This window comes from Microtus pennsylvanicus, chromosome 2 (assembly GCF_037038515.1).
Source record: "Microtus pennsylvanicus isolate mMicPen1 chromosome 2, mMicPen1.hap1, whole genome shotgun sequence".
In the NCBI taxonomy this organism is placed as follows: Eukaryota; Metazoa; Chordata; class Mammalia; order Rodentia; family Cricetidae; genus Microtus; species Microtus pennsylvanicus.
Window position 1 is genome coordinate 107,335,178 of NC_134580.1, and position 72,089 is coordinate 107,407,266.

A 72,089-nucleotide genomic window follows, 5' to 3' on the forward strand; every position below is an offset into this window, starting at 1 on the left:
CCTAGGCTTGGCTTTAATATCCTAGCTACTATACTTTCATCTACCAAGCTTTTCAAGTGACTGCCGGGATTGACTTGCCACCTGCACCATTCTGGACCCCATGGATTCTATCCTAATGGAGGCGCCATCATCCTACCTGTGCAGCTTGCTCTTCCTGTTTCTGCCTGAGCTCAGTCTGCAAAGTACTAACGACTTCTTCCTTTTCTTGAAGCTGCTGCTTCATCAAGACAATCTCCTCCATCGCAGTCGATTTCTTATTCAACGGAAGGGGAAAAATATTTAGTTAAGCAATGGGAATTGGCAACTTTTAGTTCTTTTGACTTTCTCATTTGCCTTGAATACCTACCCTATTTTTTTCTAATTTCCACTTTAATAATGCAAAAAGAATTTTACTTGCTAATTTATAAAGTATCATTGAATTGCCAAAACTTTTCAGAAGAAGACAGAAGCAATAGCAATACGCTTTTCAATTTCTTTGAAAGCTAACATAGCAAAGAGACAGACCAAATAGACAGTGAGCAGAAAAACATGGAAAACAGTAACAATATGTAAAATCTATCCTAAAAACCTTGCACTAAACAAGTTAAGGGCAAACAATAAAAATTGGGATTTTCTTGGCATTAGAGACTATAAAATAATAATGATAAAAAAAAAGACAGCAATAGAGCTACATCTGATGTTCCTGTGGAATAGGGAAAAATCCAAGGTAACCAAGAAGAATTTGTAGGAATAGGTGGCAGCTAGTATTAGAAGAGATGCAACACTTCCCGGTCTTTGATCATGGCTAAATGCAGGCCATCCACAGGAAAAAAAAACCCAAATGCGATCTGTATAGAGGTTTAGCAATGGTTCAGTGGCAACTAGCACTTGCTACTCTTGTGAAAAGATCCAGGTTCCATCACAGCACCCACGCTATCTGTAACTCCAGTTGCAGGGGATCTGATGTCCTCGTCTGACCTCTGGGGTTATGTAGTGCATATACATACATGTAAGCAAAAACATTCACACAAAAGATGCATGAACAATTACATAATACCATTCAAAAGTCAGGCATGGTGGCTCATGCCTATAATTCCAGCACTCAAGAGGCTGAGACAGGAGGACTGCCACAAGTTCAAGGTAAAACTGGGCTACATTGTGAGACCTTCCTTCAAAAACAACAACAAAAATCACGAGGAATAAGGAGCAGAAAAATATGCTGAAAAACACTGTAACTTATTTCATCGTTAAACATGTTTAAGAAAAATGAAGAGGACATGAAGGAACGATAGAGTTAGAAAAGTTTGGAAAATTAATAAAATTCATGAAGTTGATGAAAAAGAAAACTCGTTTCAGAAGAAAAAGCCCAACACAAAACAGAATGCCTTGAGTTAAATAAGAAAAATAATAAATCAAAAAAATATTAATCAAAATTGGGAAAAAAAATACACAACCAAAAATAAAGGTCAAGAGGAACTTGCAAGGAAAAAAATGAAAGCATCGGAGCTGACCGAATGCTATGCATCATGTAATTCAAGAGTTTCTGAAAACACACGGTCCATACAGGAAAAATACACTGAATATGTGCAAATATCAAGACCGTCACACACACACATGCAAACTCTAATAAATGAGTAGACCAGGAAGCAAGTGGGGGGGGGGCAGGCAGGGAGGGACAGACTGACAGGAGAGCACTAATGGTCTGGCTCTGGCTTCAGAATGACCATGAAGAAGAACGCTGCATACTAGAGTCATTAGCAATGAGCCTCATACCCTCTCCACTTCTTTAGTCTATGTTCAGTAAGTGGCTTTAAGGCTAAGATATATCTTCCTAACAAGATTTTAATCAGAAAAGAATGGAGGCAATGATTTGATTTCTTTTGTTGTATCTATCCGTTTCCTTTGAGTTCCGCCATGAGCCCGTTCCTGAGATACAGAATCTCTGTGTGCGTTTAAATTGGAGTATCTTGACTCAAGGAATAAAAACAGTCATCATAAAGCTATGGCAAGTTCACCAACCTAAAAGGCATTTTTGAGGGGTTCTGATGTTTCCTACTAAGATATGAACCACTTACCATACTTGTGGCTTCTTCTGCCACACCCTCCTAGGCTTGGCTTTAATATCCTAGCTACTATACTTTCATCTACCAAGCTTTTCAAGTGACTGCCGGGATTGACTTGCCACCTGCACCATTCTGGACCCCATGGATTCTATCCTAATGGAGGCGCCATCATCCTACCTGTGCAGCTTGCTCTTCCTGTTTCTGCCTGAGCTCAGTCTGCAAAGTACTAACGACTTCTTCCTTTTCTTGAAGCTGCTGCTTCATCAAGACAATCTCCTCCATCGCAGTCGATTTCTTATTCAACGGAAGGGGAAAAATATTTAGTTAAGCAATGGGATTGGCAACTTTTAGTTCTTTTGACTTTCTCATTTGCCTTGAATACCTACCCTATTTTTTTCTAATTTCCACTTTAATAATGCAAAAAGAATTTTACTTGCTAATTTATAAAGTATCATTGAATTGCCAAAACTTTTCAGAAGAAGACAGAAGCAATAGCAATACGCTTTTCAATTTCTTTGAAAGCTAACATAGCAAAGAGACAGACCAAATAGACAGTGAGCAGAAAAACATGGAAAACAGTAACAATATGTAAAATCTATCCTAAAAACCTTGCACTAAACAAGTTAAGGGCAAACAATAAAAATTGGGATTTTCTTGGCATTAGAGACTATAAAATAATAATGATAAAAAAAAAGACAGCAATAGAGCTACATCTGATGTTCCTGTGGAATAGGGAAAAATCCAAGGTAACCAAGAAGAATTTGTAGGAATAGGTGGCAGCTAGTATTAGAAGAGATGCAACACTTCCCGGTCTTTGATCATGGCTAAATGCAGGCCATCCACAGGAAAAAAAAACCCAAATGCGATCTGTATAGAGGTTTAGCAATGGTTCAGTGGCAACTAGCACTTGCTACTCTTGTGAAAAGATCCAGGTTCCATCACAGCACCCACGCTATCTGTAACTCCAGTTGCAGGGGATCTGATGTCCTCGTCTGACCTCTGGGGTTATGTAGTGCATATACATACATGTAAGCAAAAACATTCACACAAAAGATGCATGAACAATTACATAATACCATTCAAAAGTCAGGCATGGTGGCTCATGCCTATAATTCCAGCACTCAAGAGGCTGAGACAGGAGGACTGCCACAAGTTCAAGGTAAAACTGGGCTACATTGTGAGACCTTCCTTCAAAAACAACAACAAAAATCACGAGGAATAAGGAGCAGAAAAATATGCTGAAAAACACTGTAACTTATTTCATCGTTAAACATGTTTAAGAAAAATGAAGAGGACATGAAGGAACGATAGAGTTAGAAAAGTTTGGAAAATTAATAAAATTCATGAAGTTGATGAAAAAGAAAACTCGTTTCAGAAGAAAAAGCCCAACACAAAACAGAATGCCTTGAGTTAAATAAGAAAAATAATAAATCAAAAAAATATTAATCAAAATTGGGAAAAAAAATACACAACCAAAAATAAAGGTCAAGAGAAACTTGCAAGGAAAAAAATGAAAGCATCGGAGCTGACCGAATGCTATGCATCATGTAATTCAAGAGTTTCTGAAAACACACGGTCCATACAGGAAAAATACACTGAATATGTGCAAATATCAAGACCGTCACACACACACATGCAAACTCTAATAAATGAGTAGACCAGGAAGCAAGTGGGGGGGCAGGCAGGGAGGGACAGACTGACAGGAGAGCACTAATGGTCTGGCTCTGGCTTCAGAATGACCATGAAGAAGAACGCTGCATACTAGAGTCATTAGCAATGAGCCTCATACCCTCTCCACTTCTTTAGTCTATGTTCAGTAAGTGGCTTTAAGGCTAAGATATATCTTCCTAACAAGATTTTAATCAGAAAAGAATGGAGGCAATGATTTGATTTCTTTTGTTGTATCTATCCGTTTCCTTTGAGTTCCGCCATGAGCCCGTTCCTGAGATACAGAATCTCTGTGTGCGTTTAAATTGGAGTATCTTGACTCAAGGAATAAAAACAGTCATCATAAAGCTATGGCAAGTTCACCAACCTAAAAGGCATTTTTGAGGGGTTCTGATGTTTCCTACTAAGATATGAACCACTTACCATACTTGTGGCTTCTTCTGCCACACCCTCCTAGGCTTGGCTTTAATATCCTAGCTACTATACTTTCATCTACCAAGCTTTTCAAGTGACTGCCGGGATTGACTTGCCACCTGCACCATTCTGGACCCCATGGATTCTATCCTAATGGAGGCGCCATCATCCTACCTGTGCAGCTTGCTCTTCCTGTTTCTGCCTGAGCTCAGTCTGCAAAGTACTAACGACTTCTTCCTTTTCTTGAAGCTGCTGCTTCATCAAGACAATCTCCTCCATCGCAGTCGATTTCTTATTCAACGGAAGGGGAAAAATATTTAGTTAAGCAATGGGATTGGCAACTTTTAGTTCTTTTGACTTTCTCATTTGCCTTGAATACCTACCCTATTTTTTTCTAATTTCCACTTTAATAATGCAAAAAGAATTTTACTTGCTAATTTATAAAGTATCATTGAATTGCCAAAACATTTCAGAAGAAGACAGAAGCAATAGCAATACGCTTTTCAATTTCTTTGAAAGCTAACATAGCAAAGAGACAGACCAAATAGACAGTGAGCAGAAAAACATGGAAAACAGTAACAATATGTAAAATCTATCCTAAAAACCTTGCACTAAACAAGTTAAGGGCAAACAATAAAAATTGGGATTTTCTTGGCATTAGAGACTATAAAATAATAATGATAAAAAAAAAGACAGCAATAGAGCTACATCTGATGTTCCTGTGGAATAGGGAAAAATCCAAGGTAACCAAGAAGAATTTGTAGGAATAGGTGGCAGCTAGTATTAGAAGAGATGCAACACTTCCCGGTCTTTGATCATGGCTAAATGCAGGCCATCCACAGGAAAAAAAAACCCAAATGCGATCTGTATAGAGGTTTAGCAATGGTTCAGTGGCAACTAGCACTTGCTACTCTTGTGAAAAGATCCAGGTTCCATCACAGCACCCACGCTATCTGTAACTCCAGTTGCAGGGGATCTGATGTCCTCGTCTGACCTCTGGGGTTATGTAGTGCATAAACATACATGTAAGCAAAAACATTCACACAAAAGATGCATGAACAATTACATAATACCATTCAAAAGTCAGGCATGGTGGCTCATGCCTATAATTCCAGCACTCAAGAGGCTGAGACAGGAGGACTGCCACAAGTTCAAGGTAAAACTGGGCTACATTGTGAGACCTTCCTTCAAAAACAACAACAAAAATCACGAGGAATAAGGAGCAGAAAAATATGCTGAAAAACACTGTAACTTATTTCAACCTTAAACATGTTTAAGAAAAATGAAGAGGACATGAAAGGAACGATAGAGTTAGAAAAGTTTGGAAAATTAATAAAATTCATGAAGTTGATGAAAAAGAAAACTCGTTTCAGAAGAAAAAGCCCAACACAAAACAGAATGCCTTGAGTTAAATAAGAAAAATAATAAATCAAAAAAATATTAATCAAAATTGGGAAAAAAAATACACAACCAAAAATAAAGGTCAAGAGAAACTTGCAAGGAAAAAAATGAAAGCATCGGAGCTGACCGAATGCTATGCATCATGTAATTCAAGAGTTTCTGAAAACACACGGTCCATACAGGAAAAATACACTGAATATGTGCAAATATCAAGACCGTCACACACACACATGCAAACTCTAATAAATGAGTAGACCAGGAAGCAAGTGGGGGGGCAGGCAGGGAGGGACAGACTGACAGGAGAGCACTAATGGTCTGGCTCTGGCTTCAGAATGACCATGAAGAAGAACGCTGCATACTAGAGTCATTAGCAATGAGCCTCATACCCTCTCCACTTCTTTAGTCTATGTTCAGTAAGTGGCTTTAAGGCTAAGATATATCTTCCTAACAAGATTTTAATCAGAAAAGAATGGAGGCAATGATTTGATTTCTTTTGTTGTATCTATCCGTTTCCTTTGAGTTCCGCCATGAGCCCGTTCCTGAGATACAGAATCTCTGTGTGCGTTTAAATTGGAGTATCTTGACTCAAGGAATAAAAACAGTCATCATAAAGCTATGGCAAGTTCACCAACCTAAGGCATTTTTGAGGGGTTCTGATGTTTCCTACTAAGATATGAACCACTTACCATACTTGTGGCTTCTTCTGCCACACCCTCCTAGGCTTGGCTTTAATATCCTAGCTACCATACTATCATCTACCAAGGTTTTCAAGTGTCTGCCGGGATTGACTTGCCACCTGCAACATTCTGGACCCCATGGATACTGTCCTAATGGAGGCGCCATCATCCTACCTGCGCAGCTTGCTCTTCCTGTTTCCTCCTGAGCTCAGTCAGCAAAATACTAATGAGTTCTTTATTTTCTTGAAGCTGCTTCTTCATCAAGACACACTCCTCCATCGCAGCCGATTTCTCATGCAACTGAAGGGGAAAAATATTTACTTAAGCAATGTGGTTGGCAACTTTTAGTTCTTTTGACTTTCTCATTTGCCTTGAATACCTACCCTATTTTTTTCTAATTTCCACTTTAATAATGCAAAAAGAATTTTATGTGCTAATTTATAAAGTATCATTGACTCGCCAAAACTTTTCAGAAGAAGACAGAAGCAATAGCAATACGCTTTTCAATTTCTTTGAAAGCTAACATAGCAAAGAGACAGACCAAATAGACAGTGAGCAGAAAAACATAGAAAACAGTAACAATATGTAAAAACTATCCTAAAAACCTTGCACTAAACAAGTTAAGGGCAAACAATAAAAATTGGGATTTTCTTGGCATTAGAGACTATAAAATAATAATGATAAAAAAAAAGACAGCAATAGAGCTACATCTGATGTTCCTGTGAAATAGGGAAAAATCCAAGGTAACCAAGAAGAATTTGTAGGAATAGGTGGCAGCTAGTATTAGAAGAGATGCAACCCTTCCCGTTCTTTGATCATGGCTAAATGCAGGCCATCCACAGGAAAAAACCCCAAATGCGATCTGTATAGAGGCTTAGCAATGGTTCAGTGGCAACTAGCACTTGCCACTCTTGTGAAAAGATCCAGGTTCCATCACAGCACCCACACTATCTGTAACTCCAGTTCCAGGGGATCTGATGTCCTCGTCTCACCTCTTGGGTTATGTAGTGCATATACATACATGTAAGCAAAAACATTCACACAAAAGATGCATGAACAATTACATAATATCATTCAAAAGTCAGGCATGGTGGCTCATGCCTATAATTCCAGCACAAAGAGGCTGAGACAGGAGGACTGCCACAAGTTCAAGGTAAAACTGGGCTACATTGTGAGACCTTCCTTCAAAAACAACAAAAATCACGAAGAATACAAAGCAGAACAATATGCTGATAGACACTGTAACTTATTTCATAGTTAACCATGATTAACAAAAACGACGAGGACATGAAAGGAACATAAGCATTAGAATAGTTTTAAAAAGTAATAAAATTCATGAGGTTGATAGAAAAGAAAACTCGTTTCAGAAGAGGAAGCCAAACACAAAACAGAATGCCTTGAGTTAAATAAGAAAACAGATAAATCAAAAAAATATTAATCAAAATTGGGAAAAAAATTACACAACCAAAAATAAAGGTCAAGAGAAACTTGCAAGGAAAAATATGAAAGCATAGGAGCTGACCGAATGCTATGCATCATGTAATTCAAGAGTTTCTGAAAACACACGATCCATACACGAAAAATACACTGAATATGTGCAAATATCAAGACCGTCACACACACACATACAAACTCTAATAAATGAGTAACCAGGAAGCAAGGGAGAGCCGGAGGGGCAGGCAGGGTGGGACAGACTGAAAAGAGCACTACTGATCTGGCTCTGGCTTCAGAATGACCATGAAGAACGCTGTATACTAGAGTCATTAGCAATGAGCCTCATACCCTCCAATTCTTTAGCCTATGTTCAGTAAGTAGCTTTAAGGCTAAGATATATCATCCTAACAAGATTTTAATCAGAAAAGAATGGAGGCAATGATTTGATTTCTTTTGTTGTATCTATCCATTTCCTTTGAGTTCCGCCATGAGCCCTTTCCTGAGCTACAGAATCTCTGTGTGCTATTAAAATGGAGTATCTTGACCTAAGGAATTAAAACAGCCACCATAAAGCAATGGCAAGTTCACCAACCTTAATGGCATTTTTGAGGGGTTCTGATGTTTCATACTAAGATATGAACCACTTACCATACTTGTGGCTTCTTCTGCCACACCCTCCTAGGCTTGGCTTTAATATCCTAGCTACCATACTTTCATCTCCCAAGCTTTTCAAGGGACTGCCGGGATTGACTTGCCACCTGCACCATTCTTGACCCCATGTATACTATCCTAATGGAGGCGCCATCATCCTACCTGGGCAGCTAGCTCTTCCTGTTTCCTCCTGAGCTCAGTCAGCAAAATACTAATGAGTTCTTTATTTTCTTGAAGCTGCTGCTTCATCAAGACAAACTCATCCATCGTAGCCGATTTCTCATGCAACTGAAGGGGAAAAATATTTAGTTAAGCAATGTGATTGGCAACTTTTACTTCTTTTGACTTTCTCATTTGCCTTGAATATCTACCCTATTTTTTTCTAATTTCCACTTTAATAATGCAAAAAGAATTTTACTTGCTAATTTATAAAGTATCATTGAATTGCCAAAACTTTTCAGAAGAAGACAGAAGCAATAGCAATACGCTGTTCAATTTCTTTGAAAGCTAACATAGCAAAGAGACAGACCAAATAGACAGTGAGCAGAAAAACATGGAAAACAGTAACAATATGTAAAAACTATCCTAAAAACCTTGCACTAAACAAGTTAAGGGCAAACAATAAAAATTGGGATTTTCTTGGCATTAGAGAGTATAAAATAATAATGATGAAAAAAAGACAGCAATAGAGCTACATCTGATGTTCCTGTGGAATAGGGAAAAATCCAAGGTAACCAAGAAGTATTTGCAGGAATAGGTGGCAACTAGTATTAGAAGAGATGCAACACTTCCCGTTCTTTGATCATGGCTAAATGCAGGCCATCCACAGGAAAAAAAAAACCCAAATGCGATTTGTATAGAGGCTTAGCAATGGTTCAGTGAAAACTAGCACTTGCTACTCTTGTGAAAAGATCCAGGTTCCATCACAGCACCCACACTATCTGTATCTCCAGTTCCAGGGGATCTGATGTCCTCGTCTCATCTCTTGGGGTATGTAGTGCATATACATACATGTAAGCAAAAACATTCACACAAAAGATGCATGAACAATTACATAATACCATTCAAAAGTCAGGCATGGTGGCTCATGCCTATAATTCCAGCACTCAAGAGGCTGAGACAGGAGGACTGCCACAAGTTCAAGGTAAAACTGGGCTACATTGTGAGACCTTCCTTCAAAACCAACAACAAAAATCACGAAGAATACAAAGCAGAACAATATGCTGAAAGACACTGTAACTTATTTCATAGTTAACCATGATTAACAAAAATGAAGAGGACATGAAAGGAACATAAGCATTAGAATAGTTTTAAAAAGTAATAAAATTCATGAGGTTGATAGAAAAGAAAACTCGTTTCAGAAGAGGAAGCCAAACACAAAACAGAATGCCTTGAGTTAAATAAGAAAACAGATAAATCAAAAAAATATTAATCAAAATTGGGAAAAAAATTACACAACCAAAAATAAAGGTCAAGAGAAACATGCAAGGAAAAATATGAAAGCATAGGAGCTGACCGAATGCTATGCATCATGTAATTCAAGAGTTTCTGAAAACACACGATCCATACACGAAAAATACACTGAATATGTGCAAATATCAAGACCGTCACACACACACATACAAACTCTAATAAATGAGTAACCAGGAAGCAAGGGAGAGCCGGAGGGGCAGGCAGGGTGGGACAGACTGAAAAGAGCACTACTGATCTGGCTCTGGCTTCAGAATGACCATGAAGAACGCTGTATACTAGAGTCATTAGCAATGAGCCTCATACCCTCCAATTCTTTAGCCTATGTTCAGTAAGTAGCTTTAAGGCTAAGATATATCATCCTAACAAGATTTTAATCAGAAAAGAATGGAGGCAATGATTTGATTTCTTTTGTTGTATCTATCCATTTCCTTTGAGTTCCGCCATGAGCCCTTTCCTGAGCTACAGAATCTCTGTGTGCTATTAAAATGGAGTATCTTGACCTAAGGAATTAAAACAGCCACCATAAAGCTATGGCAAGTTCACCAACCTTAATGGCATTTTTGAGGGGTTCTGATGTTTCATACTAAGATATGAACCACTTACCATACTTGTGGCTTCTTCTGCCACACCCTCCTAGGCTTGGCTTTAATATCCTAGCTACCATACTTTCATCTCCCAAGCTTTTCAAGGGACTGCCGGGATTGACTTGCCACCTGCACCATTCTTGACCCCATGTATACTATCCTAATGGAGGCGCCACCATCCTACCTGCGCAGCTAGCTCTTCCTGTTTCCTCCTGAGCTCAGTCAGCAAAATACTAATGAGTTCTTTATTTTCTTGAAGCTGCTGCTTCATCAAGACAAACTCATCCATCGTAGCCGATTTCTCATGCAACTGAAGGGGAAAAATATTTAGTTAAGCAATGTGATTGGCAACTTTTACTTCTTTTGACTTTCTCATTTGCCTTGAATATCTACCCTATTTTTTTCTAATTTCCACTTTAATAATGCAAAAAGAATTTTACTTGCTAATTTATAAAGTATCATTGAATTACCAGAACTTTTCAGAAGAAGACAGAAGCAATAGCAATACGCTGTTCAATTTCTTTGAAAGCTAACATAGCAAAGAGACAGACCAAATAGACAGTGAGCAGAAAAACATGGAAAACAGTAACAATATGTAAAAACTATCCTAAAAACCTTGCACTAAACAAGTTAAGGGCAAACAATAAAAATTGGGATTTTCTTGGCATTAGAGAGTATAAAATAATAATGATGAAAAAAAGACAGCAATAGAGCTACATCTGATGTTCCTGTGGAATAGGGAAAAATCCAAGGTAACCAAGAAGTATTTGCAGGAATAGGTGGCAACTAGTATTAGAAGAGATGCAACACTTCCTGTTCTTTGATCATGGCTAAATGCAGGCCATCCACAGGAAAAAAAAAACCCAAATGCGATTTGTATAGAGGCTTAGCAATGGTTCAGTGAAAACTAGCACTTGCTACTCTTGTGAAAAGATCCAGGTTCCATCACAGCACCCACACTATCTGTAACTCCAGTTCCAGGGGATCTGATGTCCTCGTCTCATCCCTTGGGGTATGTAGTGCATATACATACATGTAAGCAAAAACATTCACACAAAAGATGCATGAACAATTACATAATACCATTCAAAAGTCAGGCATGGTGGCTCATGCCTATAATTCCAGCACTCAAGAGGCTGAGACAGGAGGACTGCCACAAGTTCAAGGTAAAACTGGGCTACATTGTGAGACCTTCCTTCAAAAACAACAACAAAAATCACGAAGAATACAAAGCAGAACAATATGCTGAAAGACACTGTAACTTATTTCATAGTTAACCATGATTAACAAAAATGAAGAGGACATGAAAGGAACATAAGCATAAGAATAGTTTTAAAAAGTAATAAAATTCATGAGGTTGATAGAAAAGAAAACTCCTTTCAGAAGAGGAAGCCAAACACAAAACAGAATGCCTTGAGTTAAATAAGAAAACGGATAAATCAAAAAAATATTAATCAAAATTGGGAAAAAAAATACACAACCAAACATAAAGGTTAACAGAAACCTGCAAGGAAAAAAATGAAAGCATCGGAGCTGACCGAATGCTATGCATCATGTAATTCAAGAGTTTCTGAAAACACACGACCCATACAGGAAAAATACACTGAATATGTGCAAATATCAAGACCGTCACACACACACATGCAAACTCTAATAAATGAGTAGACCAGGAAGCAAGGGAGAGCGGGATGGGCAGGCAGGGAGTGACAGACTGACAGGAGAGCACTCCTGCTCTGGCTCTGGCTTCAGAATGACCATGAAGAAGAAAGCTGCATACTAGAGTCATTAGCAATGAGCCTCATACCCTCCACTTCTTTAGTCTATGTTCAGTAAGTAGCTTTAAGGCTAAGATATATCTTCCTAACAAGATTTTAATCAGAAAAGAATGGAGGTAATGATTTGATTTCTTTTGTTGTATCTATCCGTTTCCTTTGAGTTCCGCCACGAGCCCGTTCCTGAGATACAGAATCTCTGTGTGCTATTAAAATGGAGTATCTTGACCTAAGGAATAAAAACAGCCACCATAAAGCTATGGCAAGTTCACCAACCTTAATGGCATTTTTGAGGGGTTCTGGTGTTTCCTACTGACATATGAACCACTTACCATACTGTAGCTTCTTCTGCCACACCCTCCTAAGCTTGGCTTTAATATCCTAGGTACCATACTTTCATCTACCATGCTTTTCAAGTGACTGCCGGGAATGACTTGCCACCTGAACATTGTGGGCCTCATGGATTCTATCCTAATGGAGGCGCCATCATCCTACCTGTGCAGCTTGCTCTTCCTCTTTCTGCCTGAGCTCAGTCCGCAAAGTGCAAATGAGTTCTTTATTTTCTTGAAGCTGCTGCTTCATCAAGACAAACTCCTCCATTACAGCTGATTTCTCATCCAACTGAAGGAGAAAATATTTACTTAAGCAATGGGATTGGCAACTTTTAGTTGTTTTGACTTTCTCATTTACCTTGAATATCTACCCTATTTTTTTCTAATTTCCACTTTAATAATGCAACAAGAATTTTACTTGCTAATTTATAAAGTATCATTGAATCGCCAAAACTTTTCAGAAGAAGACAGAAGCAATAGCAATACGCTTTTCAATTTCTTTGAAAGCTAACATAGCAAAGAGACAGACCAAATAGACAGTGAGCAGAAAAACATGGAAAACAGTAACAATATGTAAAAACTATCCTAAAAACCTTGCACTAAACAAGTAAAGGGCAAACAATAAAAATTGGGATTTTCTTGGCATTAGAGACTATAAAATAATAATGATGAAAAAAAGACAGCAACAGAGCTACATCTGATGTTCCTTTGGAATAGGGAAAAATCCAAGGTAACCAAGAAGTATTTGCAGGAATAGGTGGCAACTAGTATTAGAAGAGATGCAACACTTCCCGTTCTTTGATCATGGCTAAATGCAGGCCATCCACAGGAAAAAAAAACCCAAATGCGATCTGTATAGAGGTTTAGCAATGGTTCAGTGGCAACTAGCATTTGCTGCTCTTGTGAAAAGATCCAGGTTCCATCACAGCACCCACGCTATCTGTAACTCCAGTTCCAGGGGATCTGATGTCCTCGTCTGACCTCTGCGGTTATGTAGTGCATATACATACATGTAAGCAAAAACATTCACACAAAAGATGCATGAACAATTACATAATACCATTCAAAAGTCAGGCATGGTGGCTCATGCCTATAATTCCAGCACTCAAGAGGCTGAGACAGGAGGACTGCCACAAGTTCAAGGTAAAACTGGGCTACATTGTGAGACCTTCCTTCAAAAACAACAACAAAAATCACGAGGAATAAGGAGCAGAAAAATATGCTGAAAAACACTGTAACTTATTTCATCGTTAAACATGTTTAAGAAAAATGAAGAGGACATGAAGGAACGATAGAGTTAGAAAAGTTTGGAAAATTAATAAAATTCATGAAGTTGATGAAAAAGAAAACTCGTTTCAGAAGAAAAAGCCCAACACAAAACAGAATGCCTTGAGTTAAATAAGAAAAATAATAAATCAAAAAAATATTAATCAAAATTGGGAAAAAAAATACACAACCAAAAATAAAGGTCAAGAGAAACTTGCAAGGAAAAAAATGAAAGCATCGGAGCTGACCGAATGCTATGCATCATGTAATTCAAGAGTTTCTGAAAACACACGATCCATACAGGAAAAATACACTGAATATGTGCAAATATCAAGACCGTCACACACACACATGCAAACTCTAATAAATGAGTAGACCAGGAAGCAAAGGAGAGCGGGAGGGGCAGGCAGGGAAGGACAGACTGACAGGAGAGCACTCCTGCTCTGGCTCTGGCTTCAGAATGACCATGAAGAAGAATGCTGCATACTAGAGTCATTAGCAATGAGCCTCATACCCTCCACTTCTTTAGTCTATGTTCAGTAAGTAGCTTTAAGCCTAAGATATATCTTCCTAACAAGATTTTAATCAGAAAAGAATGGAGGTAATGATTTGATTTCTTTTGTTGTATCTATCCATTTCCTTTGAGTTCCGCCATGAGCCCTTTCCTGAGATACAGAATCTCTGTGCTATTAAAATGGAGTATCTTGACCTAAGGAATAAAAACAGCCACCATAAAGCTATGGCAAGTTCACCAACCTTAATGGCATTTTTGAGGGGTTCTGGTGTTTCCTACTGAAATATGAACCACTTACCATACTTGTAGCTTCTTCTGCCACACCCGCCTAAGCTTGGCTTTAATATCCTAGGTACCATACTTTCATCTACCATGCTTTTCAAGTGACTGCCGGGATTGACTTGCCCCTTGCACCATTGAGGGCCTCATGGATTCTATCCTAATGGAGGCGCCATCATCCTACCTGTGCAGCTTGCTTTTCCTGTTTCTGCCTGAGCTCAGTCTGCAAAGTGCAAATGAGTTCTTTATTTTCTTGAAGCTGCTGCTTCATCAATACAAACTCCTCCATCGCAGCCGATTCCTCATCCAACTGAAGGAGAAAATATTTACTTAAGCAATGGGATTGGCAACTTTTAGTTCTTTTGACTTTCTCATTTGCCTTGAATACCTACCCTATTTTTTTGTAATTTCAACTTTAATGGACAACGAATTTTATTTGCTAATTTATAAAATATCATTCAATTGCCAAAACTTTTCAGAAGAAGACAGAAGCAATAGCAATACGCTTTTCAATTTCTTTGAAAGCTAACGCAGCAAAGAGGCAGACCATTCAGATACTGAGCAGAAAAACATGGACAACAGTAACAATATGTAGGTATCTATTCTACAAACCGTGGACTAAAGAAGCTAAGGGCAAACCATGAAAATTGGGATTTTCTTGGCATTAGAGACTGTAAAGTAATGATAAAAAAGACAGCAATAGAGCTACATCTGATGTTCCTTTGGAATAGGGAAAAAATCCAAGGTAACCAAGAGGTATTTGCAGGAATAGGTGGCAGCTAGTATTAGAAGAGATGCAACACTTCCCGGTCTTTGATCATGGCTAAATGCATGCCATCCACAGGAAAAAAAAACCCAAATGCGATTTGTATAGAGGTTTAGCAATGGTTCAGTGGCAACTAGCACTTGCTACTCTTGTGAAAAGATCCAGGTTCCATCACAGCACCCACGCTATCTGTAACTCCAGTTGCAGGGGATCTGATGTCCTCGTCTGACCTCTGGGGTTATGTAGTGCATATACATACATGTAAGCAAAAACATTCACACAAAAGATGCATGAACAATTACATAATACCATTCAAAAGTCAGGCATGGTGGCTCATGCCTATAATTCCAGCACTCAAAATGCTGAGACAGGAGGACTGCCACAAGTTCAAGGTAAAACTGGGCTACATTGTGAGACCTTCCTTCAAAATCAACAACAAAAATCACAAAGAATAAGGAGCAGAACAATATGCTGAAAGACACTGTAAGAAGAGGACATGAAAGGAAAATTAGAGTTAGAAAATTTGAAAAATTAATAAAATTCATGAAGTTGATATAAAAGAAAGCTCGTTTCAGAAGAGAAAGCCAAACACAAAACAGAATGCCTTGAGTTAAATGAGGGAAAGGAGAAATCTAAAAAATATTAATCAAAATTGGTTAAAAAAAATACTCAACCAAAAATAAAGGTTAACAGAAACCTGCAAGGAGAAAATGAAAGCATCGGAGCTGACCGAATGCTATGAATCATGTAATTCACGAGTTTCTCAGAACACACGATCCATATATGAAGAATACACTGAATATGTGCAAATACCAACCGAGAATGCCATACACGTTTGCACACTCTAATAAATTAGTAGATGTGGAAGTAAGCGAGAGATTGAGGTCAGGCAGGAAGCTACCATCTGATACAAGATTGCTACTGATTGTCTTACAAGAGGCATTTGTTGTGGATATCCGTTGGCTGGTAATGATTTGTTAAGATAATAATACCGAGGTGACTCACTCCTACCTTCACGGCTTGTTCTGACTGTGCCTGGTGAAGCTGGGCTTGCAAATGTGTAATCAATTCCTCCTTCTCCTCGACTTGTTTTAGTTCTTTCAGCTCCTTTGAGTTCTTATAATGCTGAAAATTGCAACAGATTGAAGTTACTTACTTAAGAGTTACAATCAATATATATTTTATCTTTTTTACACTGTTTGCCTTTTAGAGACATTGAATTACAGCTTCATTAAAGTGATAGAAGCACTCAGGAGCGAGAAGCAGGAAGATCTCTCTTAGAAGCCATCCTGGTTTAGAGTCCCAGAACAGTCAGAAAGACCCTGTATCAAACAAACAAACAAAAACCAATAAAACCAACCAACCAACCACCACAACAAAATCAAACAGCAACGACAGAATCAAGAAAAAAAAATTAACACAAAGGGATAAATTTTGGGCTGGGAAGATAGCTGAGTTTAAGAAAGCTTGTCCTACAACAATGGTGACTAGGGTTTGTATCCTAGAAGCCACAAATACCTGTTATTCCATCTTCAAAAGATCTGACACACCCTCATCTTGTCTCTGATACTCTTTTCTGTTGCTGTCCTCCATGTCCCCAGGCACACACATGCACACATGCACGCTGCACTAAGCACACCATGGCACACCGTGGTTACAGGGCTGCTGTGACTGACAGCTGGAGCGGACTGGGACGGCTGGACACCATTTATTGAACACGGAAAGGAAATGATGATATAAGATGCTGGCATGTTTAAGGCCTGAGGGCAAAGTAGTAAGCCTGAGTGAAATGCAGAGTATAAAATGGAAAAAATAAAAAAATCTAACAATATGACTCATGGAAAGTCTGAAAGCTTCAACATGAAAAGGAAAAGGTTAGTGCCTGCCACCATAGCCAGGGGAAGAGAGTTGCCATAGGAACCATAGAGGATGAAAAGAATTCAAACAAAGAAATTACTTGCCTTTAAAACCAACTTTGAGATGTTAAACAACCCTATTAGATTCCCCTCCTTTTCGTGGCCCTGCTGTAGGAGGGGCTAAACCTAGGGCCTTATCCACACTGCATAGGTGCTCTTCTCCTGAGCCACATCCCCAGTGCAGTCAAGGGACAGCAATGTCCCTGAAAGGCAAGGCTAAGCAGGGCACTGGGAGGTAACAAGTGCCCTCAAGGGCTGTGGCTCAGAACTTGAAAAACTCCTCTCAGAAGGAACACTTCTGACAATATAATACAGGGGGCAGGGGGAGTCGAGGCTGACTTACAACCACTGTGAGCCACAGGGGCACAGCAACATCAGGGTAAACTGCACACGCCCCCAATACCTGACGGTTCCTGTTCGTTCTCTACAGCGATACCCAACACTCAGAAGGCAGAGGCTGAGAGATCAGGAGTCCAAGGTCATTCTTTGGCTAGCTACAGAGCAAGTTGGAGACCAGCCTGGAATACACGAGACCCTGTCTCAAACAAATTAAATTAAATTAAAATAATTTATCAAAAATTACTTAAACAAAACAAAAGCCCTCAACTCTTTGGCTTGCCACTTGTCTTTGAAAAAGTTCATGGACATCTTTTGAATCCTCAAGGGTTGGAAAATACAATGCAAACTATAAGAAAGGCAGACAAATTTACAGAAATAAACAGAGGTTTATAAACAAATATAGTGCTCCAGTCCAATTTACTCTTTACACTTTTCCTGTGGAACAAGAGTTATGTCCCTAAGGAGGAGGAAAGGGAGGATAGGGAGGAGGAAGGGGAGGATAGGGAGGAGGAAGGGGAGAAGGAAGATGCTAACAATAACTTTTTTGTATCTCCCCCCCCCTCTCTCTCTCTCTTTTTTTTTCTTTTTTTTTTGGATTTTCGAGACAAGGTTTCCTCCATAGCTTTTGGCTCCTGTCCTGGAACTAGCTCTAGTAGACCAGGCCGGCCTCGAACTCACAGAGATCTACTTGCCTCTGCCTTTCGAGTGCTGAGTTTAAAGGCGTGCGCCACAACCACTGGTTAACAATAACTTCTTAAGACAGTTTGATACTAAACTGTCTAAGTAGATAGCAGAGACCCATCTTTCCCGGCTCATCTACACTTGGTTTCTTTCCCCACAGCTCTCGGACTAACAGGATCATTTACAGAGTGGCAGTGGTTTTCTTAAACATCACTTCTACTGCACGAGGGAGGCTGCTCACATCCCTCTAGCTTAAGTTATTCTCCTCAGAAGAACACACAACGGAGGTCTTGTTAATCTGGATCTGGACAAAGTTACTCACAGCTTCCAAACGATCTTTCATCTCTTGCTCGGCATTATAGCCCGACACATGTAAAACTGCATTCCCTATACCATAAAATAGCCTCAGCATCTCTGCAAGAGAAATAGAAAGAAAGCGCAACAATCAGTAAAAACAGATAGAGGCTGCTGGGGAGTAAGTAAAGCAGATGGGTGCAGCTAGACATTAGTACCCATATCATCTGTGTGAGAGAAGGGACTGTCACTGGATTCTGGGTGCAGCCAGCTGTGTGCCACACCCTGTCCTGCTCAGGTGCCTTATTGCACGCACCATCACTAGGATCAGTTTGAATAATAAAATGCAAGAACACAATCTTTAAATGCAAGGACATCATTGTCAAGGATGTCTTAAGGGCTGCCTTTTAATACCCTATGTTTTTTCATTGATAAACAAAAATCTTAAGTTTTCCTTCTCCCACATTGATCCTTTTCTGATTTTCGATAAAACCCCAAGACTCATCAAAATTTCCCTTCTCATGTGTTCCCGAAGCCCGTTCTTTCATGTAGTTTCCCTGACAAACCATGTGGTGTCAGTGGAGAGTCACTATTCAATGTGGAGTATAGACATTTACAGTAGTAAATGACTGAAATCAGTATCCGCTTGTTCTGAGCAGAATTAGAAAACAAAAGGCAACACAAGCAGAGAGCAGGAGACAAAGTCCAGAGCAGAAATCAGTGAACAGAAAATTAAACCCATAAAGAAAAGGCTGTGCTCAGAAAAGCTACACCCCCAAAGCCCCTATGCTGAGGATTCAGGGCCTGCGCATGCTGTGTAGACACTCTACCGCTAATTCACACTCCAGCCATCAAAGATTAATTTTAATAAAGGAAATGAACACCATCAGTAATCTTTCATAGAGATCTGTATAAATCTTCTAAAGAAATTCATACTAGAATATAACTTATCAGATGATTATTCTGTCTTTAAATTTTACATGCCGCTCTTGGGAATAAGCAAACAACCAACTGATGGACTCAGAAGATGGCAATAGGCAGGGAAGAAGGAACATGTGTGTGCTTCTTAGATCCCCAGATAAGAGCAAAGCAAGTAGAGGAACAGCAAAGACCTGTGGGCAACCTGAGCAGAACAAACAGCGCCCCCCAACAACAGAAAAGTCCCTGCACAATCAAGTTTCCTGTCAACCCCCAGGTTAACGTAGCAACAGTCAAAATCAACGACCACCACCAAATCTGGCTTCAGCAGTGTCCGTTCAAGAGGAAACAGATGGTAGCCACGGGTGTGCAACAAACCAAGCAAAGGGCAGAGCCAATTGGCGTTTGTTAACTAATCAGTGTGTCGAGCACACTGATGAGGGAATGGCTCACAGACTGCCAGGTCTGGCAGCACACTTGGAATCCTAGAACCAAAAATGTGAAGGCAAGACCTCGAGACTCCCTGGACAGCCATCCTCACTTATCTGACCAGCACAGGTCCCAGGGAGACCCTGTCTCAAAAGGGCAAGGGTGGAGGATTCCTAAGGGCACCCAGGGGTGACCTCTAGCCTGCACGCACACACGCACGCACATACATACACACACACACACACACACAAACATGAACGCACACACAAGTGTGCACTACCTTCCCATAAAATTATTCAGAAAAAAAAAAACAACTATTCTAACATTTTCAGGCCCTGATCAAGGTATCTAGATACCGATCAGTCAATAGCTGATAAAGTAAAGTCCAGACATTATGAACTTCCCAAAGAAAGAAGATAACCACCTTCTAGAGTCTTGTCAAAGCATGGAAACTCAGGCCACCCATCCTGCTACATCTGCAGGAAACGCAGAGGACAGAGGAACACACTGAACCACATAAGCCATGTGCACTCCTGCGGAGTGTCCAACTCCACAGCCGCAGGACCCATGTCTCTCTACACACCGTTGTAAGCAAAAGATGGAAGACGTAGCAAGTGAAAAGGGCAAGATTCCCAAAAGGATAATAAAACTAAAAGGAAAGCATAAAGAAGGGCTTCTAGAATGGACAACCAAGTTATATCTGTTACAGTAACTATATGTTTTATAGTGTGCCTTTCTATATCTGTGTTTTATCAATGAGAAGTGGTTTTCTAAAGAAAAATGAACAGAAACTGTTAAATAATTATGTTTAGAGACACCCATAGGAAACTTAAGTTCTTATTTTTATTGACACATATCTGTACATTCCATAAGGTATATGATGTTGAGATTCAGGCATATAGTGTGTGGTTTTCCACTGAGGGTGATTAGCATATTTATAAAGGAGTCTCTAGACTTAAAGCCAGGCTTTGTCACACACCCCACCTAGAAACACGCAGGACTGGCCGGCTCGCCCACCTCTGAGCCTCTCCCAAGGAGAAAGGACCCTGCTGGCCACCAGGGTGTCTAAATGCTCCTGGGCCTCATAGGGCTGCAGCAACTGGGCTGCCACCTAGGATGGGCAGGTGACAGAGGCGGAGCTGCGAGGGGCGGGGCGGCCGGCTGAGCTCCAGTGTCCCCTGGCCAGCGGTGCACTGTGGGCCTATGCGGGGCTCCCAGCGAGGCCTGCCCACCAGACTCACCTGCAGGTGGGTGGCACCGGCAAAGCCGGGCTCCCCCCCGCTCGACCTAAGCCAAGTCAACTCAGGAATACCGCTCGACCTAAGCCACGTCAACTCTGGAATCCCAAACTCAGCGCCTCCGCCTCCACGTCCCTGAAACACGACCACTCTCCCTGGGTCGGAAGACGAGACTGAGGCTTCTGCCTTTGGAACTGTGAAAGCGCCATTACCCTGGCGACCAGGCAGGCCTTGTTTGTTACCTATCGCATCACAATGACAGACACCAATTGATGCCCTACAACCTTCCACTTCCACAAAGACACAACCAAGGGGTTCTAAGGGGGAGAGGCATGGCAGATGATTATGTGTTGGGGTGTGACCCAGGAGAAGATCCAAGAAGGCGGGGCTATGGAGAGAGGATGGGTATTCTGAAAACATCAGGTGTTTGCTGCATAGTTTGGGAGTTCAGGTTTACCCTAATTTCTTACCTACTGCTGTTTGTGCTAGAGACTATGGGCCAGGCTTTTGAGGAGATTTTGGACTAGGGGCACCAGCTGCTAGTATTGGGTTCTGTGTGAGAACCCACCCGGAGTAGAGCCTGAAACTTGGTTTAGTATGGCTTTTTAACTTTGCGATGAAAAAAGGAGAACCAGAGACGAGGCTAGTAAAAGACAACAGCAATTTAGCAAGGGTCGGACTACAACCTGACCTCACAAGGCATCCTTTGTTGGGATCGCTCAGGATGTGATCTAAGAGACAGTCAAGAGTTGGAAAGTGGTGCTTCAGCTGGGATAAGCAGACAGAGATCAAAGGGCTCAGGCTCTGGGAAGAGTCAGTGAGGAGCTCCAACAAGAGACAGAGAGCACTCATCAAGTGCTCCTTCCCCCCAAAAGGCCGGCCGGCAGAGGGTGCAGAAATCTAGCCAGCTCCTCATGATTTCAGACATTCTTCGTAAGAATGTTACTATGAATTTATGGAATCTCGTTGTACACCAAGCACTCAGCTAGCCCACTGTATTTGCAGTCTCATCCTAGTGACCACACAATCCCGAGGCTCAAATAGTAGCTCAGTGAGGCATCTCTCAGCTGCTTATTTAAAGTTGTGTATTTACTATATCTATTTTGCCACCTAACGTAACTATCTTATTGCCTTATCACACTTTATTATAAGAAGTCTCTTTTGATCTCAGTTGTATGTCCACGTCCCTTGAAGCAGTATTATGTGTAATATCTTTAATTTAAATGCAATATAATAAACTTAAATTATTTAGCTTATAAAATAGGTTTATAAAAAATAAAACCCCGAAGGTGCAAATTAGGAAAGACTGTTGGCAGACTCTTAATGACTTCCAAAGATTGCTAGGGGACATTTTCCTTCTATGGCACACTATTGGAATAAAACCTGACGACCTGATTAATTTAAACAAAACCTTAGCTGGTGACAATGACTTAAACAGACCCAGGGTATTGTCAACTGGAAGAGAGAATTGGCTTTGATTGAAGAGAAATTACAGAAGGCACATGTGGATCATGTAGATCTGAGTCTTGCCTGCATTTTGGTCATGTTATCCCCCTAACATTCCACTACAGGAATTTTAATGTAGAGAGAAGATATTATCTCAGAATGAATCTTTTACCACATAAACTGAGTATAAAATCAAAAATTTATGTGAAAAGGGTCTCAGTTATGTGGAAGGACACTTAAAAGAAATCCCACACTAGCTCAGAACTAACAAATAGACGGTTATTTATTTAGGGGTCACACAAAATCAGAATCCTCTGCTGGAACAGACATCTTCCTTACCTTTAGGACTCCACAGATTTCAGTGCTGTTCGCAATAGGGACCCTCCAGTTGCCTCGGTCCTAGTGTCCTCTTGCAGCAATTGAAAAGTAACTGAGATAGTGAGCAGAACAGCCTTACTGGAAGAAGTGTGTCACTGGGGCAGGCTTCGAGATTAAAATCCTCCTGACAGTCCCCACTAGTTCTCTCAGCTTCATGATTATGGTTTAAGATTTGAGCTCTCAGCTTCCTGTTCCTGCTTTTTGTCACCTTGCTGTACCCACCATTATATATCCTAACCTTGTGGAACCCTAAGTCCAAATAAACTCTTTCTTCTATCAGTCGCTTTGGTCTTGGTGTTTTATCATAGCAACAAGAAAGGAACTAAGATAGCATTTTTTTTAGTTAATTTTTTAAAACTTAATTAACATTTTTTCCATTTATTTTACATATCAATTACAGTTTTCCCTCCCTCCTCTCCTTCTGTCCTGTGCATCAAGTCCCTTCCTCCTCCCATCCCCCCTTCCCCATCCACTCCTCCTCTGCCTCCATTCAGAAAAGTGCAGGCCCCCATGGGCTTGAACAAAGCAGGGCACATCAAGTTGAGGCAGGACTGAGCTCCTCCATCTGCATCATGGCTGGTTGAAGAAATCCAGCATGGGAAACAGATTCCCAAAAGCCATCTAAGCATCAAGGACAGGTCCTGGTCTCACTGCTAGGAGCTTTACAAACAGACCAAGGAACTAGGACATTTAGGGGTCTGGAGCTTGAGTTCTTACCTTACTTTTATGCTGCGGGAAAAAGGCAGTGAGGCACAGCCATCTTCCCTGATGAAGAGAGCCTGCACAAAATCAGAGGGTCAGATTTCCCTGAAGGGAGCTGACATAGGGAACTTACTCTGAAAGTACATCATCAGAGAGAGTCTATACCTCACATATCCGTGGGGTCAGCCCAACAGAAGCCTGGATGACAGAAAAAGAAAAACATTACTGTTCACTCTGGGCAATGCCCCTGCCCTCCTCTTACCCCCAAACACCCGGGATCCTGGACCCCCCCAAACACAGAGGAGGGGTGTGTGGGCTTAGTGCTAGCTAGCCACTATAGAAGGACGTATAAAACTTGAGGCTGGCACTATCAAGAGACACAGATGAGAGGCAGATTATTACCATAAATAGATAGGAGAAGCTGGCAAACTTAGACATGTGCTTTCCTGCAATGAACTTTATCATTTTCCACCACTAATGTGGTCTCTTCTAGATCCCTACTGTGTCTAGATCCCTAGATACAGAAGCACACACAAACACCCTCTGCAAAACTGCAAAAATCCAAAGAAGTAGGTATTTCCTCTATCTCATAACCAGAGGCTTAAGGTTTTATCCCTTTTGACCTAGTAGGATTTTTTTTTCTTAATTTCAAATGTCTGAAACCACACTAACCACAGACAAAGGGAACAGTGAGCTGTACCCAGAGAAGTGGGCTATTTTTTCAGATTGTTTTTATACAATGTTATTTGTCAACCAGTGCTCAGGTCATCTCACTAGCATACTTCTATATCTTCTAGGTTGGTTTGTTTGTTTTGTTTTGTTTTTTCGAGACAGGGTTTCTGGAGCCTGTCCTGGAACTAGCTCTTGTAAACCAGGCTAGCCTCAAATTCACAGAGATCCACTTGTCTCCACCTTCAGAGTGCTGGGATTAAAGGCTTGCACCACCACTGCCTGGCTAGAAAGGGTATTCTTTTTTTTTTTTAGTTGTTGCAAAAAAAAAAAATCCCATTTCCCTCCCCCTCCTCGCACACATTACCCCTTCCCCCACTCCCCTCCCCCTCTCCCCACTCCTCTTTCCCTCCCAACACTCCATTTCCCCCTCCCTCTTGAGAATGAAGAGCAGTCTAGATTCCCTGCCCTGATGGAAGTTCAAGGTCCTCCCACTTCTATCCAGGACCAGGAAGGTGAGCATCCAAACAGGCTAGGCTCCCACAAAGCCACTTCACATATTAGGATCGAAACCTAGTGCCCTCGTCCTTGGCTTCTCATCAGCCTTCATTGTCCACCACGTTCAGAAAATCCGGTTTCATCCCATGCTTATTCAGTCCCAGTCTAGCTGGCCTTGGTGAGCTCCCAATAGATCAGTTCCACTGTCACAGTGGGTGGGTGCACCCCCCGTGGTCCTGACTAAGGGTATTCTTAAGGAATGCTATCCCCTTAATTTTATTTTTATTGCTGTTGTCTGTTTTGAGACAGAGTCTCAGTGTGTATCCCTGGATGGCCTGGAATCAAAGATTTGCCTTGCCTCTACTACCTTCAAAGATTAAAGGGATTAAAGGCATGTGCCACCATACCTGGCATTATCCCCTCAATTTTCTGTGATTAAAAACAACTTGCATTATACTCTACATTTTTAAAAGCCCCCAGCAAAGCTACATCTCTTGCTTTCTTCTAATACACATAGCTTTGAAAGCTGAACACGGCATTCTTATCCCTGTATAGCACTAAAATGCAGTCCAGGTTTAACCCCAGTCAAATTGTGAAGCTTTATGTGATGAACCTGGAAGTAATACATATATCCAGTGGGATCAACAAGGACTCATTGTCAAAGGGAATCATGAAAGTCTAGTTTTTCAAAGTTTCACAAAGAGAGACTAATTATACAAACTTTACTGTTCAGGTAAACTAGTAAAATGCCATTGTTAAGTATAGGAGAGGGTCACACGCATGCCTTTAATCCCTTTAATATTGATTATGGAGGTCATGCTCCATATCACAGTGGTAAGGACAATGTAAGATACAGGTTTGTTGTGACATTAGGAAGATAGTTCATTCCAGTGCTAACACTTACTGGAGTCCCCAGCATGGTATATGTCTTCCCAGAGCCCGTCTGCCCATAGGCAAAGAGGCATATGTTGTAACCTTGGGCAGCTCCAGACAGTACTTCAGTACCCAAGTCCTGGAACACCTGTAACAACAAAAGTAGAAAGCTTATTGATCCATCTTCCCACAGCACATTGAAAAAATACATTAAACCTAAAAAAAAATAAAATTAAAATATTGGGGCTAGCGAGATAGTTCAGCAGTTAAGAACACTGGACCTCAGGTTCAATTTCCAGTACCCACATGGCAGCTCACACCTGAACTGGTCATTTGTAAGAATCACTTCAGCTTCACAAGAAAAGATTTTAAGGGAAAATTCAAATTGCTCAAATATTCTTAGGTACCTACTGAGTACTAGCCTCATTTTTTGTTTGTTTTAAAATACGTTTCCTAGTCCTTTTTCTTTTCTTTTTTTCCCCAAGACAGGGTTTCACTGTGTAGCTCTGGCTGTCTTGGAACTTGATTTGTAGACCACTGCCCAGGGCTAGTCCTTTTAAAAAGGATTTATTTTCATCATCTGCATGTAGGTGCATGTAGTATGTGGAGTATGTGCACACGTGTGTGAGTGCCTGGTGAAACCAGAAGAGAGCATCAGAGTCCATGGAACATAAGCTACAGGCAGTTATGACTACTTGGTACAGGCACTAGAAACCAAACTTAGGTCATCTAAAAGAGCAGTAAGTATCTCAAATGGCTGAGCAGTATCTCAGCCCCAGTGTTCTGTAGTCTAACACAAAAGAGCCTAAGGCAGGACAAAGATAAAAAGGCAAAAACCTGCTCCTCCTGATACACAGAGAAATGTTCACTAAGGCTAATGAGGTGGTTACAGTGAAACACTGCTCAAGAAGGTGACTCATGGTCTGAAGACCCCACAGGACCAGCTAGAAGTTAGAGAGAGCTGTCCCTGACAGTCGCTCCTCTGACTGCTCCTGATAGCTGGTAGGTTCTGCTGGACAATCGCTTCATCTGTGGTCAGATTTTGTGACTAATTCAGAAACCACCAGTAATCCTCATGTGGCAACTGCACTTTAAGTTTCTAGGTTTCCTGAAATTTCAACTGAACTCTGCCAGGCAGCATCCTAACACTCTTGACCACCGATGCTGGTCTTGGTGGGAAGCAGAACCCAGTTTTCCACCTCGGAGCCCTTTCACTTGCTGGCAGCTGGAACAATGACACACACAAGGAGGCTGCCAAGCAGGTAGACAGTCCCATTTGACTTCCCGAAGAAAGACACAAAAGCAGAACAGCAGATGACAAGTTCTCCAGGAGTGCCCAGCACAGCGGCGGAAGTGTCAACTATGGCGCTTGTGCCAGCCTACTCTGTGTGGCACTGCCTGCGATTCCTGCTGCCGCGGGGGCCCCAGTGCTTTCCTGATTATTTTATTGACTTCCCTTTCAATTCTGTGAAACATCTAGTATGGTTCCAGATTGTGGTGTGCACCTAGTCTTGTGCTTCAAAGTTGGTGATCCTAGGCAAGTTCCTTGCATTTTGTAAACTCCAGTTTCTCCAGCTGTAAGATGTCTATCACACAGACTGCTGTCACAGGCGAAACTGGGGGCAACCAGGTAAAGACAGGAGCTAAGTCAAGACTACATCGTCTCGTATTCCAGCAGCTCCACTTAGGCTTCTTGGCCGTTATTACTTCTGTTTGCTTTTTAATGTGTCCATGGTCTAGGCAAAAGGCCAAAAGAACTCAGGGTGCTGTGAAGACTTGAGCTCTGTTCAAGAGAGATCCTTCCCATGGTCTCTCTTGTAGCTCTCTCTAGTCACACAAACTATGTTAACAAAGTTAAAAATTGGGAGAGGTCTTGCTTGCCTCCTAAAGTCTGGCCAGGTGACATTCCTTGAGTCTGAAGAAGCAATATATTTTGCTGCATTAGATTAGATGAATTGACTACCATTCATTCACTATTTGAAATATCCTCCACACACTCCAGCTTCCTGGGGCAGGAGGTGAGAACAGAGGTGGAAACAGCGAAGGGCCACATCTAAATCTAAACTTTATTTCTGCCCTGTTGCAGAATTGTTCATACTACCACTCTGCTGTGGCAATAAGGTTTACCTTGTATTCGAGGCCAGAGCTAGCTAATAGCTGACCAAAATTAGCCATAGAGGTTTTGGAGGACTGAGGATATATAGAGAGACATGGGAAGTAGTAGAGAGATGCTTAGAAAGATGTGTGTTCTTTGGATTAAGGAAGGAGACAGAAAGGAGGTCACTAGTTACTTCTCTGCCCCTGATCAATCTGGTTCTAACCCCATATCTGACTCGGGAGTTTTTATTAATAATAGAATAATTTAGGTAATCGTTACTACCCACAGTTTATGCTCAGCTGAGCAGAGTAAAGAGAGAGAAAAAAACCAAAGATTGTTACTTCGTTCATGTCCTTATCCAAATGCCTATGTGTTCTCTGAAAGTATCACTGAAGAAAGCACTATAGCTGATGATAGAAGAATATCAACAGGATCAGGGCTCCAGTCAAGAATGATGGAGACTAAGACACAGTACCACAGCTGGGCGGTGTTGGCACACACCTTTAATCCCAGCACTTGGGAGAGAGAGGTAGGCAGATCCCTGTGAGTTCAAAGCCAGCCTGGTCTACAAGCGCTAGTTCCAGGACAGGCTCCAAAGCTACAGAGAAACCCTATCTAGAAAAACCAACAAAAAGATACAGTACCCACTCCTCAAGAGCTGGTAGGCTTAGCTCATCAGAAGATCCTGGAAAAGCCACAACCTTAGAAAGAGGAAAACAGGGAGATAAGACATGTTCCACTCCACCCATGTTAACACAATGAGACATAAGCCATGTCAGGGGAGCAGCGGGTGACAATTGGGGTTCGAGGTGTCAGCCCATCAGTAGGAGACTCTCTGGTGGGTGAGGCAAGGCCCTGAGACTACAGACTCCAGGATGTCTTTTGATTCTCTTGTGCCTTTACATGTTGCTGTTGCTATCTTTCTCTGGTGTGAATCGGGTGTGGGGAGATGCCCTACTGCCTGTAATGTAATGTGTTTATCTCATGGAAACATCCTGCTCACTGGACATTTTTTACCTGTAGACTATAATAAAAAATGACTTCTCTCTAACAGATACTGTTTAATTGATAATAATAATGTTACATTATACAATATATTATATAATAATATTAAAAATACAGAGTTGTGATAAATAAAAGTAACTACAAGGAAACGTCACACAACAGGGGTCTATGTAAGGGGTCACTTAAGGAGCTGCCTAGATCATAGCTCAAGTTAATGATTAAGAGAAACAGTTGAGTCCCAGGAACCAGGCTGGCTCAAAATCCTTTAATCTTAGAGCTGAAAGACTCTAATGCCAAAAGACATAGTCACGGGTCTCGGTGTGCATCATTAGCTGAAACAAAGCGTTTTTACCTGTACTCTGTAAGAAATTTAACACAGTCACTGTATGGGGTAGATATATTGGATTGAACAGCCGTATTTCAGAAGTACCTTCATCTTGAAGAATCCTTGTAGAAAACAGTGAATGTTTTGCCAAAGGGTCCTGTGGCCATCCTATGACTTTGGTCACAAGACACCTCAGGTACACTTGAGGCTCTTGTATTATTGTGTATTGCACACAATGCATAGTGAATGACTAGAATCATGGAGGCATGTGATGGTCTTCAGTAAGATGTGCAAATTTAGATTAGGGACCTTGGTATGAGGAAATACTGTATAACAATCAATAAATACGTCTTTGTATGGCTGTTTGGGGTCCAGTCCAAGCCCAGTCCATTCCAGTTCAGTCTATCAGAAGAGGCTGGACCTTTCTGCTGCTACATGGGCCTTAAAAAATACAGAAGAATAAAGAAGGAAAGCATCAAGAGATTGAGTGAGTGTCTTTTTCCTTAACACCCTCAGACAGAAAAGTCTAATGTTGTGAATTGCCCTTTGAACCCTGTGCTGCTTGGAGGCTGGTCCCCCAGGCAGCAATACTATAGTGGCATTTCATTTGTATTTTAATAAATAAATGTTTGCCAGAAGATTAGAGAGTAAAACAGCCTCACTGTTCAGCCTTACACACACCTTTAATCTCAGTAGCCACACTAGTTGCAATAGAAACTGGGTGGTGCATGTCTTTAATCCCAGTGGTGCATGCTCTTAATCCCGGCCCTAGGGAGGATTATAAAGTGGGAGGAGACAGCTCTCAGACACAGTCTCATTCTGAGATTCCTGGAGGCAGGATCGCCATTTTTGGATGGAGGTCAAAGTAAGAGCCAGTAGCTGGCTGTTTTGCTTTTTGGGTCTTCAGGTTGAACCCCAATTTCTCTGAGTTTTTATTAATTGTGCCTCACAATATGACATCATAGTCTAAGAGTTAAGATAAATCACTGAACTACAGTCTGCCGCAGACACCAATTAAGAATAGATAGGTGACTTCCTTTATTTATTTTTTAAGAATTCAAGTAATGGAACATATATAATGCACAGCACTATAGACCTTGTTCTTTTTTCCTCTCCCTCTCTCTCCCTCCCTCTCTCTCTCCCTTCCTCCCTCCCCCGCTCCCCCCCTCTTTCTTTCTTTCTTTCTTTCTTTCTTTCTTTCTTTCTTTCTTCCTTTCTTCCTTTCTTTCTTCCTTTCTTCCTTTCTCTCTTTCCTTTTTATTTTGTTGTTCTAAATAGGGTTTCTCTGTGTAACAGTCCTGGCTGTCCTGGAACTCACTCTGTAGATCAGGCTGGTCTCAAACTCAGAGAACCTGCCTGCCTCTGCCTTCAGAGTGCTGGGACTAAAGGTGTGTGTCACCAGGCCCGGCTCAGACATCCCTTTCTCAAATCCAACCAGAATCAACAACACTGCTGACAATTTCCTAACAATGGTTCATCCAAGCATAGGGGCGGCCTACATATTCCTAGAGGGATTTGTCACTGATAAGTTGCTTTGGTTTGTATGGGTTTTTATTCTGTTAGCTATTATGTTCTCTAACCAAGTGGACTCATAGCAAAAGTAATTGTAAAAAGTGCATATGGACCCAGCAGTGTTAGTGCACGTCTTTAATCCCAGCACTCAGGCAGATCTCGGCGAGGTTGAGGCCAGTCTGGACAGCAAAGGCTGTTACACAGAGAAAGCCTATCCTAAAAACAAAAACAACAACAAAAAAACCATATAGTTCCTGGATAGCTTTGTGTCATCTTAACACAAGCTGGAGTCATTTGAAAAGAGGGACTCTCAACTGAAAACAGTGCCTCCATAAGAGCTGCCTGCAGGCAAGTCTATAGTGTATTTTCTAAACTATTAATTGGCATGGGTGGTGGCATCCTTGGGCTGGTGATCTTGGGTGCTACAAGAATGCAAACTGGGCAAGCCATGAGGAGCAATCCAGTAAGCAGCCAGCAAGCAGCCAGCACTCCTCCATGACCTGCATCAGCTCCTGACTCCAGGTTTCTGCCTTGCTTGAGTTCCTGCCCTGACTTCTCTCAGTGATGAACTGTTATTTGTATTTTAATAAATAAAGCTTGCCCGAAGGTCAGTGAAAAGCAGCCACACTAGTCAGCCATACAGACCAGGCAGTGGTGGCACACACCTTTAATCCAGCAGCCACACTAGTCAGCCATACAGACCAGGCAGTGGTGGCACACACCTTTAATCCAGCAGCCACACTAGTCAGCCATACAGACCAGGCAGTGGTGGCACACATCTTTAATCCAGCAGTTACACTAGTCAGCCATACAGACCAGGCAGTGGTGGCACACACCTTTAATCTAGCAGCCACACTAGTCAGCCATACAGACCAGGCAGTGGTGGCACACACCTTTAATCCAGCAGTTACACTAGTCAGCCATACAGACCAGGCAGTGGTGGCACACACCTTTAATCCAGCAGCCACACTAGTCAGCCATACAGACCAGGCAGTGGTGGCACACACCTTTAATCCAGCAGTTACACTAGTCAGCCATAGAGGCTGCATAGTGGTGGTGCACGTCTTTAATCCCAGCACTAGAGAGGAATATAAGGCAGACGAGGACTGGTTCTCTTTCAGTCTGAAGATTTCAAAGAGGTAAGAGCTCTCTAGTGGCTTGGCTGCTTTTGCTTTTCTAGTCTTCAGGTGGAACCCCAATATCTGTCTCTTGGTATTTATTATTCATGCTGCAGAAAATGACTCAGGAAAAACCAGAATGGAGCCTTGAAAATCAAGTAGGTTGTGTAACAGAAAAGATGTCTAAACTGTATAAACAACTGTGTTACACTGTGAGGGATTAACTTAATGGAATTTGGAAAATCAAATACATGAAGAAAAAGGACTCAAATGTTAGTGCAAGGTAAACACGCTTATTTTCTTCCACTAAGCGCGCTGCATTCTTTAGATGACAAGGCAATCACGTTCAGCCAGAAAACTATCAATAATATAAGACAATTAGACAGTACAAAAATGAAGAAATCACCGATAACCCTTCAATCACAAAAAAATAAAAACTGAAATTGTGGATGACCCAAAATGCAATAAAGATAATAACCTATTGGTAAAATACAGCAAACATGGACCACAGTAAATTATGGCTTCATCTAATTACAGAGAAAGGTCTAAATGTATTTTAACCTATAGTCTTCCTACAAATTAGGGGAAATGGGGTGGGAGGTGAGTAGAACTTAATTAATAGACAAACCATTAACTCCACACAAGGAAATTTTTTTTTACACAAGGAAACTTTTTAGAAACAAAGAAAATTTTGTTATGTGTAACAACATGGATGAAAAAAGAAAAAAGGTATTTTTCTCCACTTACTATTCAAGGTTCATCTATGTTGTTGCACAGATCAAACTTTATAAAACACCATTTCTCAGCACGTATCTCAACCACCCAGACAATATTAAAAGTATGTTGGTAACATAGAGGAAGAGGGAGAAAGGAGAGATAGGTAATGCTAAGAATGTCTGAAAAGGCCACATATTATTTTGCGAGTGCATCTTAAAATACTAAAGTAACATGTGTATGTGTGTGTGCGTGCACATATATATACATATACATACATACATACATATATATATATATATATATATATATATATATATATATATATATATATATATTAAATGGAGTTACAGCACACCAGGTGATAATGTTCCTTTTGACCACACAGTTATCTTCTGAAGAAACATGTTCATAATATTGAGTTGAGCCAGATGAGAGTTGTGAGCAAAGGCCAGGGTGACAGAGTCTGAGTCATAGTCTTAGTGCTTCCAAAACTTTCCCCAACACAGTATTTATTTAGGCATAATAACATCACAGCTGGGGAGAAAGGAAAAACAAAACCAAGCCAAATAAGCATTGCCTTCCTAGCCTTTAGACTCTTTGTCCCTTCTTTCCTTTGTTCTCAAATGGAACTGTCCCTCCACCACTGCTCTCATGAGGATAGCATGTAAAACAGTGGTCCTGGGAGTTGGATCCCTGGCTATAGAGATTCTCTGGGTTCACCATCACGAGAAAACCCTAGGCAAGCCCCTGAAGTACTAGACAGAGGATGCTCATTTAAGGCTGAGGCTCCGACATGGCATCCACAAGCAACACAGTGCACATAAATGAATGTATAACAATGGACTGAATCCGGTATGCTCACAAAATATATGCAGAATAAAATTACATTATGGTTGTTCAGTAGTTTTCCTTTAAATCCTGAATTCCTTCCCACATGTTTGATGCTCGTTAGAGTCTTGCATACAGCACTGTTTCCAGTGTACTCAAAAGAGCTCCTCAGCATTGTTTTCAATGGGTTTGGTCCAGCAGCACCAAGACATAGTCAAGTAGGACCAAGCTGTTTCATATCGTTTGAGCTGCAAATACTTGTATAGAAGGAAGCTGGAAATATGGCTGAGTGGTATTCACCAGACAAGGCCAATGTGAAAACTAGAGTTTGGGTTCTCAGAACAAAAAAAGCTGGGTGGGTGTGGTAGACCACCTGTAATGCTAGCACGTAGAAAGGGAAGAAAGGGAATCCTCAGCTAGACTAGGCAAAAAGTTGAATCCAAGTTCAGTGGGAGAGACTGCCTCAGTATGTAAGGCAGAGAGTGACTAAGGAAAACACTGGAAATCAACCCTGGGCCAGTGTGCACACACAGAAAGAGACACCACAACCACACACACATGACCGTGAACCTCCATACATGTCTGCACACCACACATACACATACACCGGGGAAGGAAAACAAGCCTAGATGATTGCGTCTATGTGGAAAAAGTTTTCTGCCAATTATGCTGCTAGGAGCATATTTTCCTGTTTTTAATCTTGTTTAGTCTAAAGGGTCTCACGAGGCCAATGTTAGCACTGGAGACACAAGCGAACTGGTTTTATACTTTAGCAAGGCCAGTTGAAGCTCATCTCATTTTTAGGTTTGGTTTAAGAGATTAATTGTTGTGATGACCTGTGGGGTATCTGCCTCAGATATCCCACTTACAGTACAACTTCCTGACTAAAGCCATAGTCCCCTCCCCCAGCCTTAAAGCCTTTGCAGAAGGAGCGGCTGCACGCTAGTCACAATTCCTCAACACGCTGGCCTCAAGTCACTTCTTCCGCTTCAGCTCTCAGACTTCAAGTCCATCCCAAACTATACAAAACTAACTCTAGTTTAACACCTATTTATGGAACAAATGGAGGCTGAGGTGGGGAGATCTCAGTAAGAGGCCAGCCTAGGCCACACAGGAGAATTCTGTCTCCAAACCAAAACAAAAGCATCATATATATTAAAAGTCTTCTGGATTCATTCTGGAGGACTTGCGTTCGTTCCCCCTCTGATTTGAAACTGGACACCCTAGGGTACAAGACAGATGAAAGAGAACCTACTTGGAAAGACAAGAGCCAGGAGTGCTGGGTTATACTAGGAAGAAAGCACAATGAGCTAGTGCAGGCCTGGAATCTCAGCACCCGGGAGGCTGAGACAGGAAGATAGCAAGCTGAAGGTTTATCAGGGTTATATAATGAGTTCCAGACCAGCCTTGGCCACACACTCAGACCCTGTCGCAAAACTCAAAGAAAGAAAAGAAAGTAGCACAATGACTACATTGTGACACAGATCCTAGTCGCCTGTGGGAGCATTCCAGCTACACTTCAACACCTAGCCCCTGGGTCACAAAGGAGTAAGTAGCATTCTCATTCACTGTTATAAAGTACAAACTATTGTCTCTATATCACAGAATACTCAAGTCCACTGAAGTACTCAGGTAATTTAGGATAAAACATCCTGATTGCATCCATAGACAAACACTTGCTCTGGTTACAGAACTAAAATCAGGTGGTGTTCTCCACTTCTCAGAAAGAGAGGAGTCACTAAGCAGGCCTGAAAATAACATGTCCTTCATTCATGACCGTTGGTTCTTTCTACACTACTGTAAGACTTAACAGTCCAGTATCTTCTAAATGTCAGATACTTCATTTCACACTTCAAATATCAGAGGGCATCATAGAGTGAGGAGATGGGGCAAGTTCATACAGCACTTAGGAGAATCTAGTATAAAAGTCAAGACTTTGAGGCAGCAGACCTGGGTTTAAATCTAGGTTCCACACTTTCCAGGACTGCCATGGAGAAGAAATGATATAACAGAACTTAAAATACCCAGTCTACCTAGAACAGGGTGGCCCTCAATCGGTTTGTAATCCTAGCATGAGGGTGGCAGGGGCAGGAACAAGTTTGAGGCCAGCCTGGTCTACACAGTGAGAGACTATCTCAAAACAACAACAGCATTTTAAGAACCCAGGCAAGATGGTACAAGCCTATAATCCTAGCACTTGAAAGGTAGGGGCAGAAGGCTTGTCCACACAGCAAGTTTAAGGCCAGTGTGAGCTACATGGGACTCTGTCTCTACAAAACAAAAGTCCTATTTTCTCCCTATAGAAGAAAGTTGGTTATGAAAACATTTCCAGAATTAACTCTGACTTTTCCAAACCCTGAAACCGAATCACTAAACTTCATGGAATGTTTCCAGATCCTTGAAGAGAAGGAAGAAGTTGTTTACTTTCTTAAAATGGATGTGGACAGAAGGAAAAATCATACCAGCCTGAAACCATGACATGTCTGTGTTTAACATCACCACAAACAAGATGACCAATTTAACATGAGAGGAATAATAGAGAGTAATTAAGGGTTTCTATTCTTGTCAAATTCCATCTCAACAGAGTCGCTGCTTCTCCCAGCTACATAGAAGCTGTATTAATCTTCCTCCTGTGTAAACTCAGTGAGTATCCCTAAGAAGCACCTGTCTTATACCTAAATGCTGAGCTTCAGAAATAAGAGCTGAACAATGAAATGAGAGACAAAGGAATAATCTACTATTTCTAAGAAATGTGTAAGGCAAATGAGCACATTTTTCTGCTTGCTTCTTCCATCCCTGAGGGACAGTTACTTAGGAGACCGTGTATAAACTAAGATAATTTTAGGGCTCAATTCCACATCTGCCTGAACTCCCCAGTGTAGCCTGAGGCATCTTGTTCATTTCCCGGTCAGCCAGGCCTGAAATGATCACACAGAAATTGTATTATTACAACACTGCTTGGCCAATAGCTCAAGCGTATTTCTAGCAAGCTCTTACATCTTAAATTAACCCATTTTTATTAATCCATGCATTACCACGAGGTCATGGCCTAGTGGCAAGGTTCTGGCGGGTTCCCACAGGCATCTTTCTCCTTGGGTGGCTACATGGCATCTTCCTGATTTGTCTGCTCTCCTCCACTATCTGCTTAGAATTCCCACCTTGCCCTATTCTGCGCTGCAATAGATCTAAAGAAGCTTCTTTATTAACCAATGATATTCACAACATACAGAGGGGAATCTCACATCACCCCAGGGTTCTGCCTTTTACAGCTTGAAAATCCATGGGTGCAGTGGCCCATGTCTTTAATCCCAGCTCTGGGGAAGCAGAGGCAAGTGTATATCAGTGAGTTCAAGAGCAGGCTAGTCTAACATATCCAGAGTTCCAGACTAGCAAGGGCTATATAGTGAGACCCTGTTCAAAAATGAAATAAAATAAAAATCCAGACTATGAGTGATGCCTGGACAAACTGTCACTATTGGAATTCAGGCTTTTATTGCATTCAGTCTTTGAGGGAGAGGAAATATAAATACCCCATACTCTCTGCTTCATAGTTGAAAAATACTATCTGTCTTCTATGTCTTTCTGCAGAAACAAGAGAGATTTCTATTGACATTTAGACAACTGAACCAAGGGTCCCCCATGAATCTCGTACATGATATACTGAGGCCAGCCTTAGCCAGATGATTCATACACCTTGGACTAGATGGAATACATTGAATACTTCTTGACATTGTTGGCACAATACTGACATCTACAAAGTTTACATACTAAACTGTGCAATTGACTTACAAAAAAAACCAGTCAAACAGTCGCACACTCACACACACACACACACACACACCTCACACATTTGAATTAAGTTGACAAGTTTGCATCGGACTGCACTCATAGCTATTATAGGCATCTACATGGCCTACAGACTCCTGGCTGAAGGACAGAATGAAACCCAAGAGGGAACTCCCAAGTTAAATTAGTGACTCACATGATGCTCTGAGAAATCAGATCCTCTTGAAATCCAAAGAGCTGAGGTTAAATGTGTGTATGTGTGTGTGTGTGTTACTTTCAAATCTTAGGAAAGAATGTCTCTCTCATTTTTTGGAAGAGAATCTACAGACTTAGGTTCTATCTTATTACAAACTAAGCAATCATATTGTTAATCAGATTTTAAAATGTTTTCATTAGCATATATTACCTATATATAATTTGTTTCATTATGAAATTTTCATATGGGTACATAATATATTCCAATTACATTCTCCCCTGTTTATCTTTCTTGCCTTTTTCCTCTCACCCTAACTCCCTTATACTCCCTCTTCCTAACTAGCTCCCCTTCTAATTTCATGTGTCTGTCCCTTTTTTGCTTATTTTCAATGATTTAGTGGACCGACCGTGCAGTTTATCAGTGGCGATACCACTGAAGACAATGTCTCTCCCTCCCTGACCACTGATAACTGCTTATAAATTCTCAAGTAAGCATGGGGGCCCCGTGAGTCCCTCCCACAACACAATTCTGGCAGGCTCAATGTAGTCCAGCTCTTGTGTAAGTAATCACACCTGCTATGAGATTAAGAGTACAACAGCCCTGTCACGCCTGGATGCCAGTGTCCCACACCCTTCAGCTCCTTTCTCCAGCTCCTACACTCCTTCTGCCCCATCTTCTATAATATGAACAAAAATTTTTATACTTTCTTCCCATCATTGAGAATAACAATTTACCCACCCCTCTCTTTGTTTTTTGTTTTGTTTTGAGATAGGCTCTAGCTGTCCTGGAAACGACTATGTAGACCAGGCTGACTTTAAACTCACAAGAGATCCATCCACCTCTGCCTTCCAAATGCTGGGATTAATATGGGTACATAATATTACATTCGCTACCACACCTGGTATATATCTCCCTTGAAATTCCATGAAAAGCTTGGGTAAAATGTGTGTTATTTTCCACATTGTTGGACTGAGGAAAACTGCTCAATGGACAGAGTGATGGCCATGCAAGTGTGAGGACCACAATCTGTACCCCCAGCACCTCTAACTAAAAAAAAAAGTGGGAGCCAGTGGTGGTAATGCACACCTTTAATTTCAGCACTTAGGAGACAGAGGCAGGCAGATCTCTGAGTTTGAGGCCAGCCTGGTCTACCGAACAAGTACCAATACAGCCATGGCTACAAAGAGAAACCCTGTCTCAAAAAAACCACACATACACACACTAAAAAAAAAAAAAAAGAAGAAAGAAAGAAAGAGAAGAGGAGGGGGAGGAGGAGGAAGAAGAAGATGATGAAAAAGAAGAAGGAAGAGAGAAGGGAGAAGAAAGAAGGAGGAGGAGGAGGAGGAAAAAGAAGGAAGAAGAAAAAGAGAGAAGAAAGGCTGGGAGAGTGTAGTTACCCCTTGTAATCCCAGCATCTGGGAAGCAGAAGTGGGAGAGTCCCTACAATAAACTAGGTAGGTAGATTAGCTAGACTTGGTGAATCCTGGGTTCAGAGAGACCTTACCTCAATAAAACAGTGGAGAACAGCTGAGGAAGGTCAACTTCAGGCCTACATATACTTCCAACACACATACAGACACACACGCCAGCAAATAAGCATACCTTCCTGTGCACACAAACATGCACACATATATGCATACAGACATGTACATCACACACAATGCACAAGTAAAAAAGCATAGTACTTACCACACTGTGATTATCTGTCTCCTCTAAAATAGACACATCAAATGTGATGCTGATTTAAGGGGAAATGTTTGAGAAAGGAGGACCAATCAAGCAAGAGCAAACAAAACCAAGATGAAAACAAATTCTTTCTCCTGTCATCTCTGTAGATATGCTTGCAATTCTAAAAAGGCAATTTTTACTAAAAGTTGAGATTATTTAAATGTATATAAACTGAAAAACAGTTAGACCACTGCATTATAAGTACCGTTCCTGACTTCAAATGTGTGTGAGCAGAGAACTCCTGCCCCAACAGCTGCTCATCACCAGGAGGAAGTTAGGTGAGTTTCCCAAGCAGAACATGCTGGTCCCAGGAGAAATACACAGCTTCAAAGAAGGGTTAGAAAAAGTGTGCACTAATGGATGGATCTAGATAACACCATATTGAGTGAGGTAACCCAGACCCAGAAAGACAAATATAGCATGTACTCACTCATAAGTGGCTTTTAGACATAAAGCAAAGAAAAACCAGCCTACAGGACACAGACCCAGAGAAACTAGACAACAAAGAGAACCCTAAATAGAGAACATACATGGATCTACTACATAGGAAGGTGAAAAAAACAAGATCTCCTGAGTAAGCTGGGAGTTTGGGGCTCACAGGAGAGAGTAGAAGGGGAGAGGAAAGGAAGAGAGGGGAGAAAAATGTATAGCTCAATAAAAATAAATAAAGGAAAAAGAAAAAGCACGTATTTGCTTCTCATGTGCTGTAAGAGAATGGTTGCTCACTGTGCCAGGATCTGAGCGAAAGCACATAAAAACTCACATATCAACTTACTAGGTGGGCAATGAACATAAGTACTTTAACAAATAATTCATCATATGGTAATTCTGAGATATTCACTACCACAATGGTAATAATACACACACATAACTAATAAGAATAGGCCATAGAGATTTTAAGTAGCTTGTTCAAAGTAAGACAGTAAATTAGTATCTGTGCCTATTTCAAATGTGGGTCTAATTTCAGAGTATAAACAGATTAGCATTAGTGCAGATTCACACCAGGGAGAACAGATCAATTTTGATGAAAAGTTTTGGCTGAACATCCAAATATTTTTAATAGGGTATAAATACAATTTTTATCAACGAAGATCTTCCTTAAGAATGGAAAGTTAGGGCTGTGGAGTTGGCTCAGTAGGAAATGTCTTTTGCCACCAAGCCTAAAGACCTGAGTTTGATCCCTGGGGCCACAAGGTGAAAGGAGAGTAAAGACTCCTAAAAATTGTTCTCTGGCCTCCTTATATGTGTGTGGCATAATTTACTTATTTAGTTTTTAGAGATGGGGTTTCTCTGTAGCCTTGGAGCCTGTCCTGGAGCTGGCTTTGTAGACTAGACTGGTCTCAAACTCAAAGAGATTCTCCTGTCTCTGTCTCCCGAGTACTGGGCTTAAAGGTGTACTCCACCACTGCCTGGCAAATAAGTGTAATTTTAAAAAATTACAAATAATAGGAAGCTAGTAACACCAGGGTTATAGGATAAAGGATCATGGAATAAAGACAGATGTGTTCTTTCTCTCTTCTTTGAGACAGGGTCACTTATAGCCCTCGCTGCCCTGGAACTCTCCATGCAGACCATGCTGGCCTCAAACTCATAGATCCTTGGCTTTGCCTCCTGAATGCTGGGATTAAAGGTGTGCACTACCATCCCCAGATCCCGCTCTTACTTTTCTTGTTGCTATGATTAAATACCTTAATAAAAACAACAGAATGGGGGAAAGTTTATTTGGCTCACAGTTCAGGGTACAATCTATCATGGCAGGGAATGAAAGATGGCAGATGCTGAAAGTGGCTGGTCACACAGCATCCAGTCTGGAGGTGGGACACTATGAACACTGGTGCTCACCTTACCTTCTCTCCTATAGAGCCCAGGATTCCTGCCCACAGAATGGTACCATTCTCAGGGACAGGCTCTTCCTACCTGACCGTTATCCAAGATAATCCCTACAGGCCTGCCAACGCCAGTCTGCCAGGTGATTCTACAGCTCATCAATCTGACAACTGAAATTAGTCATCATCACACATTTACCTGTGAATTACTAACATTAACATCTGTTTTGTTTGTTTGTTTTTTGAGACAGGGTCTCAACTGAGTAAGTGGCCTGGAACTTGCTATATAAGCCATACTGGGCTCCAATTCAGAGATCTGACTACCTCTGCCTCCCAAGTGCCAGCACTTGGGATTAAAAGTGTACGCCAACACTGCTCAGGTCCTAGGTGACATTCTTGTTTACATCCACCAATAAACAGTGACATCTTGTTAACATCTGTCTATGAATGGTGACACCTTGTTCACAGGTATCTCTGAATGCTAAAATCTTACTAACCATTATCTATTAATAGTGATACTTTACAGTCTATAGATAGTGACATCTTGCTAACAGCTATCTATGAATGGTGACACTTTGTTAACATCTAAGTCATATATACACAGACACAAGTATGCCATGTTTGAGGTGAGCCTTACTAACTGTGGTGGTTTGAAAGAACATGGCCCCAAAAGGCAGTAGCACTATTAGAAGTGTGTCACTATGTGGGCCAGCTTTGAAGTCTTTTCCTCAAGCTTCACTCAGTGTGACAGTCAGTCAACTTCCTGTTGCCTCTAAGTCTAGATGTAGAACTCTCAGCTCCAGGATCACATCTATCTGCCTGCATGTCACCATGCTCTCCATCCTGGTAATGAACTGAACCTTTGAAACTGTAAGCAAGCCACCTCAATTACGTGTTTTTATTTTAGGAGTTGTCATGGTCATGGTATCTCTTTACAGCAATAAAAACCCCTAAGACACTGACCTATTCCAATAGTAGAAGACTACCTGCACTAAGCCCCACTCCTAGTCACTCTGAGGCCCAGATTTGAAACGGACACTAGTCAAGTTCCCACACCTTCACCAAGCAGTCTTTTTCCACCTCTTTGCCACATTAAAAAAGAAGAAAGAAAGAAAGAAAGAAAGAAAGAAAGAAAGAAAAGAAACTGATGCCACGTTGTAGTAATATGGAGCGGCGGCGGGGTTGCATCCCAACCCCCAAGCCGCCTGCCCGGCTAGCTTATGCCCCGAAATAATTACACAGACACTGTATTCTTTTAAACACTGCTCTGGCCCATTTCTAATCATCTGTGTAGCGCCCCTAGGTGCGCTTACCGGGAAGATTCTAGCCTAAGTCCATCCTGGGTCGGAGCTGGGGCATGGTGTGCGTCTTCCCTGGAGCAGGTAGCATGGCGTCTCTCTTGCGTCTGCTCCCGAGAGGAGAGCTGTCGAGTCTGACCTCACTTCCTCTTCCTCCCAGCGTTCTGTTCTGTTTACTCCACCCACAGGGCCAAACAGTTTCTTTATTGCTTAACCAATGAAATCAACAGATTGATATGACACTCCCACATCACTTCCCCTTTTTCTGTTTAAACAAAAAAAGGAAGGCTTTAACCTTAACATAGCAAAATTACATATAACAAAACAGTTATAAGTAAAAGTTACATCAGAAACATTTATACATATAACAAAATTGACCTTAAATCTCTATCAATGCAAATTATTCATACCTATATCATTTCCCCCTTTAAATGTAAAAGAACATTTATAAACAATATTTTGGGAACATGGGCGCAGTTTTTTCTCTCCAAACTGCTTCCTGCTGAATGGGGGCGTCGTTAATGATTTTAGGGTGTAACCTGTGTGCCAGGTTTATCTCAGTTGGCAGTTGAGCAAGGCAATTTTCTGAAGATGTTCACAGCAACCCTTCAAGAGGACGTGGTCCATCATACCAAATCGGAATAGAAGAAATCCATAGAGTCTCATCCTCTGTGAAAACAAAAGAAGACTCTCTCCAAAGCATCATATCCTTAGACCCAAATTCTGAAATCATACCCTCATGATATCCGTTCTGGTTCCACTTGGCAGCCCATATAATGAAATGTCTCTCTGTACTTAGCTCCTTCACAGTCAAAAATTTTAAAGAAAACACAATGTACATAATCCAGACTCTCTGTGAATTTTCCATCTTTACGCGGCTTATTTTTATTTATATCTATAACTATCTGTACTCTGTCTCTTTAAAGACTTTACTTTTACTTTTTTCTTTTTAAACCATTAACTTTATTCTCTATATTCTTTTTCTTCTCTCTCCCAAGCCAACGTACATTTATCCAACAGTGTGACTCATTTAGTAGTCTGAATCTGTCCTATTGTGAATCAGTAATTTTTTACTATCCAGGAGCAGTTTTGATTTGCGCCTTTAAATCATTAGGCGCTTAAGAATCTAAGCTGAGACATTCCTAGGTTAAGGTTTTGTTTTTTGAGCGCATATCTTTGACCTGGAATAACCCTGTAGACCAGGCTGTCTTTGAACTCTCAGAGATCCGCCTGTCTCTGCCTCCAGGCATTGGGATTAAAGGTGTTTGCTACTATACCTTGAACTCACAGAGATCTGTTTGTCTCTGCCTTTTAGGCACTGGGATTAAAGGCGTGTGCTACCACACCTTGAAGTCACAGAGGTCTATCTCCCTCTGCCTCCCAAGTGTTGGGATTAAAGGTGTGTACACACAACAACTCTCTTCCTTTTTTTGTTTTTTGCTTTAAGAACTTCAACTTTCAGCTTGCATATATTTTAACACACTTTAAACCATTCAGAAATTTTCTCTGTCTTTGAATCTCTCTTTACTGTATATCTCTCTTTTTCTGACCACAAGAGCCTTTAATTTACCAAGCAATATCAGTAGGACTAAAGGTGTGGCTTTGACAGCTGGATCCTTAGCTTTCCAGCCTCATGGCTGATATACAGGCTGTAGCCACATTTATAGCATTTCAAGGTCCCTGCCAGCCAGCGAGCTACAACAGACAACACTCAAATCCTCTCTCGGTAGCCAGCCTTCCTGCCTCAAACAGTCAGAGTTTGCCCTGGCAGGATGGCCCAGAAAGCCAGCATTTTTAAATGGCGCAGCTTTTTTCCTGCTACGGCTGAAAACCGAAAAGCATGTGTTCAGCTTTTCATCAACACCGTTTAAGTGTTTCGTGGCAGGACCTCTTAATGAGCTGCAGGGTTTTGCAGCTAAAGCTGAGTCAGGAAGCCTCTTGGGGCTACCAGGTAGGAGCGGCACTCAGCACTTTAATTCTGAGACTGAGCATGCAGCACAGAAATTCTTTTCATCAAAGTTACATCCAAATCTGACACGCAGAGCACTGCGCAGTCTGAAAACACGTCCCTGTATGGCGGCAGGAATCCGCCATGCTCTTCCGCCTGCCTAAGCCTGATTCTGCCTTCTGCCCAGGAGCAGGCGGGGAGCTCTGAGTCATCGTCACGGTCTCAGAGCACTCTCCTTCCGATCCCAAGCGGGAACACAAACATAAAGCCAGAGTTTGCACTGGCGGCACAGCCCCAGGAAGCAGCGCTTTAAGATAACGCAGCTTTTTTTTCTGCTGCTGTTGCCAAATCAGGAAATCTCTCTACAGCATGCCACCAACAAACAGCAAAAATCTGTGTTAAACTCTCTCTCCCTTATTTTTAAGCCTTCTCAAGTTTTTTGTGGACTCAGTTAGCCACACGTCTGGGCGTCATCTGTAGTAATAGGGGCGGCAGGGCTGCGTCCCCAAACACCCCAGCCGCCTGCCCGGCTTGGCTAGCTTATGCCCCGAAATAATTACACAGACACTGTATTCTTTTAAACACTGCTCTGGCCCATTTCTAATCATCTGTGTAGCGCCCCTAGGTGCGCTTACCGGGAAGATTCTAGCCTAAGTCCATCCTGGGTCGGAGCTGGGGCATGGTGTGCGTCTTCCCTGGAGCAGGTAGCATGGCGTCTCTCTTGCGTCTGCTCCCGAGAGGAGAGCTGTCGAGTCTGACCTCACTTCCTCTTCCTCCCAGCGTTCTGTTCTGTTTACTCCACCCACAGGGCCAAACAGTTTCTTTATTGCTTAACCAATGAAATCAACAGATTGATATGACACTCCCACATCACCACGTATTACCATTTCTCAGATTAAAACATTAGTTTCTAACCAGCATATCATAAAATACACTCATCACCCAGATTCCATGCTAATTTACCTAAGTATCCAGTTATAAAAACTAATGCTATCATTAAAATAACTTTAAACATTCCACAATGTATTTGAGGGTTTTCCTCTCGAAAACCACTTTTCATTTGAGAGTTTTCAAAGTTAAAAGTAGCAGTTAGAGTACTTTAAGTTTGCAACTGTCACAATGACCTTGAAAAGTAAATTTACAGCAAACATTTGTAAAAAGGAGAATAGAGGGAAAATGACATTACCACTTCCTGAGATGCATATTGAGGGTCCTCCGGGTTGACTGACCAATAGCAGTAATCAAAACCAAACGCTACAACCTTCTCCCGGGTGTCTCCAGACCTCTCTGGTCGACTGTTCACCTAAAATTAAACACAGCATCCAGTGTCTTTCCTGTCATATCATTGGAATCTGGACAGTGGCCCTTAATTATGCTCTCTGATGATTACAGAGACCTGGACTATCACTATAATGTTTACGACAGTCACAAAAGAAGAGAGGTAACATCTATCTCCATCTCACTAGGAACAAAGAAAGACCCAGGAACTAAATATGACCATGACACAAGCCTGTGTCTGCGCACAAACACATGAACTACAGGACAGTGCAGGAGAAACAGGCTCTTTTAAAGGACATCTTCATCACTCGCTCTTCCCGAGGCATTTCTATAGAGGAGACTGACAGCATGAGTAGCACAGCCTCTGGGTGCTGCAGATTTCATCACCTTGGAGCTTTCGCTGGGATCCTTCAGGAATCTACCTTCAGTGACTTGGAAATAGTATTAAATGGAATAACCAGGAATAATATAGCTGCTGAACACAGGGTAGGGCCAAAACGTGGAACTATGCTGAGCCCTGGGTACTGGGTAGAATGGCTGGCATTCTTCACAGACATGCCTAGTCTTGGTATTTAAACTGTGGCACTCAGGAGTTAATGATCTTCCTATGATAAAATGCCTTTTGCATTTTCATCCTCTCCAGAGACAAGAAACTGAAGAATGGACACCTGGTGCACACCCTGAGTTCCTAGTTCGCTGGTATAAAATGGCCAGGATGCTACAAAATCACCAGTCGGTAAGCACGCACAGCTTTGCGTGCTGGCTGCTCCACTGTCTTCTGTCAGCTCCAAGTGGGAAAGCATGGCCACAGAGGGTGCTCCTTGAGGAGGAAGCAGCACTAAGAGTGCCCATATCAAGGTTAAGGGGAAAATATACCCAAAACACATTTTAGACAAGAAGAAAGTTAGAAAAGGGGAAGGTAGCTCTGACATTAGCCATTCAAAATCTACAGAAGAACATGGATGTCATAATGAATAGCTTGTTCATAAACAACTGACCTTAGGGAAGCCAACAGCTAAGGAAGTGTGTAGAGGGCAAACTGGAATCTGTCCTTGGGTGCTTGAGAGGTGGCTCGGAGGTTAAGAGCACTGGCAGCCCATCCAGAGGACCTGGGCTTGATTCCCAGCACCCACATGGTGGGTCTTAACCATCTGTATCTCCAGGCCTGGGGGATCTGATACCCTCTTCTGGCCCCTTAGGCCACTAGGTACCTATGTGGTACATAGACATATATGCAGGCACAACACCCATACACATAAAATAATATTTTTTAAGTTTGCTTTTAAATTTTCCTCTTGGACATACTTTATTCTCTAGACCCAAGAGTGTGAGATCTTACAACAAACTAGCAAGGGCAGTAAGAGAGAAGGCAAGGGATGGAAGGCCCTTTGTTCTCCAGGAGCTCCTGCTTAAACTTTCACAGGACCCCTCCTTTAACAGGAGCTGCTGACAAGAGGAAACAAATCACAGCAGGGAAGTAAGGGGGGGGGGGGTGACCAGAGCTCTGAGGGCTGGGATTTAGATGACCTTCACTCTGCCTCAGCTTCCTCAGCTCTTGGAAAGGCTGGCATTGCATCACAAGCTAACTACAGCATCGATCACGTGATCACCTCCCTGGTTTCTTTCCACTGCTCAAGGACCACAAAAGAAGAACCAGCTCATCTTCTGCATCAGGAAGGATGGAGGAAGTTGACTCTGGAGGGCAGGGTGAGGAGCAGGGAAGGACGTTCCCCGTGTCTGCCCAGTTGAGCTCCAAATTTAAGCAGGGTTGTGGAAAAAGAAATCTGAACAAGACTCGGGCTAGTGACCAACTCCCTTCTGGGATCTGCAGGCTGATGTCTGACACCTGGACCATATTATGGCCAACACAAACCCTGCATTATCAGACAAATACTAAAATTCCCAATAATGACCTGGATAAAGTATTATCAGTTGAGGGGCTCAGGATAAAGTTTAATTGGTGGCCAGGTGAGTTACATAGGCATACAAATTGCCCCCAGCATGAGTTACATAGTCTGGATTTGGTTTCAAAGCAGCTCTTATCAGTTTCCAAAACAGCTGCACTATTCTATTTAACAGCATGGACTACAACGCCACATTTTCTGGACTCTAAGCATAATTCTTTTGTTGTTTATTTACTTTATGATTGGTCTAAGCTTTCCCCACAATCCTTACATCTCCTGCTCTCTAATATATTAAACATATTCACCCCAGAGTCACCTTTAATCATAGATTCGTACCTAAGAAAACAAACACAATTTCAGGCTTACCTTCAAATTCCTGATTTTTGCCACTTTGTCCTCAACTTCCACAATAATTCTTCCCCCTTCTTTGGCCTCGCTAAGAAATGAGAACAGAATTCCAATGAGAAGAAATACTTTTTGTTTTCTTTTCTGAGACAGAATCTTAGGTAGCCCAGGCTGCTTAAATCTACTCTCTAGCCAAAAATGACTGAGCTTCTGATCCTCCTGTCTCTTCTTCCTAAATGCTAGAATTACAAACATCTGCTGCCCACTTAACACACACACACACACACACACACACACACACACACACACACACACACACACACACACCAGAAACAAAAACAGAAAAGACAAAAAGAAATTAGTTTTCTCACTCCTGTCCCTGTTCCAGGAAGTGCAATGCCTGTCTCCATAAATAGCCAAAAGCACGTGAAGACTCCCTTGAGGGCACACTTTCCTGATCAGACACTTTGACTCCGGAAGCACTAACTGTCACCACCATTTATTTCGGTGATAATGTATAAAGCACCATATTGTGTATGGACACTGTAATTTCCCTACCCACCCTACTCTCCTGATACCACTTCATAGCATGTCTTCATTCTGACAGAATTTTAAAGCCTAGAGAAATTGCATAACTCATCCAAGGCCACCCAGCCAGGACCAGTAACTGAGATTTAAGTCCAGATCTGTCTGATCCTTAACTATAGCTTTAAAATAAGGCTTGGAAAATATCTTTGGTCCAGTGCAAGACACAATTTCTCACCGTCTCTGAACCACTGTACAAAGTACTGATGAGAACACTGCAGTCCTCTCTGCTGAAATGTTGGGCGTACTTCTGAAGTTGGAGAAAGCCAAGGTACTAAGAAATCCTCCTACCCTGTCCGTACGTGGTAACACTGCTAGCAACTAGCCCACCTTTACATTCACTATAAACTTCTTCTTGCAGTGCTGGGGATTTAAACTTACTCATTTTAATAGGCTTTTTTAATGGCTTATTATGGTGATCCATGCATCTGAAGCCCACTCTTTTCATAACAAAAACCTCTGGCTAGGACAAGATGGCTCATCAACTGAAGGCACTTGGTGTATCTGGAATAAAGTCCTAGATAAAACTTAACTCTAGCTGGGCAGTGGTGACACATGCTTTAATCCCGGCACTTCAGAGGCAGAAGCAGGTGGATCTCTGTGAGTTGATGGCCAGCCTGGGCTACAGAGGTAATTCCAGGACAGCCAGGGCAATACAGAGAAACCCTGTCTTGAAAAAACAAAAAACAAGACAAAACAAACAAAAAGTAACTAGCTAAGTAGCATCTTTGTTAGTTGAACTTAAGTTTCTGTTGTTTCTTTCCCCTTAAGGCTTTACTGTACTTTCTTGTCCACTATACAGAAGACAGTACACGAGAGAGGTATTCTTTTGTGGTGGAGGCGATCAAGCCCATTGTCTTATACATCTAGGCAAGTGCTTTATCACCCAGTCACACACCCCCATGTACAGAGATATTCCCAACTCCCAGGATCATCAGTCCACAAGTAGGTGAAATTTTCCTACCTCCTCTGCTCACCTACAGACATGTTGGCATTAAATTTTAAGAGGGCAGAAAGGACATCAATCTCAAGGAAGAAGCTCGCTTCAGCTGGGTGGCACACACCTTTAATCCTAGCACTCAGGAGGCAGAGGCAGGTAGATTTCTGAGTTCAAGACCAGCCAGAGAGTGTTCCAGGACAGACAGGGCTACACAGAGAAACTCTGTCTCAGAAAACAAACAAAAATCAAAAACAACAACAACAACAAAAAGAAGCTGGCTTCAAACGGTTCAAACCAGTCCTACTAAGGAAAAGCCCTAAGCAAGGCAAAGCAGTCACTATTACTAGCTGCCAGAGCCCATCAGCAGAATCCATCTTTAGCATCAAAGACTTTGAATAGAAGTAAGTCTACAGGCTGCCTACATCAGAATTAAGAAGAATACAAGAAGGCTGAGTTAATTCAAATGTTTATAGAGGAGTAGAGCAGATGATAACCAGCTTCTGGGGGGCAGGGATTTTATGTGTGCTGTAATTTGAAAACCACTGTTCTAGAGGGGAATTTAACCAAGCTACACATTTGTATTTATTTCTTTTTTTAAAACTCAAAAAAGGAACAAACGAAAAGAGGCCAGAAGAACAAAAACGATCACTAGAAATATGATTAACACCTGATTAGACATGAAATGGTAACAGGTGATATGATCAAAGTTCATTATCTACATATGTGCAAATGTCATAATAAAGCCCATTATTTTGTACAACTAAGACATGCTAATAAAATGTATTATAAAAAGATTGACATGGAGACAGGTGGTGTGGGATACACTTTTAACCGCAGCACTCAGGGGGCAGAGGTAGGCAGATCTTTGTGAGTTTGCCACCAGCCTGGTCTACAAAGGGAGTTCCAGGACAGCCAGGGCTACAAAGAAAAACCCTGTCTCAGAAAAAAAAGAGAAAAGAAGATTGACATGATTATCATTTTAGTCTATTTTATAGATCAAAAACAAAAACCAAAAAGTGAAACAAATTAAGGTACCAAGTGAAAGTAGAGGGCAGTGGGGCAGAGCTCAGTGGGGCAGGTGTTTTCTCCAGTGGCGAATGACTCTGGACAGGCAATGGCAGCATCTCTAACCAACAAACAGAATTTCTGATTATGGGAAACATATGGGTCAAGGGGAGGACTCCAAAATCACTTCTGTGTTATTTCATCCAGCATTTTCTCAAGTCCTATAGAACACAGGAACAATTTTGAGCATCTTGGGAAGGAGCAGTGTGGTTGGTTTAGTGAATCAAATCCTGCTTCTAGAACTTAAGCAAGACCATGTTCTCATTTGGAGAAAAATAATGTAAGCTTGGGCTAGATGGTTCCTTCTCAAGCACAGTTGTCAGTCCTGATAACTTACCTGTAAGTTGGGACAGACGACACAGTCAGCAGACTCTCCGTATGCAAAACAGCGTCAATAAGCAGTGGGTACCACCACCATCTCTGCAGAATTCTGTGGGAATTGGAGAATGGTCTAGTCTAAACGTCTTAGCTGAGATCACACTAATTGTTTACAAAACTACTCCTGAATCAGTGACTGTGGATCTGCAGCCTGCTAAAAATCAGCTCACACCTGGAGACCAGGAGGCTTGATGATCTAATCTACCACTTACTCTCAAGCCTCTTCACTGGAGCTGAAAGTAAATAAGTTCCCTGATTGTTTTTCATTTTTGTTGGATGAGATGTGTTATTCTCGGCAACGACTGCAAGTAACAAAGGGTTTCAACATCCTTTTCTTAATCTAATCCATGCTATTTGAAACTCCTGGTTTCCAAGGAACTAAAAAGTTAAGAGTGGTCAATACTGCTATCCTAAGAACCCTAAAAATTAGTTTAGAAAGAATGAAATCTACCAGCAGTTACCTCCTCCTGGATAGCTGCTCCCTGGAAGCCTCCAACCCTGAGTCACCGCGTGTAGTTATGCAAACCCAGATGTTTAAAAACCAATTGTCCTGGCTGTCCTGGAACTTAGGCTGATAGACCGAGCTGGCCTTCAACACAGAGTGGTTCACCTGCCTCTGCCTCCTGAATGCTGGAATTAAAGGCATTTGCCAACAACACTGGCATGGGTATATCTTCTTATGTCTTCCTCCTATCTCATGGTTCTCATTCTGTCAAAACTTTTCAAAGCAAATGACCTCTACAAGGACAAAACTAACACCCCATGATACTATTTCTGTCATAGGAGACAAAGCCTTTCTTGACCTCTGTGTACTGGACATTGAAGATTTTTTTCTACAATAAATCTCAAGATATGTCATCTGGTATAGAACCACACTCTGCCAATTTTCTCGCCCATCACACCCTACGTCTATCCACGCACGTGTCCAAGGCTCCCATCTACACCCTAACAGCCTAAATTTACTTTCTCTTCCTGCTCTTACTTTAGAGAGCTCTGCACTTTCCCCTCCTGTCAGAAAACTCAAAGATCTTTCAGAACAGTTCAGACATCAACCCTTGTGCAAAGCCTTCTTTGACTTCCCGAGTGGGAGAGGATGAAATGTTCAGTTCCACAATGGTTGCCTCAAGGGCTGAGAGGTGTGGAATGAGGCGCAGGCACAAGGAACTGGCACTAAGGAGCAACTTCCCCTTCCCATGTCACAGTTCTGTTCTTAAATCACGTCAGCTGTTGAGCACAGATTGAAATCACATTCTCTCTCTGGGCCTCAATTTCCCTCCCATATCCCGACAATCCTTTTTCCTAAGTCCCCACAGAGGAATCCCATGTATATATGTATATGAACACACCTTTCAGTCCTCTCGGGTCCTCCTGGGTCACCATGAGGAGTGGAGACTGCCCACCTCTTTGCACCTCCTCACGTCATGATGCACGAGAAAGGCCCTACTAAGTGCACCAAGACCGGAGCCAGGGTCCCAAGAAACTCTTGTTGGCAAGATGCCAGGGACGTGTAGACAGGGCAGCGACCTCTGGAGGGAGGCACACAGGAACCGCTATCTACTAGCTTGACGGGAAAGCTCGACTTGAAGCCCTGTCCCTCCAGGCCTTCATGGCTTCTGGACCCTGAGCCCTCAGGGCACTGTGAGTCTGATTTTTCTCCAGGCCAGTCCACCTAGAGAAAGGCGCCTTCTCGCTCTCCTCTCAGTTCACTTGACGCCTCAGGCGCCCCCCCCCCTGCCAGACTCACCGCTTGCTGAGAGGCCGGACCCTTATGGCCACCTGCACATTCGCCACCCCTCCACCACAGTCCAAGACCCACACAGCGGGTATAAGCAGTGCATAAATTACACACCAATTAGTTCTTCTAGCTACTGATCAACGGGAGCATCTTTATACTTATCTCTTTGGTGAGGGTGTATAAAATATATACTTGAAGATTCTTTTCTAAGTGTGTGTGTGTGTGTGTGTGTGTGTGTGTTTGCGTGTGTGTAATAGAGAAGGGGAGAGAATGGGTGCATACTTGTAGAGGAAGTCTGTAGGGTGGGGTCCCCCCGAGGATATTTTTTACTTATAAAGATTGCGGGCGCACTCCCGGCCGCCCCTTCTGCTTTCCTGTTCTCCGCTGGAACCTCTGGTTCTGTAAGTCTATTTATCAATTAAAGCTGTATGTATTATTACAATTTCTGTCTGCATTCATTTTCGCCGATACAGAAGTCAGTTTCCGCCTTCCACCTTGTCGAGGCAGTCTCCAGTTTCTGCTTCTGTGCTGTGTATCCCAGGCTGGCTGTGTCCCTCCACAAGAGCTGAGAGTGCTTACTTGCCCTGACTTCTCACTTGTTCATCAGGCTTTAGCAGCTATCACTTTACCTGCTCTCTCCCTAACCTGTTTCCTATTATTCTGACTTTTGCTGCTTGCTCTTCAAATAGCATTAAACTTTTACCAATAATATGTACTGACACGTTCAATTTTGTTAATCTGCCTGATCATTTCTGGGTCTTTTTCATATACCATTATCCAAACTAATAATGACAATAAAACTCATTTTTTCTCTTATGACTTGTATCTTTTGTGATTGACTCAAAAATCTCAAATCATACATATAACTATTGCCCCGAATTACCTTCTAAATGTTTTATAGTTTCACCTTCAATATGTAAATCTTTTATTAAGCTGTACATGACTATTTCCAGCTACATAAATTAGAACTGCGTCCCATGAACAGCGAGCTCCTATTTGCTGATGCGCACACATACAGACAGCTGCAATTTTAAGGTGTGAAAGTGGAACAAGCGAACCTGAGAAGGAGCTTGACACCTGGAGCCCTGCTTCTGACTGCTGTACTTCCCAGGGCTCTGCTCAGCTACCCTGACAGCTCCCAGAATGCCCTGCCCTCTTTTAGGGTACCCTGTGCCCTGCAATGGCCTTCCTCCCTCCTCCTGGGCTCTGCCGCACATTACGAAGTGTCTGATAACAAGACTATACACTGCCTGGGGGCAAAGTGCCTACAATCAGACATCTAAGGACTGAACCATGGGACAAGTGTTGGCTAAAGTGTCATGAAGTCAGTGGACTGGCCTATGACTCAAAGAGTGGCTATACAGTCACACCGCCTTGGCTAGAAACTAGCTCCACCATTTAAGAACTGCACAGAGCTGCACAAACTGCGTGCCTACCCTAAACTGAATGCACCATAGTGGATAAAATGTAGGACACGGCTTCAGAGAATGTGCTGGGGACTAAATGAGATTATGAAAAGTTTACACCAACTAAGAGCTCAAAACATTATTGTTATTTTCATGGAATTCTGTTTATTACCTTTATTACTCCTTAGTACCAAGTCCTTAGTATTTCAGACACTTCCAATTTTCTGGGGTAAACACTATCCCTCCCAAAAATTGCAATGACAGAGGCCAGGTGGTGGTGGCGCGCGCCTTTAATCCCAGCACTCGGGAGGCAGAGGCAGGTGGATCTCTGTGAGTTCAAGGCCAGCCTGGTTTACAAGAGCTACTGCCAGGACAGGAACCAAATAAACTATGGAGAAACCCTGTCTCGAAAATCAAAAGAAAAAAGAAAAAAAAAAAGAAAAAAGAGAGAAAGAAAAGAAATTGCAATGACAGTTGCTGCTAAGAGCAGAGGCATTTAGATTCCCTGCACTCTCACAAAGACTACACTGTGTCGAGAGAGCTAAGGGTCCTGCTACCTAGGACTACACGGGACCTGCAACAATAACAAGTAGCACCTCCAATTGCCTTCACTCAAAATGTTCAGATGCTCAAGTATACACCAAAGTGGTAAGCACCAGCCAGCACTTGAAATGCCACTTCTCCTTGCTTAGCCAGTTTTTGAGGGTAAATTAACAGGAGTCCAACAAGCTGACTGGTAATAGTCACATTAAACCTTTTTGCTCTTGAAGTTACCTTCATATTTTAAAAGAATCCAGGGCTGTTTATGAGATGCTGTGACACAGAAAATACACTGTCTCCCCTCCCTAGGAACTAGGTGGTCTGGCCAATCTTATGTCCTACCACTTAGAACTTTAAAGGACGCAATGATGGAGACGCAGAGGGGACTCAAGAGTGCATCACAAAGGTGGTAGTTTCTCCAGTCAGTAGCAAAATTCTAAGCAGACTACTTACAGGATGTGGCCAAGCTACGACCTCAGTCAGACCCCCAGTCTCTCTCCTGGAACACATTTCTCCAGCCTGCTATGACTCTTCCAGTACATGCCCCCTGCTTACATCAGTCAAAGCCCATTCCTAGCTGACACCCAAGAACCATGAGCAGCAGTGCAATGCCTCGCCCTCAGAGAACACAGGATCAACACGAGACTGTACTGCCACGGCCAGTTACTACCTGGTACTCTGCTATCCCAACCATCAGTTTACTTGCTACAATGACTGGGACAAAGCAGGCAGACAAGAAATGCTTCCTGTATGAACTCCACAACTAGGGAGAATGTTAGGCCACCGTGCAGAAACACCCACTAGCACTCACTTATTGCCAAGAGGGTCCAATTGCCAGGTGGATCTGCACAGCTTAACTCATTCGGGAATTTACAAACTAGGATTCTTTTCACCACCTAATTAGCAAACCTACCTCCCCCGCCCCCCATGTGTATGTATATGTGTGTGGTGCGTTTATTTTTAAGAGAGAAATAAAAAAATTAGCATTCTATTTTACTAGCATTCTCTTCCAGTAAGAAAAGCCTAATTTGGGCCGTGCAGTGGAGGCGCACACCTTTAATCCCAGCACTCGGGAGACAGAGATAGGTGGATCTCTGTGAGTTTGAGGCCAGCCTGGTCTACAAGAGCTAGTTCTAGGACAGGCTCCAAAGCTACAGAGAAACCCTGTCTCCAAAGACAAAAACAAACAAACAAAAACCCTTTTAAGCGTTTTTCAGGTTTGTAGAAAAGTTGTAGTGGAGCACAACCAGTGGGTATGGTCCCAAAGCAATGTCTCCACTTCCTGTTTGTGCCGGCCATTATTCTAGATTCTGGAAAGCTAACACTTGGCTATTTTAATAAATGTACCTTGTAAGTGCTAAAACAGACCTGCAAATGTAGTGGAAGTTACCTGGTGGGGTTTTTTAATGTAACCAGTTCTCATCTGCTGTAGCACAGAGCCTGGCTTGTGCCAACAGGAATACTCCTATCTGGAACAAGTACCAAACATTTGACTGTGAACATTGATTTTGCTCAAGTTATTTTATGGATGTTAGTGAATTTGGAGTAACTTCTATACAAAGTTGTCCTGCTTTATGAGTTATAGCGTATGTTCAACAGACAGGAGATCTTCGAATACTTTCTAATCAGTATTTTGTTTCAAGATGGACTAAGATCCCACCAATTAGGTACATACTGTGTGTGACCAGCCCTGTCAAACATAGGCTAAAAAGTCACCATTGGACTTTTACATCCCATTACATAATAAAAAAAAATCGGAGAGAGGGGGGAGGAGGAGAGGAAGAGGGATACAGAGAAAGAGAGGGGGTGTGAGTGTGGAGCAGTGTCTTCACAGAGGCCAACTCCGCCAAGAGGTCCTGTTCCAGAACTCTTCAATATAAACGCTCCACTCAAAACCCAACGCTACCAACAGGGGTCAGCAGCCTCTGCTCCCATCGCCCAGCAGACTGAACTGAAGACAGAAGGCAAGCACAGCCGGCGGTGGTCCCGAGGGTGCCGAGTTTAAGTGGGACGAGGCGCACTGCCCACTGCCAAGCTGACCGGGGTCGACCGCCGCAGGGGCCCGAGTCCCCCGGCAGTCGCGCAGAGCAGGAACCTACCTTTCCGTCGTGGGCTCCCAGTCACCGGCATGGCGTAACGGAAGAAGCGCGAGTGGCAGCGGCGGCAGAGGCTGCAGAGGCGGCAGCGGCTTCGGCAAGGCACCCGGGTGCACGGGAGCGGGCTGCGCGGAGCCTCTGCGGGGAAGCCCGTCCCTCGGAGCAGACGCTGGGCAGCCGGGGAAGCGTGTTCCTCCGGGACGGACCGGGGAACGGCCAATCCCGGAGCCGAGGGCGGCGCGGCGGACTCCGAGCACGGCTGTCAGCGCTCCAGCCGAGGGGACACCCGCGCCCAAGGAGCCCGAGAGGGCGCGAGGCCGCCGCGGCCCCGACAGCTGCAGCACCGGCCGGAGGTCGCCGGGCAGCGGGACGAGCGCCGCCGACGGGCGAGGGCCTGAGTCCCGGCGTGCGGCAGGGAGGCGTCGGCCCCGGCGGGGAGGGGCGGAGGCGGAGGAGGGGGCGGGGGCGCGGCCGGCCCGCGGACACCCGACGCCGCGCCGCCCGCTCGGGCCCGCAGGCCGCTGCTCCCGCACCCCCGCCGACGCCAAACCATCCCCGCCGCCAGACCCCCCGCCACGTCGGAGAATAACTCACCTGTTTGTCGGGGAAATCGCTCCTGCTCGGCCCTCTGACTGACTCCTCCGGCTCACCGTCTTCCCTCTGGGAGGAAGAGGTGGGACTTCCTGTTTCTCCGTTGAGCTACTTCCGGCGGTTCCCAGGGCGTCTGTTCTGGATGGCGCGCAGAGCACCATAACCGAAAAACAGAGATTTTACAACTGCATGGGCAAAGGCCCAAGTTCGCGTCCTTTTTTTTCCTTGAATAGCCGTCAGCTCGGCGTGTCGAGTTGTTTTCGGCCCTGCAGTAGTTTCCGGAAGTCCCTAAGACAGAAAACAGGAAGTTCCACCCTTCCTGCTGGAAGGGAAACGGAAAGCCTAGAGAGTCAATCCGTAGGGCAGAAGCTGCGAGGGCTCCGTACTGCTGGGTCTCACCGGGAGGACCGTCTCTTCCCGAGGATGCTCAGCGGGCCGAGCCCAGACAGCACCCCGCGACCGGTCTCCATCCCTGGAACCCGAGGGCGGTGCCGGGAAGGTTACTGACATATATATTTGGATGCTTGAAATTAGTAATTTGATATGATCTGAGACAGTTTTTCTAAGAATAAGCAAGCTGATACTTATTGTATAAATCTATTTTTATACATAACTTAATTGTATATTGATTCTTCAGGAATTTTATATCATGCGCCCCAATCTTATTCACCTCTCAATCTCCCCATGCCTATCTATAATCCCTGCAGCATAACCTCCCAAAAATCCCCCCAAATTAATTAAAATAAAATAAAACAAACAAAACCCCACCTTTCTCCCTCATCTTTCCCATATCTAACACCTCTTCGTTCCTCCTAGTGCATTGGGAGTTCTGGTGTGACACACGATATACTGTTTTGTTCAATTTGCCCTACCTTCAAATATTCATTGCTAATGAGTCATAGGTCTGGTTCAAGGTCTCTGGCCTCTAGCACACCATCATTAATGGACTCCTACCAAAACTCCTCTCAGAGTTTCTGCTGTTGTCAGGAGTCATGGGGATTCTGTGGCTAGTATTCCATAGGACCAGTCCCTTCAAATGCTCCAGCAGATCCTAGGTAGTGTAGATGTTAGGGTGGGCCAACCCAAGGTCCAGAATGTGGGTCTGAGTGGCAACGGTGCTGGTCATTCCAGTCCACTGGAACCAGCAGTCACCCAGGCAAGCGGCAGAGCCAGCTCTCCTAGTCCCATGCAATCAGGTCCTCTTTATTGCGAGGAGGGGGCAGCTCTCCCATGAGGGGTAGAACCAGCTCTCCTGTTTCAGTGTCCAGTGAGGGGCATAGGCCTCTATCCCAGGTCCAGTGAAAGGTGAAACTAGCATGGCTCTTACAGCCTCCTGTAGGAACTTTGGACATGATCATCAATACAGATCCCAGCTGTAATGGGACCAGGGATCCAGACATGGCAGCAGCTTTATCCCCAACATCATCATGGCCACAGTGGCAACATGGTCATCCAGATCAGTATGTCCCCAGCAGTAGTATGACCCTTGGACATCAACATGGTCTCTGGTGACTGACCAGATGCCAGGTTTTCATACAGTTTGGGTGGAGCTGCTGCCTAGGCCATGTCTGGGGCCATGGTCCTGCAGCAGTCAGGGTCTGAATTTATGTCCATGGCTCCTCTTACCACAGACATCACTTCTTATATTTTATTTACATATCTATATGGAGTTGCCTCAAGACTGAATTCCAATCACTAGTGACCTGCTGCTTAGCCTTTTACATTTGGGTAACAACAGATCTCCAAACACCTATTCAACTAAGGAGGGACCAAGCTATCCACACCAAGGAACACTGTCAATGACCTATGTCTAGATTCTTTGGTCATATCACAAAGACAGAACATGAATAACTAAGACAACATGCCTCCTACAAAAATGCAGACATGACTATTCTAACATCTGATGAAAAAGATTTCAAGTCAAAACCAGTCAGAGAGATAAGAAGGACCAATTCATATGCATTAAAGGAAAAATCCAAGAAGCTAATACAATTCTAAACATATACACATTGAACACAAGAAAACCTGATTTCATAAAAGAAATACTATTATTCTTAAAACCACAGATTAACCACCAAATAGTGATAGTGGATGACTTAAATATCCCAATAAGTAAGTCTATAGGACAAAAACTGAACAGAGAAAACCTGAAGTTAAATGACATAAAACAAATAGACTAAAGAAACATCTACAGAACATTCTACACCAATAATAAACAACACATCTACTTCTCAGCAGTCCATGAAACTTTCCACAAACCCGATTGTATATTAGGATGCAAAACTTTACTCAAAATAGAAAAACTGAAATGACGTTTTGTCTTTTATATTACCCCAATGGGATAAGGTTGAATATCAATACCAGTAGATTCTACAAAAAGCATACCAGCTCATAGAGACCAATCAACATACTACCGAATGATAATTGACTCAAGGAAGAAATGGAAAAGGAAGTTTAAAAATTCTATAATTGAATGTAAATGAAAACACAGTATCTAAAAATTTATGGAACATAAATAAGGTAGTCAAAACTGGCAAATTTTAGAGCACTATGTCCCTACTCAAAACTTGGAGAGATGTCAAGAGAAAAACTCAATTAAGTGCTTGAAGGCCTTTGAATATCGACAACAATCAACTCACCCAAACAGTAGATGGGAAGAGATAATCAAACACTAGCTGAAATGAACAAAATAGAAAAAAAAAGATTTACAAAAAAATCAATGACAAACAGAGCCTGCATAATACTTGTATATATATATTATAGGACAGGCTGTTTGTATTGGATAGCCAATTAGTGTGCTCTTTCATGGGGAAGATTATTTCTCCCAAAGTCAGCATTCCTGAGCTATCTGTAGTTCTCTGTGTAGCAATGAGCCTCTCGGGCATTGCTCACCCATTTTACCATGGATTTTGGCCTTGTTCACATCATGTTTAGACAATCATGCTGAAATTTTATGATTACAACTTCTGACATAACTAGAGGTCACAATCTCATAGCAAACTCCCTTTCCTCTGACTCTTACAATCTTTCTGACCTCTTCTATAATTACTCCTGAACCTGAGGTGTGGGAGTTGTTTTGTTTAAATAATGGTCTCCATCCATTCCAAAGAGGAGCTTCCTTGATGAGGGGTGAGGATGACACCTCTCTTTGTTTATAACGACAAATATTTATAGTGCAGTTTGAGATAACGCTGGTTTAATAAAGTGACAGTTGTTGGTTTTCCTCCATGATCCATGAATCTCCTAGCCCAAACTAGCTGGCAAGGTTTCCATTCGTATGCATAATTACCCTCTTCTTACACAGTTGTTTTATTTGTTTATTTATTTAGTGTTTTTTTTGACACTGGTTTTTCAGTGTAGCCTTGGCTGTCCTGTAACTCACTTTAGACCAGGTTGGTCTTAAACTCACAGAGATCTACCTGCCTCTGCTTTCTGTGTGTTGAGATTAAAGGTGTGTGTTACTGCATCCCAGTTTGAACAAGTTTTAAGAAATTATGTATTTTTTTCCTTTTTTAATTTTTTTTAAATTTTATTTTATATTCCATCCACATTCTCAACCCCAACTGAAATAATCACACAGAAACTGTATTATTTAAATCACTGCTTGTTCCATTAACTCTAGATTCTTATTAGCTAACTCTTACAACTTAATTTAACCCATTTCTATTAATCTGTGTATCACCACATGGCTGTGGACTACCAGCGTGGTTCTGGCATGTCTGTTCCTGGTGGGGCTACATAGTGTCTCTGAGATGCCTCATTCTTTCTCCCAGCATTCAGTTTAGTGTTCCCTGTCTATCTTTGTTCTGTCCTGTTATAGGCTCAAGCCAGCTTTCTTTATTAGTTAATGTTAATCACAGCATACAGAGGGGAATTCCACATCACAGGATGAAGGCTTAATGATCATAGTTGGAGTATTCAGCCATCTGATTATAGGGGAAGACCACTTAGGGTTCTCTCTCCACTATTGCTAGGAGTCTTAGTTGTGGTCATCCTTGCGGATTCTTGGGAATTTCCTGGCACTAGGTTTCTCCCCAACCTCATAGTGGCTCTCTCTATCTAGATCTCTCCATTTCATTCCCACAATGTCCCTCTTCCTCCTCAACCAGTCTATTTCCTCAAGTTGTCATCTCCCATTCCCTCTTCTTTACAACCCCATTTCCCCTGTTTACCCAGGGAGAGTTCATCTGCTTCTCCTTCCCTGAGCCATCCATGTGTCACTCTTAGGGTCTTCTTTGTTACCTGCCTCCTCAGGATCTGTGGATTGTAGTTTGAATATCCTTTGCTTTATATCTAATATCCATTTCTTGTTGAGTACAAACCGTGTTTATCTTTTTAAGTCTGGGGTACCTCATTTGGGATAGTTCTTTCTAGTTCCATCAATTTTCCTGTAAATTTCAAGATGTCATTGTTCTATACAGCTGAGTAATACTTCAACATTTTCTTTATCCATTCTTTGGTTGGTAGGCATCTAGATTATTTTCAGGTTCTGAGTATTATGAATAATACTGCTATGAAATAGTTGATCAAGTGTCCTTGTGGTATGATTGAGTATCTTATAGATATATGACCAGGAGTGGTATCATTGGCTGTTGTAGGAGAGACGCTACTTGTTTTCCCGGCCACCTGGCTAGCTTACACCCAAAATAACCACACAAAATCTGTGTTCATTAAATCACTGCTTGGCCTATTAGCTCTAACATCTTATTGACTAGCTCTTATACCTTGATTTTGCCCATTTTTATTAATCTATGCGTCGCCACATGGCAGTGGCTTACCAGGAAATATTCAGCACGTCTGATTCTGGTGGCTCCATGGTGTCTCTCCCCTCTGCTTTCTTCTTCCGAGAATTCAGTTCTGTCTTCTCCACCTACCTAAGTTCTGGCCTATCAGGCCAAGGCAGTTTTTTTTTTATTCATTAACCAATACAAGCAACTCATAGAAAGAAGGACCTTCTACACCAATTGGCCTCAAAGTAGACTGATTTCCAGTTTTCTGAGAAAAAGTCACACTGGTTTCTAAAGTGACTATACAAGTTTGTACTCCCACAAGCAGTGGAGGAGTGATCCCCTGACTCCACATCTTCTCCAACATAAGCTGTTCTCAGTACTTTTGATCCTAGTCATTCTGAAGGTGTAAGATGGTATCTCAGAGCCATTTGATTTGCATTTCCCTGATGATTAAGGATGTTGAGCAATTCCTTAAATGTCTTTATGTCATTTGTGATTCTTCTGCTGAGAATTCTTTGTTTAGCTCTGTACCCCATATTTTTAAACTGGAACTTTTGGGTACAGTCGATTTAGTGTTCTGTAAGTTTCTTGTATTTTCATAACTGTTTCCTTTCTTAAGATTGTAAAGTTTTCTTTTATGATTTTGTTTAATATATTTTCTGTGCCTTTGAGCTGCTATTCTTCTCCTTTATCCAACCCTATTGTTCTTAGGTTTGGTCTTTTCATGGTGCCCCAGATTTCCTGGACATTTTGTGTTATGACCTATTTGCCTTTAATTTTTTATTTGCCCACAAAATCTATTTCTTCTGCTTTTTCTGGGTTGGGAGGTTCAGGTCTTTCTGTTGTTGTAGGACGACAGGGTTCTGGTGGTGCCACATTGCTCTTTAGATTGTTTAATATATTCTTGCATTAGTGTCTACCCATCTGTTAGTCCAGTTGGTGCAGGCAGTGTCTTTGCTCTTAGTTTGACTTTTGCAGTTGGTGTCTGGGTCTCATGTCTTGGACCAATCTGTGCAGTTACTGCCTGTTTTAGGGAGTGGCTCTTGGTTCACTCTGTGTACTCACAGTCTGTTTCTCAGGGAGCTGCTGCTCACTTACCTCTGGTCAGTTCTGTGCAGTCACAGTCTGTATCTCAGGGGACTGCTGAGGTCACAGAGAATGAGTAGGCTTGTAGGGACATGTAGATTGCAGTACCTGATAGGTGGTGCTTGGGCACACTGCCTATAGGACGCTTGCTCTTGTAGCTGAGGTGTGTCGGGGGTAAAGGGCCCAGGTTTTGCCTAGGGCCTACATACTGGGCTGTCCAGCTGAAAGGCTGGTCACTCACCTTTTGGTTTGTTCTATGCAGTTGTAGTCTGTGTCTCGAGGAGCGGCTGAAGTAGCCTGAGATAGGTGGGTTTAGGGATGAAGTGGTACTTGTTGATGCTATGTATTTTGAGGTGGCTCTGGAGCCTGAAAATATTATGCAAATTTTGTAGAAAAAGATAAAATTGCAGTTTAGAGTGTCACAGTTTCTTTATCATGAACACACACATGCACACACACATACACACACACAAACAATTTTCGACAGGTTCTCTAGGTAATTTAAACAAGGAGATAACATCTACAAGACAATCAGGACAATTTTTCAGGAGAGACTCCTCCATACTCAGATGATTCTAATTTGTGGCAAGTTGACATTAAAACCAACCATAATGTACATTCTCTCTCTCTCTCTCTGTGTCTCTGTCTCTGTCTCTGTCTCTGTCTCTCTCTCTCTCTCTCTGTGTGTGTGTGTGTGTGTGCATACAACTTGCAGCATATTTTCCATAACCCAGAAGAAAACATAAACCTGTATTGTGAATGTATTCACATATATTGGTGGCCTAACTTGGAACTGACCATCCACTGAAAAAAATCTAATACAGAAATCTTTCACTTATATGGTTTTAACTCCATATTACAATGGGGACTGGAAACATGAGACTTAGACTTTAGGGATTGTATTTATATTCTTTTAATAATCTCTGATAAGTGGTTTACATGTGCTGTAAATAAATAATGATACATATAAAATGTGTCACATCAAGGTATATCGCCAATTAAAGTAAAACTATTTTAGTTCTTAAGTAGAGAATACAATATAGTACAAATCCTGATGGAGGATAAGATGATCGGAGGGAAACTGTGCTATTAGAAGAAATCTCATGATAACATGCAGACAGTTATCTTGCAAAGATATAATTACTCATTATATGGCCCAATGCTTTCTTAATTTGATATTATTTTCCCAACTCTGCTCATCCCTCAGATTTAAGAAAACTGAAGGTACAAGTATTTCACCCCTCCAGTTACACCCAGTTTCTGTTTCTCTCCTATTTGGGGATATATTAAGCACCCGTCCAAGCCCTTGACACAGTATGCCATTCCTAGGCGCAGCCATTTCCATTATAATTCACAGTACCTAAACTCTTACTGTGCTGTGATACTTATTGAAAAATAAATCTATTTTTGTCTACATTCATGTGTATTTACCTGTGCAACAGTTTATAAGATGTTTTTCTGCTGTCTGTTCTTTGTATAAACTGTAAGTCTTCTTATATAGTCTCAACATACTTTTTAGGGGGTTGTTACGTGTGTGGAACATAGTTTCTTTGTTATTCTTAGTTGACAGAAATTTGAGTTATTTCATTTACTTTTGAGATTTATTTACTGCACTTGATTTCTGTCCAGCTCAATCTATGCACACATCTATAATTATAGGTCACAGTTTTACAGAAAATGAAGACTTCTCGAAAATTCTTCTTTGTTTTAAACTACACTTTAATTAGTACTTTAGTTTGATTTAACTCGGTGATGATAGTTAAACATTGAGCAAATATTTATCAATTATTAAGGAATAATATCAATGGGATTTTTTTGCTTTGAACAAGATCTCACTATGTAGCTCTAAATGTTCTGAAAGTCACTATGTAAGGCTGGCTTCAAACTCACAGAGATCCAGCTGCCTCTGTCTTCTGATTGCTGAGATTAAAGGTGTGTGCCACCATGTTAACTTTCAAATTCACATAGGTTAATGTTACCATAACAATCCTGGTTTTCTTTTATTCTTCCTTTTAATATCATACTATGAGCTATAGAAATTCTTTGGTCACATAGACCAAACCAAATACTCTAGAGAAAAGAATTTTATAACCACATGATGCTTTTAAATTGCTATGTTTTTTGAGTATATCTTAGTCTGTGGCCTCTTGAGGTACATATAATTAGCTTCTTATCTCCCTAATGGAAGATTCCATGTAGTATTTTATGTTAGGGCACACAGAGAAGCCTGACTCTGCTAAGATGATGTTGTTATCATTCAGGTAAAATGCATGGCTGAAAATAAACTTAACAATGCTTGGGTGGCTAATTCCCAGATGCTGGTTTGTGCTTGGAATTACTATGGATAAGAGTCACATCCTAAAGGGCTTGAGGAAGATGAGCAAAGTAGAGAGCAGTCAGGAAAAGAAATTGAACGCACAGGAGGATAGCTGATAAACAGCAACTGAAGTATTGGCAAAGGCTAAGTAACCGACTGCCTATGAGCTAGACCCACATTGTAAATGGCCTTGAGAAGCCAAACAACCTTGTAACATTTTCTACTAAGTTTGTGTAGCAATATAATGAATCATTCTTTATTCACCAATAATTAATTGAATGCATGATACAATACACCCTACGATCTAATGAGATATTAAAGATGCTTGTAAGTAAAAAGGAAAGATTTGTAATTTTCTCCTCACTGACTTTTAAAAATAGTTTGAGTGTGAACAAGTCACCTTCTACCAAACATTATGTGATTGTTCTGTAAAACAGAAGTAAATTTGGTCAAGATTTTCATGCTTTTCAGGTTGGAAGAGTGTTACGAAAACCTGACCAGAAGTAAATTTTAACATGTGACTAAAAGCCTCAATGTTGCAAACAGATGTTGTGATAAAATGTCATTTTAATTTTAGAACAAAATGGTACTTAAAATATAAAAAGTTGAATTTATTTTCTTGCTTTCAGCTCTGGTATAAAATATAAAGTTGGAATGTTTGTATTAATTTGATTATGATCCGTTATCTGATCAGAAAGACTTTAAAGATGTTGAAGTGACTTTTACCTAATTATATTTTTGAAAAGAATACAGAATTATTTATATCTTACAAACTATTTAATAGATATAGTTATGTTTAAATTAGAAGCATCCAAATTTGGGTAGGAATCCTTAAGTTGAGGAAATGATTTGAAATAATAAGCATAGTGAAAATACAGACAGATTCAACTGAGATAAGGTCATAATTTAAATATTTATGCCTAGTTTATAGTAAGCTTCCTCATTTTTCTATTCCTAATTATATACCAACTTTTCAAATTTTATAGTCTTTCTATGTGCATTCTTCAACAAAGAAAACACAAGTTTTGGGGCACAGTACCTTTTCTAATAGTAGTCAGCACATAGCTGATTAATCAGAGATCCTGAATCAAAAGCTCAGATGTTGTCTGCTGTGCTGTTTCTTCTCTAAATAAAATGAAACCACCAAATAATAAGATAAATCTTTTCATAGAGTTATGATAAAAGGATTATTACAATATTTTTTGTGTTTATGTATGTCCATTTGTAATCCATGTGTCTATAAGTGTTCAGTGGACAGAGGTTGTTCATCATAATATTAATTTTTAGGAATAATACAAAAAATGGGAAAATATATTGACTTAATGTTTCCTTCTGGATATATACCCTTAAGGTGAGAATTTCTATATTCTTTTCTTTTTTATTTATTTTTTCTGTTTATTTATTTATTAAAGATTTCTGTCTATTCCCCGCCACCACCTCCCATTTTCTTCCCCCTCCCCCAATCAAGTTCCCCTCTTTTGTCAGCCCATAGAGCTATCAGGGTTCCCTGCCCTGTGGGAAGTCCAAGGACCACCCACCTCCATCCAGGTCTAGTAAGGTAAGCACCCAAACTGCCTAGGCACCCACAAAGCCAGTACGTGCAGTAGGATCAAAACCCATTACCATTGTTCTTGAGTTCTCAGTAGTCCTAAGTGTCCACTATGTTCAGCGAGTCCAGTTTTATCCCAGGCTTTTTCAGATCCAGGCCAACTGGCCTTGGTGAGTTCCCGATAGAACATCCCCATTGTCTCAGTGTGTGGGTGCACCTCTCGCGGTCCTGAGTTCCATTCTCGTACTGTCTCTCTTTCTGCTTCTGATTTGGACCTTGAGATTTCTGTCCAGTGCTCCAAAGTGGGTCTCTGTCTCTGTCTCCTTTCATCGCCTGATGAAGGTTAATATTCAGGAGGATGCCTATATATTTTTCTTTGGGTTCTCCTTATTTAGCTTCTCTAGGATCACTAATTATAGGCTCAATGTCCTTTGTTTATGGCTAGAAACCAAATATGAGTGAGTACATCCCATGTTCCTCTTTTTGGGTCTGGCTTACCTCACTCAGGATAGTGTTTTCTATTTCCATCCACTTGTATGCAAAATTCAAGAAGTCCTTGTTTTTTACTGCTGAGTAGTACTCTAATATGTATACATTCCATACTTTGTTCATCCATTCTTCCATTGAAGGGCATCTAGGTTGTTTCCAGGTTCTGACTATTACAAACAATGCTGCTATGAACATAGTAGAGCATACACTTTTGTTGTATGATAAGGCCTCTCTTAGATATATTCCGAAGAGTGGTATTGCTGGGTCCAGGGGTAGGTTGATCCCGAATTTCCTGAGAAACCGCCACACTGCTTTTCAAAGTGGTTGCACAAGTTTGCATTCCCACCAGCAATGGATGAGTGTACCACTTTCTCCACAACCTCTCCAGCAAAGGCTATCATTGGTGTTTTTTATTTTAGCCATTCTGACAGGTGTAAGATGGTATCTTAAAGTTGTCTTGATTTGCATTTCCCTGATCACTAAGGAAGTAGAACATGACCTTAAGTGTCTTTTGGCCATTTGAACTTCTTCTGTTGAGAATTCTCTGTTCAACTCAGTGCCCCATTTTATAATTGTGTTGATTAGATTTTTACGGTCTAGTTTCTGGAGTTCTTTATATATTTTGGAGATCAGACCTTTGTCAGTTGCGGGGTTGGTGAAGATCTTCTCCCAGTCAGTGGGTTGCCTTTGTGTCTTAGTGACAGTGTCCTTTGCTTTACAGAAACTTCTCAGTCTCAGGAGGTCCCATTTATTCAATGAGGCCCTTAATGTCAGTGCTGCTGGGGTTATACGTAGGAAGTGGTCTCCTATGCCCATGTGTTGTAGAGTACTTCCCACTTTCTCTTCTATCAGGTTCAGTGTGTTCGGACTGATATTGAGGTCTTTAATCCATTTAGACTTGAGTTTTGTGCATGGTGATAGATATGGATCTAGTTTCATTCTTGTACAGGTTGACATCCAGTTTTGCCAGCACAATTTGTTGAAGATGCTCTCTTTTTTCCATTGTATACTTTTAGCTCCTTTATTGAAAATCAGGTGTTCATATGTTTGTGGGTTAATGTCAGGGTCTTCTATTTGATTCCATTGGTCTACTTCTCTGTTTTTATGCCAATACCAAGCTGTTTTTAATACTGTAGCTCTGTAATAGAGTTTGAAGTCAGGGATGGTAATGCCTCCAGAAGTTCCTTTATTGTATAAGATTGTTTTGGCTATCCTGGTTCTTTTTATTTTTCCATATAAAGTTGATTATTGTCTTCTCCAGCTCTGTGAAGAATTTTGATGGGAGTTTGATGGGGATTGCTTTTGGTAGAATTTCCATTTTTACTATGTTGATCCTCCCAATCCAAGAGCAGGGGAGATCCTTACATTTTCTGGTGTCCACTCAATTTCTTTCTTCAAAGACTTAAAGTTCTTGTCATATAGATCTTTCATTTCCTTGGTCAGAGTTACCCCAAGATATTTTATGTTATTTGTGGCTATTGTGAAAGATGATGCTTCTCTGATTTCCCTCTCTGTTTCCTTATCCTTAGTGTATAGGAAGGCCACTGATTTTTTGGAGTTGATCTTGTATCCTGCCACATTACTAAAGGTGTTTATCAGCTGTAGGAGTTCTTTGGTAGAGTTTTTGGGGTCGCTTATGTATACTATCATATCATCTGCAAATAACGAAAGCTTAACTTCTTCCTTTCCAATACGAATCCCCTTGATCCCCTTATGTTGTCTTATTGCTATTGCTAGAACTTCAAGTCCTATATTGAAGAGGTATGGAGAGAGTGGAGAATTTCTATATTGTATGGTACTTCTCGTTTAATCATTTGCATCTTTTGTGTTCTTTTTTCTACCTTATTTGTCACCACACTTCTCTTTTTGTATTATACTATTACGTATAAAACCAATATAAGGATAAAATTTGTTAGACAAGCACACCTATACTGTGCTGCAAATCTAGTCTCTAGTTTTTGAAAACTTCCCATACTTTTTCCTTTATGGATGTGTTAATTTAAATTGTCATCAACAGTTTATAAAAATATTCTCTTTATAAACATTCATTTAAAAATTACATGTATGTGTCTTTGTTATTAATTTTATGATTCATGCTTGAGAAAATCTCATGAAACTAAGAGGTGTCATTAGATTCCCTGGAGCTAGAACTATAGACTATTGTAAGCTACTTGGTATGGATGCTAAGAAAAGAGCAGGGGTCTTTTGAAAGAGTAGCAACTGCTCTTAATGAATGAGACAGTTCACCTGGCCCTAGTATCCTCATTTAAAGCCCACCAAACCTTACTGTCTTTGAGTTTTTGATGAAAACTTTTGTTACAGGAGTTAAATCCTATTTCCAACTAATTTATAAATTTCAGATTATTGGTTGTGTATAGAACTTACTTGTCTCACACTACTCACTTTAAAGTTAGTTTCAATGTTGCAATAAAATAGATTTTCATTACTAGGAGATTCTTCTATTCTATTTATAAAATTATAATTTATAGTTTCTCACATTTCTTCCTTCAGGTAGCACTGCCAACAGAGCAATGGAAGGAAAGAATCAGTCTGTGGCGTCAGAGTTTGTGTTCCTGGGACTCACCAACTCTTGGGACATCCAATTATTCTTTTTTGAATTCTCTTCCATGTTTTATGTAGCAAGTATGACAGGAAACTCCCTCATTGTGTTCACTGTCGCATCTGACGCTCACTTACATTCTCCTATGTACTTTCTGTTGGCTAACCTCTCCTTCATTGACTTGGGTGTTTCTTCTGTTGTGTCCCCCTAGATGATTTTTGATCTGTTGAGAAAGCATAAAGTCATCACTTTTAGAGGATGCATCACCCAAATATTCTTCATTCACTTTGTTAGTGGTATAGAAATGGTTTTACTCATAGCCATGGCTTTTGACAGATACGTGGCCATATGTAAACCTCTCCATTATCTGACCATTATGAGTTCAAAGATGTGCATCTTGTTTTCAGTGTCCTGTTGGGTGGTTGGATTTATGCATTCTCTCATTCAATTGGCTTTTGTAGTAAACTTACCATTTTGTGGACCAAATGTTTTGGACAGCTTCTATTGTGACTTTCCTGGGTTCATCAAACTTGCCTGTGTAGATACATACAGACTGAAATTACTGGTCTCTGTCAACACTGGATTCATGTCTGTAGGTTTCTTCTTCATACTGATCATTTCCTATATTGTCATCATATTTACTGTTCAGAAACATTCTTCAAGTGGCTCCTCTAAGGCCCTGTCTACACTTTCAGCTCATGTGACTGTGGTGGTCTTATTCTTTGGCCCTGTGATGTTCATCTACACATGGCCTTCTTCTTTCACACACTTGGATAAGTTTCTGTCCATATTTGATGCAGTTGTCACTCCCTTTCTGAACTCTGTGATCTATACATTCAGGAATCAAGAAATGAAAATGGCAATGATGAGAGTATTTAAACAGATAGTGGTTTATAGACAAATAATTAAACACGTGCACACTGATCATTCTTAACTGAGTACAAATGTTCATTGTTAATATCTGAGAAAAATATTTCCTTGCAAATTTGGTCTGTTTATTCATATAAATTAACCATGGGGGTTTGGAGGACTATAGACAGAGAGGAGACAGTAGTAGTAAGGTCCAGGGGGAGAGGATCTCTTTTTGGATGGAGTAATGGTAGAAGTATAAAGCGACTGGTGGCTGCTCCCTGCTTCTCTGGTCTTTCATATTCTAACCTGATAACTGACTCCTGATTATTTTATTTAAAGATATTAATTAGATTAATGCTTTGGAGGAGGGCAGGCTGCAATTGGGATTTATTGCATGAGAAAAAATAAATAAAAGAAGAAAAATGTTTAAAATTCTCAACATCTTTAGCAACTAGGGAACTACAAATTAGAACTAATGGGATTCTATCTCGCTCCGATTCTAATATCTAACAAAATTGATTTCAAACTAAAATCAATCAGAAGAGATGGAGAAGGACACTTTATACTCATAACAGGAACAATTCATCAATATGGCGTCTCAATCCTGAAAATCTATGCCCCTAATACAAGAGCACCCATACATGTAAAAGAAACATTACTAAAATTTAATCACACATCAAATCCCACACATTAATAGTAGCAGATTTCAACACTCCTCTACCACCAATGGACAGGTCAACCAAACAGAAACTTAACAGAGAAATAAGAGAACTAGCAGATGTAATGAATTAAATGGACATAACTGACATCTATAGAACATTCCACCCAAACAGGAAAGAATATACCTTCTTCTCAGCACCTCATGGAACCTTCTCTAAAATTGATCAAATATGGTAACAAAGCAAAATCACAGATAAAAAAATTGGAGTAACCCACTGTGTTGAAATAGGAGTGGCAGGCTGTGTCCCCAGCACCCGGCTGCCCCCACTGCTAGCTTTACCCGAAATAACTACAGGGAAACTGTATTCTTTTAAACACCGCTTGGCCCATTATATATCTGCCTGGAGTGGGAGAACCATGGCGACTCTCTGACTCAGCTTCTTTCTCCCAGCCTTCCATTCTGTTTACTCCACCCACCTAAGGGTGGGCCTATCAAATGGGCCTGGCAGTTTCTTTATTGCTTAACCAATGAAATCAACAGATTGATATATGACACTCCCACATCACTTCCCCTTTTTCTGTTTAAACAAAAAAAGGAAGGCTTTAACTTTAACATAGTAAAATTACATATAACAAAACAGTTATCAGGCAAGAATCACAGTTACAATATTTATATCTATTTTATCTTTTATCATAACAATGGAAAACTATAACTCCCTATCCATTCTTCAACTCCATCAAAGACTCCAGAAGGATATAATATTACCTAAGTAAACAAGAACTAAGAAACTTTAAATGGTAGAAATGACAAAGACATCTCGCTGCCTGGACAGTCACCCAAAGTTCTTTTGTACCGTTGGGGCATCCATCTTCAGCCTTCAGGCCCATAGTATCCAGCAGACATTTTCATCAAGCAGGAAATTCCAAATACAGTTTAATCACTT

General features: G+C 41.5%; 2 protein-coding genes, 1 long non-coding RNA gene and 1 pseudogene across 3 annotated transcripts; 2 read left to right on the plus strand and 2 right to left on the minus strand.

Annotated features, from left to right (window-relative positions):
* Positions 1-4,272: 4,272 nt before the first annotated feature.
* LOC142843961 (uncharacterized) lies at positions 4,273-18,519 on the minus strand. The gene is made up of 9 exons (XM_075962126.1): positions 17,593-18,519; positions 16,792-17,033; positions 16,285-16,398; positions 14,692-14,817; positions 12,612-12,737; positions 10,529-10,654; positions 8,450-8,575; positions 6,377-6,502; positions 4,273-4,415 (listed from the first exon to the last, which is right to left on the minus strand). The coding sequence occupies exons 4-9, from the start codon at positions 14,794-14,796 to the stop codon at positions 4,290-4,292; spliced, it is 735 nt and encodes a 244-aa protein (XP_075818241.1). The 5' UTR covers positions 14,797-14,817; positions 16,285-16,398; positions 16,792-17,033; positions 17,593-18,519; the 3' UTR covers positions 4,273-4,289.
* Positions 18,520-18,534: 15 nt separating this feature from the next.
* LOC142844346 (uncharacterized) lies at positions 18,535-57,412 on the minus strand. Its single transcript, XM_075962690.1, has 11 exons — positions 57,302-57,412; positions 57,022-57,190; positions 56,315-56,900; positions 50,494-50,586; positions 47,588-47,657; positions 45,226-45,342; positions 25,686-25,802; positions 23,780-23,812; positions 23,630-23,691; positions 22,874-22,964; positions 18,535-18,623 (listed from the first exon to the last, which is right to left on the minus strand). Exons 1-10 carry the CDS (start codon positions 57,410-57,412, stop codon positions 22,934-22,936), a joined length of 1,389 nt encoding a protein of 462 aa, XP_075818805.1. The 3' UTR covers positions 18,535-18,623; positions 22,874-22,933.
* LOC142843962 (uncharacterized) lies at positions 45,966-47,543 on the plus strand. Its single transcript, XR_012909706.1, has 2 exons — positions 45,966-46,053; positions 46,861-47,543. It is a non-coding gene; the product is annotated as an uncharacterized LOC142843962 (long non-coding RNA).
* A 12,192-nt stretch (positions 57,413-69,604) lies between the features above and the next one.
* Positions 69,605-70,567, plus strand: LOC142845058 (olfactory receptor 4F3/4F16/4F29-like; annotated as a pseudogene).
* The last annotated feature ends 1,522 nt before the right edge of the window (positions 70,568-72,089 follow it).

Bases quoted from the DNA above. Each gene is read 5' to 3' on its own strand.
- LOC142843961 (XM_075962126.1), bottom strand. From the start codon at position 14,796: ATGGAGGAGTTTGTATTGATGAAGCAGCAGCTTCAAGAAAATAAAGAA. The intron at 12,738-14,691 runs GTAGGATGATGG...TTTCTCCTTCAG, and splicing joins AGGAAAAGCAAGCTGCACAG to TTGGATGAGAAATCAGCTGT. The intron at 6,503-8,449 runs GTAGGATGATGG...TTTCCCCTTCAG, and splicing joins AGGAAGAGCTAGCTGCCCAG to TTGCATGAGAAATCGGCTGC.
- LOC142844346 (XM_075962690.1), bottom strand. From the start codon at position 57,412: ATGTCAGTAACCTTCCCGGCACCGCCCTCGGGTTCCAGGGATGGAGAC. The intron at 57,191-57,301 runs GTGAGACCCAGC...TTTCTGTCTTAG, and splicing joins GGGAAGAGACGGTCCTCCCG to GGACTTCCGGAAACTACTGC. The intron at 45,343-47,587 runs GTAAGCCTGAAA...GTTTAATTTTAG, and splicing joins CAAAAATCAGGAATTTGAAG to GTGAACAGTCGACCAGAGAG.